Genomic DNA, 70,378 nt, shown 5'->3' with positions numbered 1-70,378 from the left:
AGCCAGCACTTGTGCCGATGCCTTAAGCCTTAGCCAGCACTTGTGCCGATGCCTTAAGCCTTAGCCAGCACTTGTGCCCATGCCTTAAGCCTTAGCCAGCACTTGTGCCCATGCCTTAAGCCTTAGCCAGCACTTGTGCCCATGCCTTAAGCCTTAGCCAGCACTTGTGCCCATGCCTTAAGCCTTAGCCAGCACTTGTGCCCATGCCTTAAGCCTTAGCCAGCACTTGTGCCCATGCCTTAAGCCTTAGCCAGCACTTGTGCCCATGCCTTAAGCCTTAGCCAGCACTTGTGCCCATGCCTTAAGCCTTAGCCAGCACTTGTGCCCATGCCGTAAGCCTTATCCAGCACTTGTGCCGTTGCCTTAAGCCTAGCCAGCACTCGTGCCCACGCCTTAAGCCTTAGCCAGCAGTTGTGCCCACGCCTTAAGCCTTAGCCAGCACTTGTGCCCACGCCTTAAGCCTTAGCCAGCACTTGTGCCCACGCCGTAAGCCTTAGCCAGCACTTGTGCCGTTGCCTTAAGCCTAGCCAGCACTCGTGCCCACGCCTTAAGCCTTAGCCAGCAGTTGTGCCCACGCCTTAAGCCTTAGCCAGCACTTGTGCCCACGCCTCAAGTCTAGCCGGCACTTGTGCCCACGCCTCAAGCCTAGCCGGCACTTGTGCCCATGCTTTAAGCCTAGCCAGCACTCGTGCCGTTGCCTTAAGCCTAGCCAGCACTCGTGCCCACGCCTTAAGCCTTAGCCAGCACTTGTGCCCACGCCTTAAGCCTTAGCCAGCACTTGTGCCCACGCCTTAAGCCTTAGCCAGCACTTGTGCCCACGCCTTAAGCCTTAGCCAGCACTTGTGCCCATGCCTTAAGCCTTAGCCAGCACTTGTGCCCATGCCTTCAGCCTTAGCCAGCCCTTGTGCCCATGCCTTAAGCCTTAGCCAGCCCTTGTGCCCATGCCTTAAGCCTTAGCCAGCACTTGTGCCCATGCCTTAAGCCTGAGCCAGCACTTGTGCCCATGCCTTAAGCCTTAGCCAGCCCTTGTGCCCATGCTTTAAGCTTTAGCCAGCCCTTGTGCCCATGCCTTAAGCCTTAGCCAGCACTTGTGCCCATGCCTTAAGCCTTAGCCAGCACTTGTGCCCACGCCTTAAGCCTTAGCCAGCACTTGTGCCCACGCCTTAAGTCTTAGCCAGCACTTGTGCCCACGCCTTAAGCCTTAGCCAGCACTTGTGCCCACGCCTTAAGCCTTAGCCAGCACTTGTGCCCACGCCTTAAGCCTTAGCCAGCACTTGTGCCCACGCCTTAAGCCTTAGCCAGCACTTGTGCCCACGCCTTAAGCCTTAGCCAGCACTTGTGCCCACGCCTTATGCCTAGCCAGCACTTGTGCCCACGCCTTAAGCCTTAGCCAGCACTTGTGCCCACGCCTTAAGCCTTAGCCAGCACTTGTGCCCACGCCTTAAGCCTTAGCCAGCACTTGTGCCCACGCCTTAAGCCTTAGCCAGCACTTGTGCCCACGCCTTAAGCCTTAGCCAGCACTTGTGCCCACGCCTTAAGCCTTAGCCAGCACTTGTGCCAATGCTTTAAGCCTAGCCAGCACTTGTGCCCATGCCTTATGCCTAGCCAGCACTCGTGCCCATGCCTTAAGCCTTAGCCAGCACGCCTTAGCCAGCACTTGTGCCCACGCCTTAAGCCTTAGCCAGCACTTGTGCCCACGCCTTAAGCCTTAGCCAGCACTTGTGCCCACGCCTTAAGCCTTAGCCAGCACTTGTGCCCACCTCTTAAGCCTTAGCCAGCACTTGTGCCCATGCCTTAAGCCTAGCCAGCACTTCTGCCCATGCCTTAAGCCTAGCCAGCACTTGTGCCCATGCCTTAAGCCTAGCCAGCACTCGTGCCCATGCCTTAAGCCTAGCCAGTAGTGTTGAGCGATACCTTCCGATATCGGAAAGTATCGGTATCGGTTTGGATCGGCCGATATTCAAAAAATATCGGATATCGCCGATACCGATACCCGATCCCAATGCAAGTCAATGGGACCAAAATATCGGAATTAAAATAAACCCTTTCTTTCCTTGTAGGTTCATTCTACCTGAAGGAAAACAACTAAGAATAATGTAGGATGTATGGGGGAGGTGGCGGAGACATTAAAGGCAATGAGGATTAGTCCAATCAAATAGAATAGCATGTTTTGTTTTTTTTTTTAAAGAAGTTCGGATTGAAAAAGATATTGAGTATGTAAATTTTTTTTATTTTGTCAGATATTGATGTTTCACTATTCCACGCCCTTCCCCTTCTTTTTTTTCTTTTTTTTTTTTTTCTTTTCCCACACTTTCATCTTCATCATCATCAGCATCCTTGACATCAACTTCTTCACCTTATTCATCTTCTTCTTCATCTTCTACCTATTTTTTTTTTTATTACATTCTTCATATTCATTTTCTTCAACTATTATTATTCTTCCTATTCTACATATTCTTTTTATTCCACTGTTATTATTCTTCCTATTCTACTTCTTCATCATATTCTCATTTGTGACAGGCATTCCCGTAGTTGTTATCTATAAAAGTTGGAAGATTACACCTTCCGTTCTGCCAGTCACAAAAGTTACATTTGTCCGCGTTCAGTTTGGCCTGCAGCATCAGGCTTTATCCAGGGGCACCACGAGGAGGAACGGACTCACCCCCATACACTGCTTAGTCTTCTTCTGCATATAATTTAGATAATATCTTTTGCTCTGATATTAAGTCTTATGCTTAATGTTCTTCTGCTCTTTGTTCTGCAGCCTCTTGTTCTTCTGCTTCTCGGTCTTCCATGTTGTCGTCTCCAGGGTCTTCGTCTCCAGTGTCGTCATCTCCGCCGTCGTCGTCTCAGCCGTCGTCGTCTCCGCCGTCGTCGTCGTCGTCGTCATCGGGGTGGTCTTCCGGGTCGTCGTCATCGGGGTGGTCTTCCGGGTTGTCGACGTTAGGGTCTTCAACTTGGAAATGTAGCAGAAGGTACAAGAAGGCTGAGAAAATGCCAAGAACCAGCTGATGGAACTGGAACTCGGATGGCTACCCGAAGGTTCAAGAGCCTATGGAACTACCGAGGACCAGCTGACGTTACTGGAACCCGGTTACTAAGCAGGAGGTACCCGTGCTAAAAAGCACTACCAAGGACCGCCTGACGTTGGCGGAACTCGGATACCCAGAAGGAGGCACCTAAGCCAAAGGCTCTGCCCGGAACCAGATGACGTTACTGGAACCAGGATGGGGAGCAGAAGGTACAAGAGCAAAAGACACTGCCGAGAACCAGCTGACGGTACTGGAACCCGGATGGGTAGCCGAATGTCCAAGAGCCAATGGAACTACCAAGGACCAGCTGACGTTACTGGAACCCGGTTACTAAGCAGGAGGTACCCGTGCCTGAAAGCACTACCAAGGACCACCTGACATTGGTGGAACTTGGATACCCAGAAGGAGGCACCTAAGCCAAAGGCTCTGCCCGGAACCAGCTGACGGTACTGGAACCAGGATGGGGAGCAGAAGGTACAAGAGCAAAAGACACTGCCGAGAACCAGCTGACGGTGCTGGAACCAGGTGGTGGACCCCAAGGCCCACAGGAGAGGAGAGAACAGCTAGGCCGCGAGGCAGCCGCAGTTACCGAACCCCAACAGTCCTACAGGGGGAGCTGGGCCTACTGGCACTACAGAACCAGCCTTGACTACCAGTTCACGCAGCCCACATAGGAAGCTCCTAAACTGGAGGCACCTTGGAGTTGGCTAACTCGACCGCCCCACGACGGGGCAAGCATAGGCGTCTCAGTGAAGTTGACACAACCCGGAAACAGCTGACGGTGCTGAAACCAGGCTTGGCACGAGGGAGTACCTGTGACAAGAACACTGCCGAGAACCAGCTGGCGGTGCTGGAACCCGGATGCGTTGCCCCAGTGTGCAAGAGCCAATGGCACGACCGAGGACCAGCTGACGGTGCTGGAACGCGGTTACTAAGCTGTAGGTGCCCGCGCTTAAAAGCACTACCAAGGACCGCCTGGCGTTGGCGGAACTCGGATACCCAGGAGGAGGCACCTTAGCCAAAGGCTCGGCCCGGAACCAGCTGACGGTGCTGGAACCAGGTGGTGGACCCCAAGGCCCACAGGAGAGGAGAGAACAGCTAGGCCGCGAGGCAGCCGCAGTTACCGAACCCCAACAGTCCTACAGGGGGAGCTGGGCCTACTGGCACTACAGAACCAGCCTTGACTACCAGTTCACGCAGCCCACATAGGAAGCTCCTAAACTGGAGGCACCCTGGAGTTGGCTAACTCGACCGCCCCACGACGGGGCAAGCATAGGCGTCTCAGTGAAGTTGACACAACCCGGAAACAGCTGACGGTGCTGAAACCAGGCTTGGCACGAGGGAGTACCTGTGACAAGAACACTGCCGAGAACCAGCTGGCGGTGCTGGAACCCGGATGCGTTGCCCCAGTGTGCAAGAGCCAATGGCACGACCGAGGACCAGCTGACGGTGCTGGAACCCGGTTACTAAGCTGTAGGTGCCCGCGCTTAAAAGCACTACCAAGGACCGCCTGGCGTTGGCGGAACTCGGATACCCAGGAGGAGGCACCTTAGCCAAAGGCTCGGCCCGGAACCAGCTGACGGTGCTGGAACCAGGTGGTGGACCCCAAGGCCCACAGGAGAGGAGAGAACAGCTAGGCCGCGAGGCAGCCGCTGTTACCGAACCCCAACAGTCCTACAGGGGGAGCTGGGCCTACTGGCACTACAGAACCAGCCTTGACTACCAGTTCACAAAGCCCACATAGGAAGCTCCTAAACTGGAGGCACCCTGGAGTTGGCTAACTCGACCGCCCCACGACGGGGCAAGCATAGGCGTCTCAGTGAAGTTGACACAACCCGGAAACAGCTGACGGTGCTGAAACCAGGCTTGGCACGAGGGAGTACCTGTGACAAGAACACTGCCGAGAACCAGCTGGCGGTGCTGGAACCCGGATGCGTTGCCCCAGTGTGCAAGAGCCAATGGCACGACCGAGGACCAGCTGACGGTGCTGGAACCCGGTTACTAAGCTGTAGGTGCCCGCGCTTAAAAGCACTACCAAGGACCGCCTGGCGTTGGCGGAACTCGGATACCCAGGAGGAGGCACCTAAGCCAAAGGCTCGGCCCGGAACCAGCTGACGGTGCTGGAACCAGGTGGTGGACCCCAAGGCCCACAGGAGAGGAGAGAACAGCTAGGCCGCGAGGCAGCCGCAGTTACCGAACCCCAACAGTCCTACAGGGGGAGCTGGGCCTACTGGCACTACAGAACCAGCCTTGACTACCAGTTCACGCAGCCCACATAGGAAGCTCCTAAACTGGAGGCACCCTGGAGTTGGCTAACTCGACCGCCCCACGACGGGGCAAGCATAGGCGTCTCAGTGAAGTTGACACAACCCGGAAACAGCTGACGGTGCTGAAACCAGGCTTGGCACGAGGGAGTACCTGTGACAAGAACACTGCCGAGAACCAGCTGGCGGTGCTGGAACCCGGATGCGTTGCCCCAGTGTGCAAGAGCCAATGGCACGACCGAGGACCAGCTGACGGTGCTGGAACCCGGTTACTAAGCTGTAGGTGCCCGCGCTTAAAAGCACTACCAAGGACCGCCTGGCGTTGGCGGAACTCGGATACCCAGGAGGAGGCACCTAAGCCAAAGGCTCGGCCCGGAACCAGCTGACGGTGCTGGAACCAGGTGGTGGACCCCAAGGCCCACAGGAGAGGAGAGAACAGCTAGGCCGCGAGGCAGCCGCAGTTACCGAACCCCAACAGTCCTACAGGGGGAGCTGGGCCTACTGGCACTACAGAACCAGCCTTGACTACCAGTTCACGCAGCCCACATAGGAAGCTCCTAAACTGGAGGCACCCTGGAGTTGGCTAACTCGACCGCCCCACGACGGGGCAAGCATAGGCGTCTCAGTGAAGTTGACACAACCCGGAAACAGCTGACGGTGCTGAAACCAGGCTTGGCACGAGGGAGTACCTGTGACAAGAACACTGCCGAGAACCAGCTGGCGGTGCTGGAACCCGGATGCGTTGCCCCAGTGTGCAAGAGCCAATGGCACGACCGAGGACCAGCTGACGGTGCTGGAACCCGGTTACTAAGCTGTAGGTGCCCGCGCTTAAAAGCACTACCAAGGACCGCCTGGCGTTGGCGGAACTCGGATACCCAGGAGGAGGCACCTTAGCCAAAGGCTCGGCCCGGAACCAGCTGACGGTGCTGGAACCAGGTGGTGGACCCCAAGGCCCACAGGAGAGGAGAGAACAGCTAGGCCGCGAGGCAGCCGCAGTTACCGAACCCCAACAGTCCTACAGGGGGAGCTGGGCCTACTGGCACTACAGAACCAGCCTTGACTACCAGTTCACGCAGCCCACATAGGAAGCTCCTAAACTGGAGGCACCCTGGAGTTGGCTAACTCGACCGCCCCACGACGGGGCAAGCATAGGCGTCTCAGTGAAGTTGACACAACCCGGAAACAGCTGACGGTGCTGAAACCAGGCTTGGCACGAGGGAGTACCTGTGACAAGAACACTGCCGAGAACCAGCTGGCGGTGCTGGAACCCGGATGCGTTGCCCCAGTGTGCAAGAGCCAATGGCACGACCGAGGACCAGCTGACGGTGCTGGAACCCGGTTACTAAGCTGTAGGTGCCCGCGCTTAAAAGCACTACCAAGGACCGCCTGGCGTTGGCGGAACTCGGATACCCAGGAGGAGGCACCTAAGCCAAAGGCTCGGCCCGGAACCAGCTGACGGTGCTGGAACCAGGTGGTGGACCCCAAGGCCCACAGGAGAGGAGAGAACAGCTAGGCCGCGAGGCAGCCGCAGTTACCGAACCCCAACAGTCCTACAGGGGGAGCTGGGCCTACTGGCACTACAGAACCAGCCTTGACTACCAGTTCACGCAGCCCACATAGGAAGCTCCTAAACTGGAGGCACCCTGGAGTTGGCTAACTCGACCGCCCCACGACGGGGCAAGCATAGGCGTCTCAGTGAAGTTGACACAACCCGGAAACAGCTGACGGTGCTGAAACCAGGCTTGGCACGAGGGAGTACCTGTGACAAGAACACTGCCGAGAACCAGCTGGCGGTGCTGGAACCCGGATGCGTTGCCCCAGTGTGCAAGAGCCAATGGCACGACCGAGGACCAGCTGACGGTGCTGGAACCCGGTTACTAAGCTGTAGGTGCCCGCGCTTAAAAGCACTACCAAGGACCGCCTGGCGTTGGCGGAACTCGGATACCCAGGAGGAGGCACCTTAGCCAAAGGCTCGGCCCGGAACCAGCTGACGGTGCTGGAACCAGGTGGTGGACCCCAAGGCCCACAGGAGAGGAGAGAACAGCTAGGCCGCGAGGCAGCCGCAGTTACCGAACCCCAACAGTCCTACAGGGGGAGCTGGGCCTACTGGCACTACAGAACCAGCCTTGACTACCAGTTCACGCAGCCCACATAGGAAGCTCCTAAACTGGAGGCACCCTGGAGTTGGCTAACTCGACCGCCCCACGACGGGGCAAGCATAGGCGTCTCAGTGAAGTTGACACAACCCGGAAACAGCTGACGGTGCTGAAACCAGGCTTGGCACGAGGGAGTACCTGTGACAAGAACACTGCCGAGAACCAGCTGGCGGTGCTGGAACCCGGATGCGTTGCCTTGCCTATTAAAGATTGTCTTCCTAGAGCCCCAACTAGCGGTGTTGGAGCAAAGGGTAAGCAGGGGGAGATGAGTGTAGGCCGAAGCCTGCACTGGAGGCAGCTTTGTGTCTGCGTTGCGTTTGCAGGACACTTTGCCGGCTACACACTGGGGGAACAGCTGGCGTTGCTGAACCCCACTAACACAATGGCGTGTGTTTTTATCTGTGCAGCTAGCACTTGCGGGCAAAAACTTGCGATGTTAGAGCCCGTGTTGAAGCAGGAGGAGGAGGAGAGGAGCAGAGTGTAGGCCGAAGCCTAGTTGAACCAATTTCAAAGGAAACCTTTAACCCCCCCCTCAGGTGTTACAAAGTACAAGAGACACACCTTGTGCAGTATTAATGCTGCACAAGTGAAAGGTTGCTCTATTAATTTGTCTACTTGCACACGCTGAATGAAAGACATACACAATTTACCCCATTCTACAGTCAAACTGTAGTGGATGCGTGACTTGGTTTTTTGATGAGACGCAGCACAGGTGTCCAAAATAACGCCTTGGTGCTTGGCGCAGCTTCCTGAGCGTTGTTATTTGCTGTACAGGAGTCTGCGCTCTTGTGTTATCCCTTGGCAATGCCCTGTTAGCGCTGCCCATCTTATGACCTCATTTCATGTTGGCCGGTGCGGTTAACGATGGCCATAAATCCCAGACCCACAGTGTCTTTTCATAAAGCCACACTGCGGTGCTGGGATTCGTGGCCTTGAGCAGTAAATATTTTGGCCGCTCACACACGTCCTTACACCTGCTTCAGACTGGGCGGCCTCTGCTGATCCCTTCTCGCATGCCGCGGCCATGAGGCTGCACAGTCTGAAGAAGGCGGAAGGAGATGAGTTAAGACAGGCGAAGATATGCACTGCTCGTGCCCATCAATCACACCCTCGCAGTCAAAATAATTAAGACAACGAGGAGCATTTTATTCAGGCAGGGCGGACGAACAGGCGCAAGTAGCCAACCAATGATGTCAGAAGACGGGAAGCGCTACCAAGGGGGGTGCTGCGTATCATTAGAAAGGAAAGTCACACCTCAGGGACAGTGGAATGGTCTCAAAGAGACACATTTTGTACGTGTTGAGTTCCACGTGGGCAAGGAGAAAACGTCAGCCACCTTGTACAAATGCAGCAGTACTGCTGTACAAGGTGGCTGTTATACATAGAAACACCTGGGGGTGGTGGCCAGGCTCCCTTCAATTTCAGTTCATGTTCCTGCGTGGCGTTTGCAGGTCACGTTGCAAGCTGCACAGCAGGGGAACAGCTGGCGGTGCTGAACCCCACTAACACATTGGCTGGTGTTTTTCTCTGTGCAGCTAGCATGTCCGGGCAGAAACTGGCATTGTTTGAGCCCAGGGTCAGCAGGAGGAGGAGAGGAGCAAAGTGTAGGCCGAAGCCTGCACTGGTGGCAGCTTTTGTTCTGTTGTGCCAGCGTGGCTTGTGCTGGACACGTTGCCGACTACACAGCAGGGGAACAGCTGGCGGTGCTGAACCCCACTAACACATTGGCTGGTGTTTTTCTCTGTGCAGCTAGCATTTCCGGGCAAAAAATAGCGGTGTTTGAGCCCAGGGTCAGCAGGAGGAGTAGAGGAGCAGAGTGTAGGCCGAAGCCTAGTTGAACCAATTTCAAAGGTTACCTTTAACCCCCCCCCTCAGGTGTTGCAAGGTACAAGAGCCACACCTTGAACAGCATTAATGATGCACAAGTCAAAGGTTGCTCTATTTAATTTTGCTCCTTGCACACGCTGAATTAAACACGTACACTATTTAGCCCATTATACTGTCAAACAGTTGTGGAGGCGTGACTTGTCTTTTTAACGAGACGCAGCACAGGTGTCAAAATTTGCACCTAGGTACTGGGCGCAGATTCCTGAGCGTTGTTATTTGCTGTACAGGAGTCTGCGCTCTTGTGTTATCCCTTGGCAATACCCTGTTAGTGCAGGCCGTCTCATGACCTCATTTCATGTTGGCCGGTGCGGTTAACGATGGCCATAAATCCCAGACCCACAGTGGCTTTTCCTAAAGTCACACTGCGGTGCTGGGATTCGTGGCCTTGTGCAGTAAATATGTTCGCCGCTCACACATGTCCTTACACCTGCTTCAGACTGGGCGGCCTCAGCTGATCCCTTATCGCATGCCGCGGCTATGAGGCCGCACAGTCAGAAGAAGGTGGAAGGAGGGGAGTGAAAACAGGGGAACATATGCACTGCTCGTGCCCATCAATCACACCCTCGCAGTCAAAATATATGAGACAACGGGGGGCGTTGTGTCGGGCAGGGGGGACGCACAGGCACAGCCAGCCAACCAATGATGTCAAAAGACGGGCAGCGCTAACAAGGGTGGTGCTGCGTGTCATTACAAAGGAAAGTCACACCTCAGGGACATTGTAATGGTCTGTAATGAGACACATTTTGTACGTGTTGAGTTCCACGTGGGCAAGGAGAAAAAGTCAGCCACCTTGTACAAATGCAGCAGTACTGCTGTACAAGGTGGCTGATATACATAGAAACACCTGTGGGTGGGGGGCAGGCTCCCTTCAATTTCAGTTCATGTGCCTGCGTGGCGTTTGCAGGTCACGTTGCAAGCTACACAGCAGGGGAACAGCTGGCGTTGCTGAACCCCACTGACACATTGACTGGTGTTTTTCTCTGTGCAGATTGCATGTCCGGGCAAAAACTAGCGGTGTTAGAGCCCAGGGTCAGCAGGAGGAGGAGGAGAGGAGCAAAGTGTAGGCCGAAGCCTGCACTGGTGGCAGCTTTTGGTCGGTTGTGCCAGCGTGGCTTGTGCTGGACACGATGCCGGCTACACAGCGGGGGAACAGCTGGCGGTGCTGAACCCCACTAACACATTGGCTGGTGTTTTTCTCTGTGCAGCTAGCATGTCCGGGCAGAAACTGGCGTTGTTTGAGCCCAGGGTCAGCAGGAGGAGGAGAGGAGCAAAGTGTAGGCCGAAGCCTGCACTGGTGGCAGCTTTTGTTCTGTTGTGCCAGCGTGGCTTGTGCTGGACACGTTGCCGACTACACAGCAGGGGAACAGCTGGCGGTGCTGAACCCCACTAACACATTGGCTGGTGTTTTTCTCTGTGCAGCTAGCATTTCCGGGCAAAAAATAGCGGTGTTTGAGCCCAGGGTCAGCAGGAGGAGTAGAGGAGCAGAGTGTAGGCCGAAGCCTAGTTGAACCAATTTCAAAGGTTACCTTTAACCCCCCCCTCAGGTGTTGCAAGGTACAAGAGCCACACCTTGAACAGCATTAATGATGCACAAGTCAAAGGTTGCTCTATTTAATTTTGCTCCTTGCACACGCTGAATTAAACACGTACACTATTTAGCCCATTATACTGTCAAACAGTTGTGGAGGCGTGACTTGTCTTTTTAACGAGACGCAGCACAGGTGTCAAAATTTGCACCTAGGTACTGGGCGCAGATTCCTGAGCGTTGTTATTTGCTGTACAGGAGTCTGCGCTATTGTGATCCCTTGGCCATGCGCTGTGAGCGCTTCCTGTCTTCTGACCTCATTTCATGTCGGCCGTTGCGGTTAGCGATGGACATGAATCCCAGACCCACAGTGTGTTTTTAAAAAATCACACTGCGGTGCTGGGATTTGTGCCCTGGTGCACTAAATATGTTTGCCGCTCACACATGTCCTTACACCTGCTTCAGACTGGGCGGCCTCATCTGATCCCTTATCGCCTGCCGCGGTTATGAGGACACCCAGTCTGAAGAAGGCGGAAGGAGATGAGTGAACACAGGCAAACATATGCACTGCACATGCCCATCAATCACACCCTCGCTGTCCAAAAAAATAAGACACCGAGGGCCGTTGTTTCGAGCAGGGGAGATGCACAGGCGCAGCCAGCTAACCAATGATGTCAAAAGACGGGCAGCGCTAACAAGGGTGGTGCTGCGTGTCATTACAAAGGAAAGTCACACCTCAGGGACATTGTAATGGTCTCTAATGAGACACATTTTGTACGTGTTGAGTTCCACGTGGGCAAGGAGAAAAAGTCAGCCACCTCGTACAAATGCAGCAGTACTGCTGTACAAGGTGGCTGATATACATAGAAACACCTGTGGGTGGGGGGCAGGCTCCCTTCAATTTCAGTTCATGTGCCTGCGTGGCGTTTGCAGGTCACGTTGCAAGCTACACAGCAGGGGAACAGCTGGCGTTGCTGAACCCCACTGACACATTGACTGGTGTTTTTCTCTGTGCAGATTGCATGTCCGGGCAAAAACTAGCGGTGTTAGAGCCCAGGGTCAGCAGGAGGAGGAGGAGAGGAGCAAAGTGTAGGCCGAAGCCTGCACTGGTGGCAGCTTTTGGTCGGTTGTGCCAGCGTGGCTTGTGCTGGACACGATGCCGGCTACACAGCGGGGGAACAGCAGGCGGTGCTGAACCCCACTAACACATTGGCTGGTGTTTTTCTCTGTGCAGCTAGCATGTCCGGGCAGAAACTGGCGTTGTTTGAGCCCAGGGTCAGCAGGAGGAGGAGAGGAGCAAAGTGTAGGCCGAAGCCTGCACTGGTGGCAGCTTTTGTTCTGTTGTGCCAGCGTGGCTTGTGCTGGACACGTTGCCGACTACACAGCAGGGGAACAGCTGGCGGTGCTGAACCCCACTAACACATTGGCTGGTGTTTTTCTCTGTGCAGCTAGCATTTCCGGGCAAAAACTAGCGGTGTTTGAGCCCAGGGTCAGCAGGAGGAGTAGAGGAGCAGAGTGTAGGCCGAAGCCTAGTTGAACCAATTTCAAAGGTTACCTTTAACCCCCCCCTCAGGTGTTGCAAGGTACAAGAGCCACACCTTGTGCAGCATTAATGCTGCACAAGTAAAAGGTTGCTCTATTTGTTTTGCTCCTTGCACACGCTGACTAAAACACGTACACTATTTAGCCCATTATACTGTCAAACAGTTGTGGAGGCGTGACTTGTCTTTTTAACGAGACGCAGCACAGGTGTCAAAATTTGCACCTAGGTACTGGGCGCAGATTCCTGAGCGTTGTTATTTGCTGTACAGGAGTCTGCGCTATTGTGATCCCTTGGCCATGCGCTGTGAGCGCTTCCTGTCTTCTGACCTCATTTCATGTCGGCCGTTGCGGTTAGCGATGGACATGAATCCCAGACCCACAGTGTGTTTTCAAAAAATCACACTGCGTGGCTGGGATTCGTGGCCTTGTGCAGTAAATAGGTTTGCCGCTTACACATGTCCTTACACCTGCTCCAGACTGGGCGGCCTCAGCTGATCCCTTATCGCCTACCACGGCCAGGAGGCCGCACAGTCTGAAGAAGGCGGAAGGAGATGAGTTAAGACAGGCGAACATATGCACTGCTCGTGCCCATAAACCACACCCTCGCTGACAAAATAAATATGACAACGAGGGGCGTTGTTTCTAGCAGGGCGGATGCACAGGCGCAGCCAGCTAACCATGATGACAAAAGACGGGAAACGCTACCAAGGGGGGTGCTGCGTATCATTACAAAGGAAAGTCACACCTCAGGGACAGTGGAATGGTCTCAATGAGACACATTTTGTACGTGTTGAGTTCCACGTGGGCAAGGAGAAAAAGTCAGCCACCTTGTACAAATGCAGCAGTACTGCTGTACTAGGTGGCTGTTATACATAGAAACACCTGGGGGGGTGGGGCCAGGTTCCCTTTTAATTTCAGTTCCTGTGCCTGCATGGTGTTTGCAGGTCACGTTGCCGGCTACACAGCAGGGGAACAGCTGGCGTTGCTGAACCCCACTAACACATTGGCTGGTGTTTTTCTCTGTGCAGCTAGCACTTCCGGGCAAAAACTAGCGGTGTTTGAGCCCAGGGTCAGCAGGAGGAGGAGAGGAGCAGAGTGTAGGCCGAAGCCTGCACTGGTGGCAGCTTTTGTTCTGTTGTGCCAGCGTGGCTTGTGCTGGACACGTTGCCGACTACACAGCAGGGGAACAGCTGGCGGTGCTGAACCCCACTGACACATCACCTAGTGTTTTTTTCTGTGTAGACAACACTTCCAGGTGGCAACTGACAGTGTTGAAACCCAGGGAATCAAAGAGGAGCAGAGTGTAGGCCGAAGCCTGCAGTGGAGCAAGTTGAAAGGGAACCTTTAACCCCCCCCCCCAGGCATTTGTTGCTGAAAGAGCCATCTTGTACAGCAGTAATACTGCACATGGAAAATGGTGGCTCCGAAAATTATGCTCCTTGCAAACGCTGAAGTACACACTCATATAATGTGTCCCCTCACACCGTCAAACCATCCCGGAAGTGGGACTTTCCTTTGTAATGTGACACAGCACAGCCGTCATTCCAACCCCCTTGGTGCCGGGCACCACCTCCTCAACGTTGTTTGGTTCTGTCACGGAGCCCGCACTGTAATGTTATCCCTTGGCCATGCACAGTTAGCGGTGCCCGTCTTCTGACATCATGTAGGTGTCAGGCTGGCAGTGCCTGTGCGTCCAAGCTGCCCGAGATCCAACCTTGCAGTGTCATCTAATGTAGTCCCACTGCGGGCCAGGGATCCATGGGCATGCGCAGTGCATATCATCGCCTCTCACTCACCTCCTTCCTGCTTCTTCAGACTGTGCGGCGTCACGGCCGTGGCATGCTATTAGGGATCAGCTGACGCCGCCTAGTCTGAAGAAGCGTGAAGAAGGGGAGTGAGAGGCTAGTATATGCACTGCGCATGGCCATGGATACCAGGCCCACTGTGGGATCACATTAGACGACACTGCGAGGTGTGATTTCGGGCAGCGTGGACGCACAGGCGCAGCCAGGACGACAACAAATGATGTCAGAGGACGGGCAGCGCAAACTGTGCATGGCCAAGGGATAACATAACAGCGCAGGGTCCATGACGGAATCAAACAACGCTAAGGAGGCAGCGCACGGTGCCAAGGGGGTAGCAATGACGGCTGTGCTGCGTCACATTACAAAGGAAAGTCCCACCTCCGGGACGGTTGGACGGTGTGAGGGGACACATTACATGAGTGTGTAGTTCAGCGTTTGCAAGGAGCATAATTTCAAGAGCGACCTTTCCCTTGTGCAGTATTAGTGCTGCACATGGTGGCTCTTTCAGTAACAAACGCCTAGGGGGGGGGGGGACAGGTCCCCTTACATTTTAGTTGTGCCAGCGTGGCGGTCGCATGACACGTTGCCGGATACACAGCTGGGGATCAGCTGACGTTACTGAACCCCAATAACAGAGGAGCGACTGTTGACTGTGCACACAGCACTTCCAGGCACCAACTGGCGGTGTTAGAGCCCAGGGACAGCAGGAGGAGCAGATTGGAGGTATTGCCGCACACACAGCTGGGGATCAGCTGACGTTACTGAACCCCAATAACAGAGGAGCGACTGTTGACTGTGCACACAGCACTTCCAGGCACCAACTGGCGGTGTTAGAGCCCAGGGACAGCAGGAGGAGCAGATTGGAGGTATTGCCGCACACACAGCTGGGGATCAGCTGACGTTACTGAACCCCAATAACAGAGGAGCGACTGTTGACTGTGCACACAGCACTTCCAGGCACCAACTGGCGGTGTTAGAGCCCAGGGACAGCAGGAGGAGCAGAGGAACAGAGTGTAGGCCGAAGCCTGATTGGAGCAAGTTGAAAGGAAACCTTTAACCCCCCCCCCCCAAGACGTTTGTAGCTGAAAGAGCCATGTTGTGCAGCACTAAGGATGCAAAAGGAAAAGGTTGCTCTTTTAATTATGCTCCTTGCAAACACCGAAGTAAACACTAAAAATGTGTCCCTTTATACCGTTAAACCGTTCCGGAGGTGCGAATTTCCTTCGTAATGGGACACAGCACAGCTGTCATTCCTATCCCCTTGATGCCGTGCGCTGCCTCCTCAGCGTTGTTTTAAGCTGCCACGGAGCCTGCGCTGTTCTGTTAGCCCTTGGCCATGCCCAATTAGCGCTGCCTGTCTTCTGACATAATTTGGTGTCAGGCTGTCAGTGCCTGTGCGTCCACGCTGCTCCAGATCCCACCTCGCAGTGTCATCTAACGTAATCCCACTGCGGGCCTTGGAACCATGGGCATGCACAGTGCATAACCTCGACTCTCACTCCCCTCCTTCCCTCTTCTTCAGACTGTGCGGTGTCACGGCCGTGGCATGCTAGGGATCAGCTGACGGCGCACAGTCTAAAGAAGGCGGAGGGAAATGAGCGAGAGCCCGAGGGGAAGATATGCACTGCGCATGCCCATGGATCCCAGGCCCGCAGTGTGACTCAATCAGAAGACACTGCGAGGCGGGATCTCGGGCACCGCGGCCGCACAGGCGCAGCCAGCCTGACACCAAATTATGTCAGAAGACAGGCAGCGCAAATAGGGCATGCCCAAGGGATAACAGAACAGCGCAGGCTCCGTGACAGCTTAAAACAACGCTGAGGAGGCAGCGCATGGCACCAAGGGGGTAGGAATGACGGCTGTGCTGCGTCACATTACGAAGGAAAGTCCCAGCTCCGGGACGGTATAACGGTATCAGTGAACACATTTTATAAGTGTTAAGTTCTGCGTGTGCAAAGAGCTAAAAAAAAAGAGCTACCTTTTCCTTGTGCAGCATTACTGCTGCACAAGATGGCTCTTTCAGTAACAAACGACGGGGGGGGGGGGGGACAGGTTCCCTTACATTTAGGTTGTTGTGCCAGCGTGGCGGTCGCAGGACACATTGCCGGCTACACAGCTGGGGATCAGCTGACGTTACTGAAACCCAATAACACTGGGTCGTATGTTTTTACTGTGCAGCCTGCACTTCTGAGCCGCAACTGGCGGTGTTGGAGCCCAGGAATAGCAGTTCAGGTGGTAGAAAGATGAACACAGCAGGAGACCTGGATGACACCCAATTACTTAATCAGGCAGAGGAGTGGCAAATTCCTGCGAGATCCAGGCCTGGTTCATTTTCAGGAAAGTAAGCCGGTCAACGTTATCGGAGGATAGTCGCATGCGACGGTCTGTTAGTACACCACCTGCGGCACTAAAGACACGTTCCGATAAGACACTAGCCGCAGGGCAAGCCAGCACCTCCAATGCATACTGGCTTAGCTCTGGCCATGTATCCAGCTTAGAGACCCAAAACTTGAACGGGGAAGAGCCGTCTGGGAGTACAGTAAGAGGGCAAGCCATGTAGTCTGTCACCATCTGACGGAACCGTTGCCTCCTGCTGACTGGAGCCGCCGGTGATGGTGTAGACATTTGGGGCGGGCACACAAAAGTGTGCCAGAGTTGTGCCATACTGGGCTTGCCTTGGGCAGAGGCACTGCTTCTGCTCCCTCTTTGGGCAGAGCCTCCCCCACTGCCTCGACGCACTGAGCTGCTTTGTAAAGCACTAGCAGCACTCCTCTCAGTTGGACAGGAGAAGATGATGGAATTCACCAGTGTGTCGTGGTACTCCCGCAATTTACGCTCCCGGGTCAACGCAGGGATGAGGTTTTGGACGTTGTCCCGGTAGCGAGGATCGAGGAGGGTGAACACCCAATAATCAGGCATGTTGAGAATGTGGTCGATGCGGCGGTCGTTTCTCAGGCACTGCAGCATGAAATCCACCATGTGCTGCAGAGTGCCAACCGGCCCAGAAACGCTGTCCCCTGCTTGAGACATGATCTCTGCCCGCTCGTCATCACCCCACCCTCGCTGTACACACTGACCACTGGACAATTGTGTCGCTCCCTCCTCTGGACGGAGCTCTTCCTCCTCCATTGACTCCTCCTCATCCTCCTCACAAATTGGCCCCTGCGTACCCCTTTGTGAGGAACCACGTGGCGCTGACTCTCCAGAAGCTGATGGAAAAGGTGACTCCTCATCCTCCACCTCTTCCACCACATCATCCCTTAACCCTTGCAAAGTTTGCTGAAGCAGGCAGATAAGGGGGACAGTCATGCTGACTAGTGCATCATCTGCACTTGCCATCCGCGTGGAATAATCAAAAGGACGCAAAACCTGGCAGACGTCCTTCATAGTGGCCCACTCTGTGGTTGTGAAGTCTGATCGGCGCTGACTGCGACTTCTTTGCGCCTGATGCAGCTGGTACTCCATAACTGCTTGCTGCTGCTCACACAACCGCTCCAACATATGTAACGTGGAATTCCACCGGGTAGGTAGGTCACATATGATGCGGTGTTCCGGAAGGCGGAATCGGCGCTGCAGAGCAGCAATGCGGGATCTGGCCAAGCTGGAACGCCGCAAGTGAGCACACTCTAGGCGGACCTTGTGCAGCAGGGCATCAAGATCCGGATAGTCCCTCAGAAAACTCTGCACAACCAAATTGAGCACATGTGCCAGACATGGGATGTGAGTGAGGTTGCCAAGGGCCAAAGCTGCCACCAGATTTCGGCCATTGTCACACACTACCATGCCTGGCTGGAGATTCGCTGGCAGTAACCACACATCGCTCTCCTGCTTTATGGCATTCCAGAGCTCCTGCGCTGTGTGGCTTCGATGCCCCAATGAAACTAGTTTCAAGACGGCCTGCTGACGTTTGGCCACGGCTGTGCTCATGTCGGTCATAGGTAAACGTTCACGGGTCCATGTGGGGGTGGACTGTGACGGATCCTGCAGAGAGGAATCAGAGGAACTGGTGTAAGAGGAGGAGTCGATGCGTACAGACTGGATTCCTGCAATCCTTGGAGTGGGCAGGACACGTCCTGCGCCACTCGCACGATCTGTACCTGGCTCAACAACATTAACCCAATGGGCAGTGAGGGAAACATATCGCCCCTGTCCATGCTGACTGGTCCACGCATCGGTGGTGAGGTGGACCTTGCTACTGACGGCGTTCAGTAGCGCATGTTTTATGTTTGCCTCAACATGCCTGTGCAGGGCAGGGACAGCCTGCCTGCTGAAGTAAAAGCGGCTGGGCACCTTGTACTGTGGGACTGCCAATGCCATCAAGTCACGGAAGCTGTCAGTCTCCACCAGCCTGAACGAGAGCATTTCCAGGGACAACAGTTTGGCAATGCCTGCATTCAGAGCCTGTGCTCGGGGGTGGTTGGCCGAGAATGCCCGCCTTTTCTCCCATGCCTGTACTACCGATGGCTGTAGAGTAGACTGGGAGTGTGAGGATGACTGGGAAGGTGGTGCTGTGGGTGGAATTACACAAGGTCTCTGGGAGGAAGCCAAACCAGCTGTGCGTGAGCTGGAGGAAGAGGCAACACGAGCTGAAGAGGTGGTAGCTGCCGCTGTTGGTTGGCCTACATCTTCAGTGTGTTTCTGTAACTCCACCGCGTGCCTGGTCCGCACATGTTTCCACATATTTGTGGTATTGAGGTTGCTGACATTTTTCCCTCTTTTTACTTTATGATGACACAGCTTGCATTTGACAAAACAAATGTCATCTGCAACTGTGTCAAAAAAGGACCAGGCACTGCAAGTCTTGGGAGCGCCCTTTTTGGCTTTGGAAAGAGACAGGCTCCTAACGGGTGCCAAAGTGGAGGCTACAGGCTCCGCAGTCTTCCCCCTCCCTCTCCCTCTTTGGCCCGTAAGAGGAAGCTCTTCCTCTGAGCTGCTCCCACCACCTTCCTGTTCCTCACGCCACGATGGGTCAAGGACCTCATCATCTCCACTACCCTCTGCCACCAACTGCTCCTCCTGGGTAGTCTCAGCAGCACAGTACGCACGAGAAAGCGGCACCTGAGTTTCATCATCAGATGCGTACTGCGCTGTGGTCACCGGAGGCACTGGCCCACCTGCCTCTTCAGAGTCAGAGAGAAAAAGGTGTTGGGCATCACTGCACACTGCCTCTTCTTCCATTTCTCCAATGCTGCTTGGCTGGCCCCCTGTTTCCAAGCCAAGAGATTCAGAGAACAGAAGTAGAGACGGCTCCTGTCCTGGGCTCTCTGACTGCCTGGCCAATTTGGCAGGTGGTGAAGAGACAGATGGCTGCTCTCCAGTGCTCTGTGCCTGAGAGGATGTGGCACTAACTGAAGTCGATGCCGAGGCGTTAGCTGCCATCCACCCGACAACGGCTTCAATTTGGTCTTCACGCAGCAGCGGTGCACGGCGCTCTCCGACAAAGCTGCGCATGAAGGACTGTTCCCTGCTGAAACTGAGTGACGACGAGTCACCGGCGCCCGCAGCAGGCACAGAATCACCACGTCCTCTCCCTGCTCCTCTCCCTGCTCCGCGCCCACGCCCACGTGCCTTACTCCCTGCCCTCTTCATCTTGGTTGACAGATAAAGATAAGCAGAAAAGTACTAAGGCCTTAGTGTGCTTATTCCTGTAATGCTCCTCCTAACAGGTGTAAGAAACACTAATGTTGTAAATTGTGGACTAAACTTTATTATTTTTCAAATGTGGCCTACACAAGTGTAAGTTGTGTTTGGTGAACTTAACCTTTTTTTTGGTGCAGATCGGGCTACAGAGCTAGTTTAAATCACACGGAGACCGTGCAGACAGCCGTAAACGGCGCTGCAAGGCCAAGAAACCCTCCTCTAGGTTATCCTATATAGTGTTTTTCCACTATTTAGCTGGATACAAGTGGAAAGACACTAATAGGAATTTTTTTTTTCAAATTTTAAACTGGCTGCACTATTTGAAAAAAAGGAAATTGTTTTTCAAGGTATGAGGCAGTAACGCACCCTGAGCTGAATCCAACCGGCTATGGCTGCACACAGACTACAGGGCGAGCTGCGCTCACACAGAGACCGTGCAGACAGCCGTAAACGGCGCTGCAAGGCCCCCAAAAAAACCTCTAGGTTATCCTATGTAGTGTTTTTCCACAATTGAGCTGGAGACTGGTGGAAAGACACTAATAGGAATTTTTTTTTTTTTTCAAATTTTAAACAGGCTGCACTATTTGAAAAAAAGGAAAATTTTTCTCAAGGTATGAGCCAGTAACGAACCCTGAGCTGAATCCAACCGGCTATGGCTGCACACAGACTACAGGGCGAGCTGGGCTCACACGGAGACCGTGCAGACAGCCGTAAACGGCGCTGCAAGGCCAAAAAACCCTCCTCTAGGTTATCCTATATAGTGTTTTTCCACTATTTAGCTGGATACGAGTGGAAAGACACTAATAGGAATTTTTTTTTTCAAATTTTAAACAGGCTGCACTATTTGAAAAAAAGGAAAATTTTTCTCAAGGTATGAGCCAGTAACGAACCCTGAGCTGAATCCAACCGGCTATGGCTGCACGCAGACTACAGGGCGAGCTGGGCTCACACGGAGACCGTGCAGACAGCCGTAAACGGCGCTGCAAGGCCCAAAAACCCCCCTCTAGGTTATCCTATGTAGTGTTTTTCCACAATAGAGCTGGAGACTGGTGGAAAAACACTAATAGGAAATTTGAGAAAAAATGTGCAGCAGGCTGCACTAAGAGCAAAAAAGAACAACTGTGTGAGGCAGTGTGAACCCCCCCTGAGCTGAATACAACCGGGTATATGGCTGCACACAGACTACAGAGTGAGCTGCACACACACACACACACACAGAGACCTTGCAGAACGCTGTTAAAACAGCGCTGCAAGGCAAGAGCAAGGTGAACAGTGAAGAACACACAGCGTTTTGCTAAATTAGCCTTTGGAAAGGAAAATAAAGCAATTAGCTAGCTCGACTGGCCCTCAGTTAGAACACAGCGTCCTGTCCCTAACTGAAATCACAGCAGAGTGAGCGCAAAATGGCGGCAGCGCTTTTTTATAGTGCAGAGTGACATCATTTCAGCAGCCAATCCCAGCCTTGCCAGTACTTACATGCCCACCATGCTAAACAGGATGTGCCCACACTTTCATTCATTCCTCATTGGCTGCTGCGTTCAATTTGAATTCTGGGAACTTCCGATTCCGGTATCCGATACGCGGGAAGTATCGGAATTCAGTATCGGAATTCCGATACCGCAAATATCGGCCGATACCCGATACTTGCGGTATCGGAATGCTCAACACTACTAGCCAGCACTCATGCCCATGCCTTATGCCTAGCCAGCACTCGTGCCCATGCCTTAAGCCTAGCCAGCACTCGTGCCCATGCCTTATGCCTAGCCAGCACTCGTGCCCATGCCTTATGCCTAGCCAGCACTTGTGCCCATGCCTTATGCCTAGCCAGCACTCGTGCCCATGCCTTAAGCCTTAGCCAGCACGCCTTAGCCAGCACTTGTGCCCACGCCTTAAGCCTTAGCCAGCACTTGTGCCCACGCCTTAAGCCTTAGCCAGCACTTGTGCCCACGCCTTAAGCCTTAGCCAACACTTGTACCCACGCCTTAAGCCTTAGCCAGCACTTGTGCCCACGTCTTAAGCCTTAGCCAGCACTTGTGCCCATGCCTTAAGCCTAGCCAGCACTTGTGCCCATGCCTTAAGCCTAGCCAGCACTTGTGCCCATGCCTTAAGCCTAGCCAGCACTTGTGCCCATGCCTTAAGCCTTAGCCAGCACTTGTGCCCAGGCCTTAAGCCTTAGCCAGCACTTGTGCCCACGCCTTAAGCCTTAGCCAGCACTTGTGCCCACGCCTTAAGCCTTAGCCAGCACTTGTGCCCACGCCTTAAGCCTTAGCCAGCACTTGTGCCCACGCCTTAAGCCTTAGCCAGCACTTGTGCCCACGCCTTAAGCCTTAGCCAGCACTTGTGCCCACGCCTTAAGCCTTAGCCAGCACTTGTGCCCTCGCCTTAAGCCTTAGCCAGCACTTGTGCCCACGCCGTAAGCCTTAGCCAGCACTTGTGCCCACGTCGTAAGCCTTAGCCAGCACTTGTGCCCACGCCGTAAGCCTTAGCCAGCACTTGTGCCCACGCCTTAAGCCTTAGCCAGCACTTGTGCCCACGCCGTAAGCCTTAGCCAGCACTTGTGCCCACGCCTTAAGCCTTAGCCAGCACTTGTGCCCACGCCTTAAGCCTTAGCCAGCACTTGTGCCCACGCCTTAAGCCTTAGCCAGCACTTGTGCCCATGCCTTAAGCCTTAGCCAGCATTTTTGCCCATGCCTTAAGCCTTAGCCAGCACTTGTGCCCATGCCTTAAGCCTTAGCCAGCACTTGTGCCCACGCCTTAAGCCTAGCCAGCACTCGTGCCGTTGCCTTAAGCCTTAGCCAGCACTCGTGCCCACGCCGTAAGCCTTAGCCAGCACTTGTGCCCACGCCGTAAGCCTTAGCCAGCACTTGTGCCCACGCCTTAAGCCTAGCCAGCACTCGTGCCGTTGCCTTAAGCCTTAGCCAGCACTCGTGCCCACGCCGTAAGCCTTAGCCAGCACTTGTGCCCACGCCGTAAGCCTTAGCCAGCACTTGTGCCGTTGCCTTATGCCTAGCCAGCACTTGTGCCCATGCCTTATGCCTAGCCAGCACTTGTGCCCATGCCTAGCCAGCACTTGTGCCCACGCCTTAAGCCTTAGCCAGCACCTGTGCCCACGCCTTAAGTTTTAGCCAGCACTTGTGCCCACGCCTTAAGCCTTAGCCAGCACTTGTGCCCACGCCTTAAGCCTTAGCCAGCACTTGTGCCCATGCCTTATGTCTAGCCAGCACTTGTGCCCATGCCTAGCCAGCACTTGTGCCCATGCCTTATGCCTAGCCGGCACTTGTGCCCATGCCTTAAGCCTAGCCAGCACTCGTGCCGTTGCCTTAAGCCTAGCCAGCACTCGTGCCCATGCCTTAAGCCTTAGCCAGCAGTTGTGCCCACGCCTTAAGCCTTAGCCAGCACTTGTGCCCACGCCTTAAGCCTTAGCCAGCACTTGTGCCCACGCCTTAAGCCTTAGCCAGCACTTGTGCCCACGCCTTAAGCCTTAGCCAGCACTTGTGCCCACGCCTTAAGCCTTAGCCAGCACTTGTGCCTATGCCTTAAGCCTTAGCCAGCACTTGTGCCCATGCCTTAAGCCTTAGCCAGCACTTGTGCCCATGCCTTAAGCCTTAGCCAGCACTTGTGCCCATGCCTTAAGCCTTAGCCAGCACTTGTGCCCATGCCTTAAGCCTTAGCCAGCACTTGTGCCCATGCCTTAAGCCTTAGCCAGCACTTGTGCCCATGCCTTAAGCCTTAGCCAGCACTTGTGCCCATGCCTTTAGCCTTAGCCAGCACTTGTCCCAATGCCTTAAGCCTTAGCCAGCACTTGTCCCAATGCCTTAAGCCTTAGCCAGCACTTGTGCCCATGCCTTAAGCCTTAGCCAGCACTTGTGCCCATGCCTTAAGCCTTAGCCAGCACTTGTGCCCATGCCTTTAGCCTTAGCCAGCACTTGTCCCAATGCCTTAAGCCTTAGCCAGCACTTGTGCCCATGCCTTAAGCCTTAGCCAGCAATTGTGCCCATGCCTTAAGCCTTAGCCAGCTCTTGTGCCCATGCCTTAAGCCTTAGCCAGCACTTGTGCCCATGCCTTAAGCCTTAGCCAGCACTTGTGGCCCATGCCTTATGCCTAGCCAGCACTTGTGCCCATGCCTTAAGCCTTAGCCAGCACTTGTGCCCATGCCTTAAGCCTAGCCAGCACTTGTGCCCATGCCTTAAGCCTTAGCCAGCACTTGTGCCCATGCCTTAAGCCTTAGCCAGCACTTGTGCCCATGCCTTAAGCCTTAGCCAGCACTTGTGCCCATGCCTTAAGCCTTAGCCAGCACTTGTGCCCATGCCTTAAGCCTTAGCCAGCACTTGTGCCCATGCCTTAAGCCTAGCCAGCACTTGTGCCCATGCCTTAAGCCTTAGCCAGCACTTGTGCCCATGCCTTATGCCTAGCCAGCACTTGTGCCCATGCCTTAAGCCTAGCCAGCACTTGTGCCCATGCCTTAAGCCTTAGCCAGCACTTGTGCCCATGCCTTAAGCCTTAGCCAGCACTTGTGCCCATGCCTTTAGCCTTAGCCAGCACTTGTCCCAATGCCTTAAGCCTTAGCCAGCACTTGTCCCAATGCCTTAAGCCTTAGCCAGCACTTGTGCCCATGCCTTAAGCCTTAGCCAGCACTTGTGCCCATGCCTTAAGCCTTAGCCAGCACTTGTGCCCATGCCTTTAGCCTTAGCCAGCACTTGTCCCAATGCCTTAAGCCTTAGCCAGCACTTGTGCCCATGCCTTAAGCCTTAGCCAGCAATTGTGCCCATGCCTTAAGCCTTAGCCAGCTCTTGTGCCCATGCCTTAAGCCTTAGCCAGCACTTGTGCCCATGCCTTAAGCCTTAGCCAGCACTTGTGGCCCATGCCTTATGCCTAGCCAGCACTTGTGCCCATGCCTTAAGCCTTAGCCAGCACTTGTGCCCATGCCTTAAGCCTAGCCAGCACTTGTGCCCATGCCTTAAGCCTTAGCCAGCACTTGTGCCCATGCCTTAAGCCTTAGCCAGCACTTGTGCCCATGCCTTAAGCCTTAGCCAGCACTTGTGCCCATGCCTTAAGCCTTAGCCAGCACTTGTGCCCATGCCTTAAGCCTTAGCCAGCACTTGTGCCCATGCCTTAAGCCTAGCCAGCACTTGTGCCCATGCCTTAAGCCTTAGCCAGCACTTGTGCCCATGCCTTATGCCTAGCCAGCACTTGTGCCCATGCCTTAAGCCTAGCCAGCACTTGTGCCCATGCCTTAAGCCTAGCCAGCACTTGTGCCCATGCCTTAAGCCTAACCAGCACTTGTGCCCATGCCTTAAGCCTAGCCAGCACTTGTGCCCATGCCTTAAGCCTAGCCAGCACTTGTGCCCATGCCTTAAGCCTTAGCCAGCACTTGTGCCCATGCCTTAAGCCTTAGCCAGCACTTCTGCCCATGCCTTAAGCCTTAGCCAGCACTTGTGCCCATGCCTTAAGCCTTAGCCAGCACTTGTGCCCATGCCTTAAGCCTTAGCCAGCACTTGTGCCCATGCCTTAAGCTTTAGCCAGCACTTGTGCCGATGCCTTATGCCTAGCCAGCACTTGTGCCCATGCCTTAAGCTTTAGCCAGCACTTGTGCCCATGCCTTATGCCTAGCCAGCACTTGTGCCCATGCCTTAAGCTTTAGCCAGCACTTCTGCCCATGCCTTATGCCTTAGCCAGCACTTGTGCCCATGCCTTAAGCCTTAGCCAGCACTTGTGCCCACGCCTTAAGCCTTAGCCAGCACTTGTGCCCACGCCTTAAGCCTTAGCCAGCACTTGTGCCCACGCCTTAAGCCTTAGCCAGCACTTGTGCCCACGCCTTAAGCCTTAGCCAGCACTTGTGCCCATGCCTTAAGCCTTAGCCAGCACTTGTACCCATGCCTTATGCCTAGCCAGCACTTGTGCCCATGCCTTATGCCTAGCCATCACTCGTGCCGTTGCCTTAAGCCTTAGCCATCACTCGTGCCCACGCCTTAAGCCTTAGCCTGCACTCGTGCCCACGCCTTAAGCCTTAGCCAGCACTTGTACCCACGCCTTATGCCTAGCCAGCACTTGTGCCCATGCCTTATGCCTAGCCATCACTCGTGCCGTTGCCTTAAGCCTTAGCCATCACTCGTGCCCACGCCTTAAGCCTTAGCCTGCACTCGTGCCCACGCCTTAAGCCTTAGCCAGCACTTGTGCCGATGCCTTAAGCCTTAGCCAGCACTTGTGCCGATGCCTTAAGCCTTAGCCAGCACTTGTGCCGATGCCTTAAGCCTTAGCCAGCACTTGTGCCCATGCCTTAAGCCTTAGCCAGCACTTGTGCCCATGCCTTAAGCCTTAGCCAGCACTTGTGCCCATGCCTTAAGCCTTAGCCAGCACTTGTGCCCATGCCTTAAGCCTTAGCCAGCACTTGTGCCCATGCCTTAAGCCTTAGCCAGCACTTGTGCCCATGCCTTAAGCCTTAGCCAGCACTTGTGCCCATGCCTTAAGCCTTAGCCAGCACTTGTGCCCATGCCTTAAGCCTTAGCCAGCACTTGTGCCCATGCCTTAAGCCTTAGCCAGCACTTGTGCCCATGCCTTAAGCCTTAGCCAGCACTTGTGCCCATGCCTTAAGCCTTAGCCAGCACTTTTGAGCCCCTTGCATGTTTGTTTTTCTGTCTTTAGTTACATTTACATGATGGTTATGCACACAGGGCAGGCTTTACGCTCTTCGCTCTTGTCCCGTCTGAATGCGCATGCACGACTGTAATTGGGGAAGAAGGCATTACCCATTTACGGAGGACAGACAAGAAGTGCCTGGTCGCTTGGAGCATGGGGTTATGGAGAGGCTCCGCCCTGTACAACAAAGGATCTAGTCCTAAATGTCCAAGTACAGAGTAGAGGGGTGGAAGCTAGCTCTTCACCCCTATGGGTGCCTAACCCTTTATGCAAAGAGTGCAAAGAGTTAGCCGTATGCCTTAAGCATAGCCAGCACTTGTGCCCACGCCTTAAGCCTTAGCCAGCACTTGTGCCCACGCCGTAAGCCTTATCCAGCACTTGTGCCGTTGCCTTAAGCCTAGCCAGCACTCGTGCCCACGCCTTAAGCCTTAGCCAGCAGTTGTGCCCACGCCTTAAGCCTTAGCCAGCACTTGTGCCCACGCCTTAAGCCTTAGCCAGCACTTGTGCCCACGCCTTAAGCCTTAGCCAGCACTTGTGCTCACGCCGTAAGCCTTAGCCAGCACTTGTGCCCACGCCGTAAGCCTTAGCCAGCACTTGTGCCGTTGCCTTAAGCCTAGCCAGCACTCGTGCCCACGCCTTAAGCCTTAGCCAGCAGTTGTGCCCACGCCTTAAGCCTTAGCCAGCACTTGTGCCCACGCCTCAAGTCTAGCCGGCACTTGTGCCCACGCCTCAAGCCTAGCCGGCACTTGTGCCCATGCTTTAAGCCTAGCCAGCACTCGTGCCGTTGCCTTAAGCCTAGCCAGCACTCGTGCCCACGCCTTAAGCCTTAGCCAGCACTTGTGCCCACGCCTTAAGCCTTAGCCAGCACTTGTGCCCACGCCTTAAGCCTTAGCCAGCACTTGTGCCCACGCCTTAAGCCTTAGCCAGCACTTGTGCCCATGCCTTAAGCCTTAGCCAGCACTTGTGCCCATGCCTTCAGCCTTAGCCAGCCCTTGTGCCCATGCCTTAAGCCTTAGCCAGCCCTTGTGCCCATGCCTTAAGCCTTAGCCAGCACTTGTGCCCATGCCTTAAGCCTGAGCCAGCACTTGTGCCCATGCCTTAAGCCTTAGCCAGCCCTTGTGCCCATGCTTTAAGCTTTAGCCAGCCCTTGTGCCCATGCCTTAAGCCTTAGCCAGCACTTGTGCCCATGCCTTAAGCCTTAGCCAGCACTTGTGCCCACGCCTTAAGCCTTAGCCAGCACTTGTGCCCACGCCTTAAGTCTTAGCCAGCACTTGTGCCCACGCCTTAAGCCTTAGCCAGCACTTGTGCCCACGCCTTAAGCCTTAGCCAGCACTTGTGCCCATGCCTTAAGCCTTAGCCAGCACTTGTGCCCACGCCTTAAGCCTTAGCCAGCACTTGTGCCCACGCCTTAAGCCTTCCCAGCACTTGTGCCCACGCCTTATGCCTAGCCAGCACTTGTGCCCACGCCTTAAGCCTTAGCCAGCACTTGTGCCCACGCCTTAAGCCTTAGCCAGCACTTGTGCCCACGCCTTAAGCCTTAGCCAGCACTTGTGCCCACGCCTTAAGCCTTAGCCAGCACTTGTGCCCACGCCTTAAGCCTTAGCCAGCACTTGTGCCCACGCCTTAAGCCTTAGCCAGCACTTGTGCCAATGCTTTAAGCCTAGCCAGCACTTGTGCCCATGCCTTATGCCTAGCCAGCACTCGTGCCCATGCCTTAAGCCTTAGCCAGCACGCCTTAGCCAGCACTTGTGCCCACGCCTTAAGCCTTAGCCAGCACTTGTGCCCACGCCTTAAGCCTTAGCCAGCACTTGTGCCCACGCCTTAAGCCTTAGCCAGCACTTGTGCCCACCTCTTAAGCCTTAGCCAGCACTTGTGCCCATGCCTTAAGCCTAGCCAGCACTTCTGCCCATGCCTTAAGCCTAGCCAGCACTTGTGCCCATGCCTTAAGCCTAGCCAGCACTCGTGCCCATGCCTTAAGCCTAGCCAGCACTCATGCCCATGCCTTATGCCTAGCCAGCACTCGTGCCCATGCCTTAAGCCTAGCCAGCACTCGTGCCCATGCCTTATGCCTAGCCAGCACTCGTGCCCATGCCTTATGCCTAGCCAGCACTTGTGCCCATGCCTTATGCCTAGCCAGCACTCGTGCCCATGCCTTAAGCCTTAGCCAGCACGCCTTAGCCAGCACTTGTGCCCACGCCTTAAGCCTTAGCCAGCACTTGTGCCCACGCCTTAAGCCTTAGCCAGCACTTGTGCCCACGCCTTAAGCCTTAGCCAACACTTGTACCCACGCCTTAAGCCTTAGCCAGCACTTGTGCCCACGTCTTAAGCCTTAGCCAGCACTTGTGCCCATGCCTTAAGCCTTAGCCAGCACTTGTGCCCATGCCTTAAGCCTTAGCCAGCACTTGTGCCCATGCCTTAAGCCTTAGCCAGCACTTGTGCCCATGCCTTAAGCCTTAGCCAGCACTTGTGCCCATGCCTTAAGCCTTAGCCAGCACTTGTGCCCATGCCTTAAGCCTTAGCCAGCACTTGTGCCCATGCCTTAAGCCTTAGCCAGCACTTGTGCCCACGCCTTAAGCCTAGCCAGCACTCGTGCCGTTGCCTTAAGCCTTAGCCAGCACTCGTGCCCACGCCGTAAGCCTTAGCCAGCACTTGTGCCCACGCCGTAAGCCTTAGCCAGCACTTGTGCCCACGCCTTAAGCCTAGCCAGCACTCGTGCCGTTGCCTTAAGCCTTAGCCAGCACTCGTGCCCACGCCGTAAGCCTTAGCCAGCACTTGTGCCCACGCCGTAAGCCTTAGCCAGCACTTGTGCCGTTGCCTTATGCCTAGCCAGCACTTGTGCCCATGCCTTATGCCTAGCCAGCACTTGTGCCCATGCCTAGCCAGCACTTGTGCCCACGCCTTAAGCCTTAGCCAGCACCTGTGCCCACGCCTTAAGTTTTAGCCAGCACTTGTGCCCACGCCTTAAGCCTTAGCCAGCACTTGTGCCCACGCCTTAAGCCTTAGCCAGCACTTGTGCCCATGCCTTATGTCTAGCCAGCACTTGTGCCCATGCCTAGCCAGCACTTGTGCCCATGCCTTATGCCTAGCCGGCACTTGTGCCCATGCCTTAAGCCTAGCCAGCACTCGTGCCGTTGCCTTAAGCCTAGCCAGCACTCGTGCCCATGCCTTAAGCCTTAGCCAGCAGTTGTGCCCACGCCTTAAGCCTTAGCCAGCACTTGTGCCCACGCCTTAAGCCTTAGCCAGCACTTGTGCCCACGCCTTAAGCCTTAGCTAGCACTTGTGCCCACGCCTTAAGCCTTAGCCAGCACTTGTGCCCACGCCGTAAGCCTTAGCCAGCACTTGTGCCCACACCATAAGCCTTAGCCAGCACTTGTGCCCACGCCTTATGCCTAGCCAGCACTTGTGCCCATGCCTTATGCCTAGCCAGCACTTGTGCCCATGCCTAGCTAGCACTTGTACCCATGCCTTATGCCTAGCCGGCAATCGTGCCCATGTCTTAAGCTTAGCCGGCACTTGTGCCCACGCCTTAACCCTTAGCCAGCACTTGTGCCCATGCCTTAAGCCTTAGCCAGCACTTGTGCCCACGCCTTAAGCCTTAGCCAGCACTTGTGCCCACGCCTTAAGCCTTAGCCAGCACTTGTGCCCACGCCTTAAGCCTTAGCCAGCACTTGTGCCCACGCCTTAAGCCTTAGCCAGCACTTGTTCCCACGCCGTAAGCCTTAGCCAGCACTTGTGCCGTTGCCTTAAGCCTAGCCAGCACTCGTGCCCACGCCTTAAGCCTTAGCCAGCAGTTGTGCCCACGCCTTAAGCCTTAGCCAGCACTTGTGCCCACGCCTTAAGCCTTAGCCAGCACTTGTGCCCATGCCTTTACCCTTAGCCAGCACTTGTGCCCATGCCTTAAGCCTTAGCCAGCACTTGTGCCCATGCCTTAAGCCTTAGCCAGCACTTGTGCCCATGCCTTATGCCTAGCCAGCACTTGTGCCCATGTCTTAAGCCTAGCCAGCACTCGTGCCCATGCCTTAAGCCTAGCCAGCACTTGTGCCATTGCCTTAAGCCTAGCCAGCACCCGTGCCCATGCCTTAAGCCTAGCCAGCACTCTTGCCCACGCCTTAAGCCTTAGCCAGCACTTGTGCCCATGCCTTAAGCCTTAGCCAGCACTCGTGCCCACGCCTTAAGCCTTAGCCAGCACTTGTGCCCACGCCTTAAGCCTTAGCCAGCACTTGTGCCCACGCCTTAAGCCTAACCAGCACTTGTGCCCACGCCTTAAGCCTTAGCCAGCACTTGTGCCCACGCCTTAAGCCTTAGCCAGCACTTGTGCCCACGCCTTAAGCCTTAGCCAGCACTTGTGCCCACGCCTTAAGCCTTAGCCAGCACTTGTGCCCACGCCTTAAGCCTTAGCCAGCACTTGTGCCCACGCCTTAAGCCTTAGCCAGCACTTGTGCCCACGCCTTAAGCCTTAGCCAGCACTTGTGCCCACGCCTTAAGCCTTAGCCAGCACTTGTGCCCACGCCTTAAGCCTTAGCCAGCACTTGTGCCCACGCCTTAAGCCTTAGCCAGCACTTGTGCCCACGCTTTAAGCCTTAGCCAGCACTTTTGAGCCCCTTGCATGTTTGTTTTTCTGTCTTTAGTTACATTTACATGATGGTTATGCACACAGGGCAGGCTTTACGCTCTTCGCTCTTGTCCCGTCTGAATGCGCATGCACGACTGTAATTGGGGAAGAAGGCATTACCCATTTACGGAGGACAGACAAGAAGTGCCTGGTCGCTTGGAGCATGGGGTTATGGAGAGGCTCCGCCCTGTACAACAAAGGATCTAGTCCTAAATGTCCGAGTACAGAGTAGAGGGGTGAAAGCTAGCTCTTCACCCCTATGGGTGCCTAACCCTTTATGCAAAGAGTGCAAAGAGTAATCCGTATGCCTTAAGCATAGCCAGCACTTGTGCCCATGCCTTAAGCCTAGCCAGCACTTGTGCCCATGCCTTTAGTCTTAGCCAGCACTTGTGCCCATGCCTTAAGCCTTAGCCAGCACTTGTGCCCATGCCTTAAGCCTTAGCCAGCACTTGTGCCCATGCCGTAAGCCTTAGCCAGCACTTGTGCCCATGCCTTAAGCCTTAGCCAGCACTTGTGCCCATGCCTTAAGCCTTAGCCAGCACTTGTGCCCATGCCTTAAGCCTTAGCCAGCACTTGTGCCCATGCCTTAAGCCTTAGCCAGCACTTGTGCCCATGCCTTAAGCCTTAGCCAGCACTTGTGCCCATGCCTTAGCCAGCACTTGTGCCCATGCCTTATGCCTAGCCAGCACTTGTGCCCATGCTTTATGCCTAGCCAGCACTTGTGCCCATGCCTTATGCCTAGCCAGCACTTGTGCCCATGCCTTAAGCCTTAGCCAGCACTTGTGCCCATGCCTTAAGCCTTAGCCAGCACTTGTGGCCCATGCCTTATGCCTAGCCATCACTTGTGCCCATGCTTTATGCCTAGCCAGCACTTGTGCCCATGCCTTATGGCTAGCCAGTACTTGTGCCCATGCCTTAAGCCTTAGCCAGCACTTGTGCCCATGCCTTAAGCCTTAGCCAGCACTTGTGCCCATGCCTTAAGCCTAGCCAGCACTTGTGCCCATGCTTTATGCCTAGCCAGCACTTGTGCCCATGCCTTATGCCTTAGCCAGCACTTGTGCCCATGCCTTAAGCCTTAGCCAGCACTTGTGCCCATGCCTTAAGCCTTAGCCAGCACTTGTGCCCATGCCTTAAGCCTTAGCCAGCACTTGTGCCCATGCCTTATGCCTTAGCCAGCTCTTGTGCCCATGCCTTAAGCCTTAGCCAGCACTTGTGCCCATGCCTTAAGCCTTAGCCAGCACTTGTGCCCACGCCGTAAGCCTTAGCCAGCACTTGTGCCGTTGCCTTATGCCTAGCCAGCACTTGTGCCCATGCCTTATGCCTAGCCAGCACTTGTGCCCATGCCTAGCCAGCACTTGTGCCCACGCCTTAAGCCTTAGCCAGCACCTGTGCCCACGCCTTAAGTTTTAGCCAGCACTTGTGCCCACGCCTTAAGCCTTAGCCAGCACTTGTGCCCACGCCTTAAGCCTTAGCCAGCACTTGTGCCCATGCCTTATGTCTAGCCAGCACTTGTGCCCATGCCTAGCCAGCACTTGTGCCCATGCCTTATGCCTAGCCGGCACTTGTGCCCATGCCTTAAGCCTAGCCAGCACTCGTGCCGTTGCCTTAAGCCTAGCCAGCACTCGTGCCCATGCCTTAAGCCTTAGCCAGCAGTTGTGCCCACGCCTTAAGCCTTAGCCAGCACTTGTGCCCACGCCTTAAGCCTTAGCCAGCACTTGTGCCCACGCCTTAAGCCTTAGCTAGCACTTGTGCCCACGCCTTAAGCCTTAGCCAGCACTTGTGCCCACGCCGTAAGCCTTAGCCAGCACTTGTGCCCACACCATAAGCCTTAGCCAGCACTTGTGCCCACGCCTTATGCCTAGCCAGCACTTGTGCCCATGCCTTATGCCTAGCCAGCACTTGTGCCCATGCCTAGCTAGCACTTGTACCCATGCCTTATGCCTAGCCGGCAATCGTGCCCATGTCTTAAGCTTAGCCGGCACTTGTGCCCACGCCTTAACCCTTAGCCAGCACTTGTGCCCATGCCTTAAGCCTTAGCCAGCACTTGTGCCCACGCCTTAAGCCTTAGCCAGCACTTGTGCCCACGCCTTAAGCCTTAGCCAGCACTTGTGCCCACGCCTTAAGCCTTAGCCAGCACTTGTGCCCACGCCTTAAGCCTTAGCCAGCACTTGTTCCCACGCCGTAAGCCTTAGCCAGCACTTGTGCCGTTGCCTTAAGCCTAGCCAGCACTCGTGCCCACGCCTTAAGCCTTAGCCAGCAGTTGTGCCCACGCCTTAAGCCTTAGCCAGCACTTGTGCCCACGCCTTAAGCCTTAGCCAGCACTTGTGCCCATGCCTTTACCCTTAGCCAGCACTTGTGCCCATGCCTTAAGCCTTAGCCAGCACTTGTGCCCATGCCTTAAGCCTTAGCCAGCACTTGTGCCCATGCCTTATGCCTAGCCAGCACTTGTGCCCATGTCTTAAGCCTAGCCAGCACTCGTGCCCATGCCTTAAGCCTAGCCAGCACTTGTGCCATTGCCTTAAGCCTAGCCAGCACCCGTGCCCATGCCTTAAGCCTAGCCAGCACTCTTGCCCACGCCTTAAGCCTTAGCCAGCACTTGTGCCCATGCCTTAAGCCTTAGCCAGCACTCGTGCCCACGCCTTAAGCCTTAGCCAGCACTTGTGCCCACGCCTTAAGCCTTAGCCAGCACTTGTGCCCACGCCTTAAGCCTAACCAGCACTTGTGCCCACGCCTTAAGCCTTAGCCAGCACTTGTGCCCACGCCTTAAGCCTTAGCCAGCACTTGTGCCCACGCCTTAAGCCTTAGCCAGCACTTGTGCCCACGCCTTAAGCCTTAGCCAGCACTTGTGCCCACGCCTTAAGCCTTAGCCAGCACTTGTGCCCACGCCTTAAGCCTTAGCCAGCACTTGTGCCCACGCCTTAAGCCTTAGCCAGCACTTGTGCCCACGCCTTAAGCCTTAGCCAGCACTTGTGCCCACGCCTTAAGCCTTAGCCAGCACTTGTGCCCACGCCTTAAGCCTTAGCCAGCACTTGTGCCCACGCTTTAAGCCTTAGCCAGCACTTTTGAGCCCCTTGCATGTTTGTTTTTCTGTCTTTAGTTACATTTACATGATGGTTATGCACACAGGGCAGGCTTTACGCTCTTCGCTCTTGTCCCGTCTGAATGCGCATGCACGACTGTAATTGGGGAAGAAGGCATTACCCATTTACGGAGGACAGACAAGAAGTGCCTGGTCGCTTGGAGCATGGGGTTATGGAGAGGCTCCGCCCTGTACAACAAAGGATCTAGTCCTAAATGTCCGAGTACAGAGTAGAGGGGTGAAAGCTAGCTCTTCACCCCTATGGGTGCCTAACCCTTTATGCAAAGAGTGCAAAGAGTAATCCGTATGCCTTAAGCATAGCCAGCACTTGTGCCCATGCCTTAAGCCTAGCCAGCACTTGTGCCCATGCCTTTAGTCTTAGCCAGCACTTGTGCCCATGCCTTAAGCCTTAGCCAGCACTTGTGCCCATGCCTTAAGCCTTAGCCAGCACTTGTGCCCATGCCGTAAGCCTTAGCCAGCACTTGTGCCCATGCCTTAAGCCTTAGCCAGCACTTGTGCCCATGCCTTAAGCCTTAGCCAGCACTTGTGCCCATGCCTTAAGCCTTAGCCAGCACTTGTGCCCATGCCTTAAGCCTTAGCCAGCACTTGTGCCCATGCCTTAAGCCTTAGCCAGCACTTGTGCCCATGCCTTAGCCAGCACTTGTGCCCATGCCTTATGCCTAGCCAGCACTTGTGCCCATGCTTTATGCCTAGCCAGCACTTGTGCCCATGCCTTATGCCTAGCCAGCACTTGTGCCCATGCCTTAAGCCTTAGCCAGCACTTGTGCCCATGCCTTAAGCCTTAGCCAGCACTTGTGGCCCATGCCTTATGCCTAGCCATCACTTGTGCCCATGCTTTATGCCTAGCCAGCACTTGTGCCCATGCCTTATGGCTAGCCAGTACTTGTGCCCATGCCTTAAGCCTTAGCCAGCACTTGTGCCCATGCCTTAAGCCTTAGCCAGCACTTGTGCCCATGCCTTAAGCCTAGCCAGCACTTGTGCCCATGCTTTATGCCTAGCCAGCACTTGTGCCCATGCCTTATGCCTTAGCCAGCACTTGTGCCCATGCCTTAAGCCTTAGCCAGCACTTGTGCCCATGCCTTAAGCCTTAGCCAGCACTTGTGCCCATGCCTTAAGCCTTAGCCAGCACTTGTGCCCATGCCTTATGCCTTAGCCAGCTCTTGTGCCCATGCCTTAAGCCTTAGCCAGCACTTGTGCCCATGCCTTAAGCCTTAGCCAGCACTTGTGCCCATGCCTTATGCCTAGCCAGCACTTGTGCCCATGCTTTATGCCTAGCCAGCATTTGTGCCCATGCCTTATGCCTAGCCAGCACTTGTGCCCATGCCTTAAGCCTTAGCCAGCACTTGTGCCCATGCCTTAAGCCTTAGCCAGCACTTGTGGCCCATACCTTATGCCTAGCCAGCACTTGCGCCCATGCCTTATGCCTAGCCATTACTTGTGCCCATGCCTTAAGCCTTAGCCAGCACTTGTGCCCATGCCTTAAGCCTTAGCCAGCACTTGTGGCCCATGCCTTATGCCTAGCCAGCACTTGTGCCCATGCTTTATGCCTAGCCAGCACTTGTGCCCATGCCTTATGCCTTAGCCAGCACTTGTGCCCATGCCTTAAGCCTTAGCCAGCACTTGTGGCCCATGCCTTAGCCAGCACTTGTGCCCATGCTTTATGCCTAGCCAGCACTTGTGCCCATGCCTTATGCCAAGCCAGCACTTGTGCCCATGCCTTAAGCCTTAGCCAGCACTTGTGCCCATGCCTTAAGCCTAGCCAGCACTTTTGCCCATGCCTTAAGCTTTAGCCATCACTTGTGCCCATGCCTTAAGCCTTAGCCAGCACTTGTGCCCATGCCTTAAGCCTTAGCCAGCACTTGTGCCCATGCCTTAAGCCTTAGCCAGCACTTGTGCCCATGCCTTAAGCCATAGCCAGCACTTGTGCCCATGCCTTAAGCCTTAGCCAGCATTTTTGCCCATGCCTTAAGCCTTAGCCAGCACTCGTGCCCACGCCTTAAGCCTTAGCCAGCACTTGTGCCCACGCCTTAAGCCTTAGCCAGCACTTGTGCCCACGCCGTAAGCCTTAGCCAGCACTTGTGCCCACGCCGTAAGCCTTAGCCAGCACTTGTGCCCACGCCGTAAGCCTTAGCCAGCACTTGTGCCGACGCCGTAAGCCTTAGCCAGCACTTGTGCCGACGCCGTAAGCCTTAGCCAGCACTTCTGCCCACGCCTTAAGCCTTAGCCAGCACTTGTGCCCACGCCGTAAGCCTTAGCCAGCACTTGTGCCCACGCCGTAAGCCTTAGCCAGCACTTGTGCCCACGCCGTAAGCCTTAGCCAGCACTTGTGCCCACGCCTTAAGCCTTAGCCAGCTCTTGTGCCCACGCCTTAAGCCTTAGCCAGCACTTGTGCCCACGCCTTATGCCTAGCCAGCGCTTGTGCCCATGCCTTATGCCTAGCCAGCGCTTGTGCCCATGCCTTATGCCTAGCCAGCACTTGTGCCCATGCCTAGCCAGCACTTGTGCCCATGCCTTAAGCCTAGCCAGCACTCGTGCCGTTGCCTTAAGCCTAGCCAGCACTCGTGCCCACGCCTTAAGCCTTAGCCAGCTCTTGTGCCCATGCCTTATGACTAGCCAGCACTTGTGCCCATGCCTTATGCCTAGCCAGCAGTTGTGCCCATGCCTTATGCCTAGCCGGCACTCGTGCCCACGTCTTAAGCTTAGCCGGCACTTGTGCCCACGCCTTAAGCCTTAGCCAGCACTTGTGCCCACGCCTTAAGCCTTAACCAGCACTTGTGCCCACGCCTTAAGCCTTAGCCAGCACTTGTGCCCATGCCTTATGCCTAGCCAGCACTTGTGCCCATGCCTTATGCCTAGCCAGCACTTGTGCCCATACCTAGCCAGCACTTTTGCCCATGCCTTATGCCTAGCCATCACTCGTGCCGTTGCCTTAAGCCTTAGCCATCACTCGTGCCCACGCCTTAAGCCTTAGCCAGCACTCGTGCCCACGCCTTAAACCTTAGCCAGCACTTGTGCCCACGCCTTAAGCCTTAGCCAGCACTTGTGCCCACGCCGTAAGTCTTAGCCAGCACTTGTGCCCACGCCTTAGCCAGCACTTGTGCCCACGCCTTAGCCAGCACTTGTGCCCACACCTTAAGCCTTAGCCAGCACTTGTGCCCACGCCTTAAGCCTTAGCCAGCACTTGTGCCCACGCCTTAAGCCTTAGCCAGCACTTGTGCCCACGCCTTAAGCCTTAGCCAGCACTTGTGCCCACGCCTTAAGCCTTAGCCAGCACTTGTGCCCACGCCTTAAGCCTTAGCCAGCACTTGTGCCCACGCCTTAAGCCTTAGCCAGCACTTGTGCCCACGCCTTAAGCCTTAGCCAGCACTTGTGCCCACGCCTTAAGCCTTAGCCAGCACTTGTGCCCACGCCTTAAGCCTTAGCCAGCACTTGTGCCGATGCCTTAAGCCTTAGCCAGCACTTGTGCCCATGCCTTAAGCCTTAGCCAGCACTTGTGCCCATGCCTTAAGCCTTAGCCAGCACTTGTGCCCATGCCTTAAGCCTTAGCCAGCACTTTTGAGCCCCTTGCATGTGTGTTTTTCTGTCTTTAGTTACATTTACATGATGGTTATGCACACAGGGCAGGCTTTACGCTCTTCGCTCTTGTCCCGTCTGAATGCGCATGCACGACTGTAATTGGGGAAGAAGGCATTACCCATTTACGGAGGACAGACAAGAAGTGCCTGGTCGCTTGGAGCATGGGGTTATGGAGAGGCTCCGCCCTGTACAACAAAGGATCTAGTCCTAAATGTCCAAGTACAGAGTAGAGGGGTGAAAGCTAGCTCTTCACCCCTATGGGTGCCTAACCCTTTATGCAAAGAGTGCAAAGAGTTAGCCGTATGCCTTAAGCATAGCCAGCACTTGTGCCCATGCCTTAAGCCTAGCCAGCACTTGTGCCCATGCCTTTACCCTTAGCCAGCACTTGTGCCCATGCCTTAAGCCTTAGCCAGCACTTGTGCCCATGCCTTAAGCCTTAGCCAGCACTTGTGCCCATGCCTTAAGCCTTAGCCAGCACTTGTGCCCATGCCTTAAGCCTTAGCCAGCACTTGTGCCCATGCCTTAAGCCTTAGCCAGCACTTGTGCCCATGCCTTAAGCCTAGCCAGCACTTGTGCCCATGCCTTAAGCCTAGCCAGCACTTGTGCCCATGCCTTAAGCCTAGCCAGCACTTGTGCCCATGCCTTAAGCCTAGCCAGCACTTGTGCCCATGCCTTAAGCCTTAGCCAGCACTTGTGCCCATGCCTTAAGCCTTAGCCAGCACTTGTGCCCATGCCTTAAGCCTTAGCCAGCACTTGTGCCCATGCCTTAAGCCTTAGCCAGCACTTGTGCCCATGCCTTAAGCCTTAGCCAGCACTTGTGCCCATGCCTTAAGCCTTAGCCAGCACTTGTGCCCATGCCTTAAGCCTTAGCCAGCACTTGTGCCCATGCCTTAAGCCTTAGCCAGCACTTGTGCCCATGCCTTAAGCCTTAGCCAGCACTTGTGCCGATGCCTTAAGCCTTAGCCAGCACTTGTGCCCATGCCTTAAGCCTTAGCCAGCACTTGTGCCCATGCCTTAAGCCTTAGCCAGCACTTGTGCCATTGCCTTAAGCCTTAGCCAGCACTTGTGCCCATGCCTTAAGCCTTAGCCAGCACTTGTGCCCATGCCTTAAGCCTTAACCAGCACTTGTGCCCATGCCTTAAGCCTTAGCCAGCACTTGTGCCCATGCCTTAAGCCTTAGCCAGCACTTGTGCCCAAGCCTTAAGCCTTAGGCAGCACTTGTGCCCATGCCTTAAGCCTTAGCCAGCACTTGTGCCCATGCCTTAAGCCTTAGCCAGCACTTGTGCCCATGCCTTAAGCCTTAGCCAGCACTTGTGCCCATGCCTTAAGCCTTAGCCAGCACTTGTGCCCATGCCTTAAGCCTTAGCCAGCACTTGTGCCCATGCCTTAAGCCTTAGCCAGCACTTGTGCCCATGCCTAAAGCCTTAGCCAGCACTTGTGCCCATGCCTTATGCCTAGCCAGCACTTGTGCCCATGCATTATGCCTAGCCAGCACTTGTGCCCATGCCTTATGCCTAGTCAGCACTTGTGCCCATGCCTAGCCAGCACTTGTGCCCATGCCTAGCCAGCACTTGTGCCCATGCCTTATGCCTAGCCAGCACTTGTGCCCATGACTTATGCCTAGCCAGCACTTGTGCCCATGCCTTATGCCTAGCCAGCACTTGTGCCCATGCCTAGCCAGCACTTGTGCCCATGCCTAGCCAGCACTTGTGCCCATGCCTAGCCAGCACTTGTGCCCATGCCTTAAGCCTAGCCAGCACTCGTGCCGTTGCCTTAAGCCTAGCCAGCACTCGTGCCCACGCCTTAAGCCTTAGCCAGCACTCGTGCCCACGCCTTAAGCCTTAGCCAGCACTCGTGCCCACGCCTTAAGCCTTAGCCAGCACTTGTGCCCACGCCTTAAGCCTTAGCCAGCACTTGTGCCCACGCCGTAAGCCTTAGCCAGCACTTGTGCCCACGCCGTAAGCCTTAGCCAGCACTTGTGCCCACGCCGTAAGCCTTAGCCAGCACTTGTGCCGACGCCGTAAGCCTTAGCCAGCACTTGTGCCGACGCCGTAAGCCTTAGCCAGCACTTCTGCCCACGCCTTAAGCCTTAGCCAGCACTTGTGCCCACGCCGTAAGCCTTAGCCAGCACTTGTGCCCACGCCTTAAGCCTTAGCCAGCTCTTGTGCCCACGCCTTAAGCCTTAGCCAGCACTTGTGCCCACGCCTTATGCCTAGCCAGCGCTTGTGCCCATGCCTTATGCCTAGCCAGCGCTTGTGCCCATGCCTTATGCCTAGCCAGCACTTGTGCCCATGCCTAGCCAGCACTTGTGCCCATGCCTTAAGCCTAGCCAGCACTCGTGCCGTTGCCTTAAGCCTAGCCAGCACTAGTGCCGTTGCCTTAAGCCTAGCCAGCACTCGTGCCCACGCCTTAAGCCTTAGCCAGCTCTTGTGCCCATGCCTTATGACTAGCCAGCACTTGTGCCCATGCCTTATGCCTAGCCAGCAGTTGTGCCCATGCCTTATGCCTAGCCGGCACTCGTGCCCACGTCTTAAGCTTAGCCGGCACTTGTGCCCACGCCTTAAGCCTTAGCCAGCACTTGTGCCCACGCCTTAAGCCTTAACCAGCACTTGTGCCCACGCCTTAAGCCTTAGCCAGCACTTGTGCCCATGCCTTATGCCTAGCCAGCACTTGTGCCCATGCCTTATGCCTAGCCAGCACTTGTGCCCATACCTAGCCAGCACTTGTGCCCATGCCTTATGCCTAGCCATCACTCGTGCCGTTGCCTTAAGCCTTAGCCATCACTCGTGCCCACGCCTTAAGCCTTAGCCAGCACTTGTGCCCACGCCTTAAACCTTAGCCAGCACTTGTGCCCACGCCTTAAGCCTTAGCCAGCACTTGTGCCCACGCCGTAAGTCTTAGCCAGCACTTGTGCCCACGCCTTAGCCAGCACTTGTGCCCACGCCTTAGCCAGCACTTGTGCCCACACCTTAAGCCTTAGCCAGCACTTGTGCCCACGCCTTAAGCCTTAGCCAGCACTTGTGCCCACGCCTTAAGCCTTAGCCAGCACTTGTGCCCACGCCTTAAGCCTTAGCCAGCACTTGTGCCCACGCCTTAAGCCTTAGCCAGCACTTGTGCCCACGCCTTAAGCCTTAGCCAGCACTTGTGCCGATGCCTTAAGCCTTAGCCAGCACTTGTGCCCATGCCTTAAGCCTTAGCCAGCACTTGTGCCCATGCCTTAAGCCTTAGCCAGCACTTGTGCCCATGCCTTAAGCCTTAGCCAGCACTTTTGAGCCCCTTGCATGTGTGTTTTTCTGTCTTTAGTTACATTTACATGATGGTTATGCACACAGGGCAGGCTTTACGCTCTTCGCTCTTGTCCCGTCTGAATGCGCATGCACGACTGTAATTGGGGAAGAAGGCATTACCCATTTACGGAGGACAGACAAGAAGTGCCTGGTCGCTTGGAGCATGGGGTTATGGAGAGGCTCCGCCCTGTACAACAAAGGATCTAGTCCTAAATGTCCAAGTACAGAGTAGAGGGGTGAAAGCTAGCTCTTCACCCCTATGGGTGCCTAACCCTTTATGCAAAGAGTGCAAAGAGTTAGCCGTATGCCTTAAGCATAGCCAGCACTTGTGCCCATGCCTTAAGCCTAGCCAGCACTTGTGCCCATGCCTTTACCCTTAGCCAGCACTTGTGCCCATGCCTTAAGCCTTAGCCAGCACTTGTGCCCATGCCTTAAGCCTTAGCCAGCACTTGTGCCCATGCCTTAAGCCTTAGCCAGCACTTGTGCCCATGCCTTAAGCCTTAGCCAGCACTTGTGCCCATGCCTTAAGCCTTAGCCAGCACTTGTGCCCATGCCTTAAGCCTAGCCAGCACTTGTGCCCATGCCTTAAGCCTAGCCAGCACTTGTGCCCATGCCTTAAGCCTAGCCAGCACTTGTGCCCATGCCTTATGCCTAGCCAGCACTTGTGCCCATGCCTTAAGCCTTAGCCAGCACTTGTGCCCATGCCTTAAGCCTTAGCCAGCACTTGTGCCCATGCCTTAAGCCTTAGCCAGCACTTGTGCCCATGCCTTAAGCCTTAGCCAGCACTTGTGCCCATGCCTTAAGCCTTAGCCAGCACTTGTGCCCATGCCTTAAGCCTTAGCCAGCACTTGTGCCCATGCCTTAAGCCTTAGCCAGCACTTGTGCCCATGCCTTAAGCCTTAGCCAGCACTTGTGCCCATGCCTTAAGCCTTAGCCAGCACTTGTGCCCATGCCTTAAGCCTTAGCCAGCACTTGTGCCCATGCCTTAAGCCTTAGCCAGCACTTGTGCCCATGCCTTAAGCCTTAGCCAGCACTTGTGCCATTGCCTTAAGCCTTAGCCAGCACTTGTGCCCATGCCTTAAGCCTTAGCCAGCACTTGTGCCCATGCCTTAAGCCTTAGCCAGCACTTGTGCCCATGCCTTAAGCCTTAGCCAACACTTGTGCCCAAGCCTTAAGCCTTAGGCAGCACTTGTGCCCATGCCTTAAGCCTTAGCCAGCACTTGTCCCCATGCCTTAAGCCTTAGCCAGCACTTGTGCCCATGCCTTAAGCCTTAGCCAGCACTTGTGCCCATGCCTTAAGCCTTAGCCAGCACTTGTGCCCATGCCTTAAGCCTTAGCCAGCACTTGTGCCCATGCCTTAAGCCTTAGCCAGCACTTGTGCCCATGCCTAAAGCCTTAGCCAGCACTTGTGCCCATGCCTTATGCCTAGCCAGCACTTGTGCCCATGCATTATGCCTAGCCAGCACTTGTGCCCATGCCTTATGCCTAGTCAGCACTTGTGCCCATGCCTAGCCAGCACTTGTGCCCATGCCTAGCCAGCACTTGTGCCCATGCCTTATGCCTAGCCAGCACTTGTGCCCATGACTTATGCCTAGCCAGCACTTGTGCCCATGCCTTATGCCTAGCCAGCACTTGTGCCCATGCCTAGCCAGCACTTGTGCCCATGCCTAGCCAGCACTTGTGCCCATGCCTAGCCAGCACTTGTGCCCATGCCTTAAGCCTAGCCAGCACTCGTGCCGTTGCCTTAAGCCTAGCCAGCACTCGTGCCCACGCCTTAAGCCTTAGCCAGCACTCGTGCCCACGCCTTAAGCCTTAGCCAGCACTCGTGCCCACGCCTTAAGCCTTAGCCAGCACTTGTGCCCACGCCTTAAGCCTTAGCCAGCACTTGTGCCCACGCCGTAAGCCTTAGCCAGCACTTGTGCCCACGCCGTAAGCCTTAGCCAGCACTTGTGCCCACGCCGTAAGCCTTAGCCAGCACTTGTGCCGACGCCGTAAGCCTTAGCCAGCACTTGTGCCGACGCCGTAAGCCTTAGCCAGCACTTCTGCCCACGCCTTAAGCCTTAGCCAGCACTTGTGCCCATGCCTTATGACTAGCCAGCACTTGTGCCCATGCCTTATGCCTAGCCAGCACTTGTGCCCATGCCTAGCCAGCAGTTGTGCCCATGCCTTATGCCTAGCCGGCACTCGTGCCCACGTCTTAAGCTTAGCCGGCACTTGAGCCCACGCCTTAAGCCTTAGCCAGCACTTGTGCCCACGCCTTAAGCCTTAGCCAGCACTTGTGCCCACGCCTTAAGCCTTAGCCAGCACTTGTGCCCATGCCTTATGCCTAGCCAGCACTTGTGCCCATGCCTTATGCCTAGCCAGCACTTGTGCCCATACCTAGCCAGCACTTGTGCCCATGCCTTATGCCTAGCCGGCACTTGTGCCCATGCCTTCAGCCTAGCCAGCACTTGTGCCCATGCCTTAAGCCTTAGCCAGCACTTGTGCCCAAGCCTTAAGCCTTAGGCAGCACTTGTGCCCATGCCTTAAGCCTTAGCCAGCACTTGTCCCCATGCCTTAAGCCTTAGCCAGCACTTGTGCCCATGCCTTAAGCCTTAGCCAGCACTTGTGCCCATGCCTTAAGCCTTAGCCAGCACTTGTGCCCATGCCTTAAGCCTTAGCCAGCACTTGTGCCCATGCCTTAAGCCTTAGCCAGCACTTGTGCCCATGCCTAAAGCCTTAGCCAGCACTTGTGCCCATGCCTTATGCCTAGCCAGCACTTGTGCCCATGCATTATGCCTAGCCAGCACTTGTGCCCATGCCTTATGACTAGCCAGCACTTGTGCCCATGCCTTATGCCTAGCCAGCACTTGTGCCCATGCCTAGCCAGCAGTTGTGCCCATGCCTTATGCCTAGCCATCACTCGTGCCGTTGCCTTAAGCCTTAGCCATCACTCGTGCCCACGCCTTAAGCCTTAGCCAGCACTTGTGCCCACGCCTTAAACCTTAGCCAGCACTTGTGCCCACGCCTTAAGCCTTAGCCAGCACTTGTGCCCACGCCGTAAGTCTTAGCCAGCACTTGTGCCCACGCCTTAGCCAGCACTTGTGCCCACGCCTTAGCCAGCACTTGTGCCCACGCCTTAAGCCTTAGCCAGCACTTGTGCCCACGCCTTAAGCCTTAGCCAGCACTTGTGCCCACGCTTTAAGCCTTAGCCAGCACTTGTGCCCACGCCTTAAGCCTTAGCCAGCACTTGTGCCCACGCCTTAAGCCTTAGCCAGCACTTGTGCCCACGCCTTAAGCCTTAGCCAGCACTTGTGCCCACGCCTTAAGCCTTAGCCAGCACTTGTGCCCACGCCTTAAGCCTTAGCCAGCACTTGTGCCCACGCCTTAAGCCTTAGCCAGCACTTGTGCCCATGCCTTAAGCCTTAGCCAGCACTTGTGCCCACGCCGTAAGTCTTAGCCAGCACTTGTGCCCACGCCTTAGCCAGCACTTGTGCCCACGCCTTAGCCAGCACTTGTGCCCACGCCTTAAGCCTTAGCCAGCACTTGTGCCCACGCCTTAAGCCTTAGCCAGCACTTGTGCCCATGCCTTAAGCCTTAGCCAGCACTTGTGCCCATGCCTTAAGCCTTAGCCAGCACTTGTGGCCCATGCCTTAGCCAGCACTTGTGCCCATGCTTTATGCCTAGCCAGCACTTGTGCCCATGCCTTATGCCTTAGCCAGCACTTGTGCCCATGCCTTAAGCCTTAGCCAGCACTTGTGGCCCATGCCTTAGCCAGCACTTGTGCCCATGCTTTATGCCTAGCCAGCATTGTGCCCATGCCTTATGCCAAGCCAGCACTTGTGCCCATGCCTTAAGCCTTAGCCAGCACTTGTGCCCATGCCTTAAGCCTAGCCAGCACTTTTGCCCATGCCTTAAGCTTTAGCCATCACTTGTGCCCATGCCTTAAGCCTTAGCCAGCACTTGTGCCCATGCCTTAAGCCTTAGCCAGCACTTGTGCCCATGCCTTAAGCCTTAGCCAGCACTTGTGCCCATGCCTTAAGCCATAGCCAGCACTTGTGCCCATGCCTTAAGCCTTAGCCAGCATTTTTGCCCATGCCTTAAGCCTTAGCCAGCACTCGTGCCCACGCCTTAAGCCTTAGCCAGCACTTGTGCCCACGCCTTAAGCCTTAGCCAGCACTTGTGCCCACGCCGTAAGCCTTAGCCAGCACTTGTGCCCACGCCGTAAGCCTTAGCCAGCACTTGTGCCCACGCCGTAAGCCTTAGCCAGCACTTGTGCCGACGCCGTAAGCCTTAGCCAGCACTTGTGCCGACGCCGTAAGCCTTAGCCAGCACTTGTGCCCACGCCTTAAGCCTTAGCCAGCTCTTGTGCCCACGCCTTAAGCCTTAGCCAGCACTTGTGCCCACGCCTTATGCCTAGCCAGCGCTTGTGCCCATGCCTTATGCCTAGCCAGCGCTTGTGCCCATGCCTTATGCCTAGCCAGCACTTGTGCCCATGCCTAGCCAGCACTTGTGCCCATGCCTTAAGCCTAGCCAGCACTCGTGCCGTTGCCTTAAGCCTAGCCAGCACTCGTGCCGTTGCCTTGAGCCTAGCCAGCACTCGTGCCCACGCCTTAAGCCTTAGCCAGCTCTTGTGCCCATGCCTTATGACTAGCCAGCACTTGTGCCCATGCCTTATGCCTAGCCAGCAGTTGTGCCCATGCCTTATGCCTAGCCGGCACTCGTGCCCACGTCTTAAGCTTAGCCGGCACTTGTGCCCACGCCTTAAGCCTTAGCCAGCACTTGTGCCCACGACTTAAGCCTTAGCCAGCACTTGTGCCCACGCCTTAAGCCTTAGCCAGCACTTGTGCCCATGCCTTATGCCTAGCCAGCACTTGTGCCCATGCCTTATGCCTAGCCAGCACTTGTGCCCATACCTAGCCAGCACTTGTGCCCATGCCTTATGCCTAGCCATCACTCGTGCCGTTGCCTTAAGCCTTAGCCAGCACTTGTGCCCATGCTTTATGCCTAGCCAGCACTTGTGCCCATGCCTTATGCCTTAGCCAGCACTTGTGCCCATGCCTTAAGCCTTAGCCAGCACTTGTGGCCCATGCCTTAGCCAGCACTTGTGCCCATGCTTTATGCCTAGCCAGCATTGTGCCCATGCCTTATGCCAAGCCAGCACTTGTGCCCATGCCTTAAGCCTTAGCCAGCACTTGTGCCCATGCCTTAAGCCTAGCCAGCACTTTTGCCCATGCCTTAAGCTTTAGCCATCACTTGTGCCCATGCCTTAAGCCTTAGCCAGCACTTGTGCCCATGCCTTAAGCCTTAGCCAGCACTTGTGCCCATGCCTTAAGCCTTAGCCAGCACTTGTGCCCATGCCTTAAGCCATAGCCAGCACTTGTGCCCATGCCTTAAGCCTTAGCCAGCATTTTTGCCCATGCCTTAAGCCTTAGCCAGCACTCGTGCCCACGCCTTAAGCCTTAGCCAGCACTTGTGCCCACGCCTTAAGCCTTAGCCAGCACTTGTGCCCACGCCGTAAGCCTTAGCCAGCACTTGTGCCCACGCCGTAAGCCTTAGCCAGCACTTGTGCCCACGCCGTAAGCCTTAGCCAGCACTTGTGCCGACGCCGTAAGCCTTAGCCAGCACTTGTGCCGACGCCGTAAGCCTTAGCCAGCACTTGTGCCCACGCCTTAAGCCTTAGCCAGCTCTTGTGCCCACGCCTTAAGCCTTAGCCAGCACTTGTGCCCACGCCTTATGCCTAGCCAGCGCTTGTGCCCATGCCTTATGCCTAGCCAGCGCTTGTGCCCATGCCTTATGCCTAGCCAGCACTTGTGCCCATGCCTAGCCAGCACTTGTGCCCATGCCTTAAGCCTAGCCAGCACTCGTGCCGTTGCCTTAAGCCTAGCCAGCACTCGTGCCGTTGCCTTGAGCCTAGCCAGCACTCGTGCCCACGCCTTAAGCCTTAGCCAGCTCTTGTGCCCATGCCTTATGACTAGCCAGCACTTGTGCCCATGCCTTATGCCTAGCCAGCAGTTGTGCCCATGCCTTATGCCTAGCCGGCACTCGTGCCCACGTCTTAAGCTTAGCCGGCACTTGTGCCCACGCCTTAAGCCTTAGCCAGCACTTGTGCCCACGACTTAAGCCTTAGCCAGCACTTGTGCCCATGCCTTATGCCTAGCCAGCACTTGTGCCCATGCCTTATGCCTAGCCAGCACTTGTGCCCATACCTAGCCAGCACTTGTGCCCATGCCTTATGCCTAGCCATCACTCGTGCCGTTGCCTTAAGCCTTAGCCATCACTCGTGCCCACGCCTTAAGCCTTAGCCAGCACTTGTGCCCACGCCTTAAACCTTAGCCAGCACTTGTGCCCACGCCTTAAGCCTTAGCCAGCACTTGTGCCCACGCCGTAAGTCTTAGCCAGCACTTGTGCCCACGCCTTAGCCAGCACTTGTGCCCACGCCTTAGCCAGCACTTGTGCCCACACCTTAAGCCTTAGCCAGCACTTGTGCCCACGCCTTAAGCCTTAGCCAGCACTTGTGCCCACGCCTTAAGCCTTAGCCAGCACTTGTGCCCACGCCTTAAGCCTTAGCCAGCACTTGTGCCCACGCCTTAAGCCTTAGCCAGCACTTGTGCCCACGCCTTAAGCCTTAGCCAGCACTTGTGCCCACGCCTTAAGCCTTAGCCAGCACTTGTGCCCACGCCTTAAGCCTTAGCCAGCACTTGTGCCCACGCCTTAAGCCTTAGCCAGCACTTGTGCCCACGCCTTAAGCCTTAGCCAGCACTTGTGCCCACGCCTTAAGCCTTAGCCAGCACTTGTGCCGATGCCTTAAGCCTTAGCCAGCACTTGTGCCCATGTCTTAAGCCTTAGCCAGCACTTGTGCCCATGCCTTAAGCCTTAGCCAGCACTTGTGCCCATGCCTTAAGCCTTAGCCAGCACTTTTGAGCCCCTTGCATGTGTGTTTTTCTGTCTTTAGTTACATTTACATGATGGTTATGCACACAGGGCAGGCTTTACGCTCTTCGCTCTTGTCCCGTCTGAATGCGCATGCACGACTGTAATTGGGGAAGAAGGCATTACCCATTTACGGAGGACAGACAAGAAGTGCCTGGTCGCTTGGAGCATGGGGTTATGGAGAGGCTCCGCCCTGTACAACAAAGGATCTAGTCCTAAATGTCCAAGTACAGAGTAGAGGGGTGAAAGCTAGCTCTTCACCCCTATGGGTGCCTAACCCTTTATGCAAAGAGTGCAAAGAGTTAGCCGTATGCCTTAAGCATAGCCAGCACTTGTGCCCATGCCTTAAGCCTAGCCAGCACTTGTGCCCATGCCTTTACCCTTAGCCAGCACTTGTGCCCATGCCTTAAGCCTTAGCCAGCACTTGTGCCCATGCCTTAAGCCTTAGCCAGCACTTGTGCCAATGCCTTAAGCCTTAGCCAGCACTTGTGCCCATGCCTTAAGCCTTAGCCAGCACTTGTGCCCATGCCTTAAGCCTTAGCCAGCACTTGTGCCCATGCCTTAAGCCTAGCCAGCACTTGTGCCCATGCCTTAAGCCTAGCCAGCACTTGTGCCCATGCCTTAAGCCTTAGCCAGCACTTGTGCCCACGCCTTAAGCCTTAGCCAGCACTTGTGCCCACGCCTTAAGCCTTAGCCAGCACTTGTGCCCACGCCTTAAGCCTTAGCCAGCACTTGTGCCCACGCCTTAAGCCTTAGCCAGCACTTGTGCCCACGCTTTAAGCCTTAGCCAGCACTTGTGCCCACGCCTTAAGCCTTAGCCAGCACTTGTGCCCACGCATTAAGCCTTAGCCAGCACTTGTGCCCACGCCTTAAGCCTTAGCCAGCACTTGTGCCCATGCCTTAAGCCTTAGCCAGCACTTGTGCCCATGCCTTAAGCCTTAGCCAGCACTTGTGCCCATGCCTTAGCCAGCACTTGTGCCCATGCCTTATGCCTAGCCAGCACTTGTGCCCATGCTTTATGCCTAGCCAGCACTTGTGCCCATGCCTTATGCCTAGCCAGCACTTGTGCCCATGCCTTAAGCCTTAGCCAGCACTTGTGCCCATGCCTTAAGCCTTAGCCAGCACTTGTGGCCCATGCCTTATGCCTAGCCAGCACTTGTGCCCATGCTTTATGCCTAGCCAGCACTTGTGCCCATGCCTTATGCCTAGCCAGTACTTGTGCCCATGCCTTAAGCCTTAGCCAGCACTTGTGCCCATGCCTTAAGCCTTAGCCAGCACTTGTGGCCCATGCCTTATGCCTAGCCAGCACTTGTGCCCATGCTTTATGCCTAGCCAGCACTTGTGCCCATGCCTTATGCCTTAGCCAGCACTTGTGCCCATGCCTTAAGCCTTAGCCAGCACTTGTGCCCATGCCTTAAGCCTTAGCCAGCACTTGTGCCCATGCCTTAAGCCTTAGCCAGCTCTTGTGCCCATGCCATAAGCCTTAGCCAGCTCTTGTGCCCATGCCTTATGCCTAGCCAGCACTTGTGCCCATGCTTTATACCTAGCCAGCACTTGTGCCCATGCCTTATGCCTAGTCAGCACTTGTGCCCATGCCTTATGCCTAGCCAGCACTTGTGCCCATGCCTTAAGCCTTAGCCAGCACTTGTGCCCATGCCTTAAGCCTTAGCCAGCACTTGTGGCCCATGCCTTATGCCTAGCCAGCACTTGTGCCCATGCCTTATGCTTAGCCAGTACTTGTGCCCATGCCTTAAGCCTTAGCCAGCACTTGTGCCCATGCCTTAAGCCTTAGCCAGCACTTGTGGCCCATGCCTTATGCCTAGCCAGCACTTGTGCCCATGCTTTATGCCTAGCCAGCACTTGTGCCCATGCCTTATGCCTTAGCCAGCACTTGTGCCCATGCCTTAAGCCTTAGCCAGCACTTGTGGCCCATGCCTTAGCCAGCACTTGTGCCCATGCTTTATGCCTAGCCAGCACTTGTGCCCATGCCTTATGCCAAGCCAGCACTTGTGCCCATGCCTTAAACCTTAGCCAGCACTTGTGCCCATGCCTTAAGCCTAGCCAGCACTTTTGCCCATGCCTTAAGCTTTAGCCATCACTTGTGCCCATGCCTTAAGCCTTAGCCAGCACTTGTGCCCATGCCTTAAGCCTTAGCCAGCACTTGTGCCCATGCCTTAAGCCTTAGCCAGCACTTGTGCCCATGCCTTAAGCCTTAGCCAGCACTTGTGCCCATGCCTTAAGCCATAGCCAGCACTTGTGCCCATGCCTTAAGCCTTAGCCAGCATTTTTGCCCATGCCTTAAGCCTTAGCCAGCACTTGTGCCCATGCCTTAAGCCTTAGCCAGCACTTGTGCCCATGCCTTAAGCCGTAGCCAGCACTTGTGCCCATGCCTTAAGCCTTAGCCAGCACTTGTGCCCATGCCTTATGCCTAGCCAGCACTTGTGCCCATGCCTAGCCAGCACTTGTGCCCATGCCTTATGCCTAGCCGGCACTCGTGCCCATGCCTTAAGCCTAGCCGGCACTCGTGCCGTTGCCTTAAGCCTAGCCAGCACTCATGCCCATGCCTTAAGCCTAGCCAGCAACTCGTGCCCACGCCTTAAGCCTTAGCCAGCACTTGTGCCTACGCCGTAAGCCTTAGCCAGCACTTGTGCCCACGCCGTAAGCCTTAGCCAGCACTTGTGCCCACGCCTTAACCCTTAGCCAGCACTTGTGTCCACGCCTTAAGCCTTAGCCAGCACTTGTGCCCACGCCTTAAGCCTTAGCCAGCACTTGTGCCCACGCCTTAAGCCTTAGCCAGCACTTGTGCCCACGCCTTATGCCTAGCCAGCACTTGTGCCCATGCCTTATGCCTAGCCAGCACTTGTGCCCATGCCTTATGCCTAGCCAGCACTTGTGCCCATGCCTAGCCAGCACTTGTGCCCATGCCTTAAGCCTAGCCAGCACTCGTGCCGTTGCCTTAAGCCTAGCCAGCCCTCGTGCCCACGCCTTAAGCCTTAGCCAGCACTCGTGCCCACAAACTTAAGCCTTAGCCAGCACTCGTGCCCACGCCTTAAGCCTTAGCCAGCACTTGTGCCCACGCCTTAAGCCTTAGCCAGCACTTGTGCCCACGCTTTAAGCCTTAGCCAGCACTTGTGCCCACGCTTTAAGCCTTAGCCAGCACTTGTGCCCACGCCTTAAGCCTTAGCCAGCACTTGTGCCCACGCCTTAAGCCTAACCAGCACTTGTGCCCACGCCTTAAGCCTTAGCCAGCACTTGTGCCCACGCCTTAAGCCTTAGCCAGCACTTGTGCCCACGCCTTAAGCCTTAGCCAGCACTTGTGCCCACGCCTTAAGCCTTAGCCAGCACTTGTGCCCACGCCTTAAGCCTTAGCCAGCACTTGTGCCCACGCCTTAAGCCTTAGCCAGCACTTGTGCCCACGCCTTAAGCCTTAGCCAGCACTTGTGCCCACGCCTTAAGCCTTAGCCAGCACTTGTGCCCACGCCTTAAGCCTTAGCCAGCACTTTTGAGCCCCTTGCATGTTTGTTTTTCTGTCTTTAGTTACATTTACATGATGGTTATGCACACAGGGCAGGCTTTACGCTCTTCGCTCTTGTCCCGTCTGAATGCGCATGCACGACTGTAATTGGGGAAGAAGGCATTACCCATTTACGGAGGACAGACAAGAAGTGCCTGGTCGCTTGGAGCATGGGGTTATGGAGAGGCTCCGCCCTGTACAACAAAGGATCTAGTCCTAAATGTCCGAGTACAGAGTAGAGGGATGAAAGCTAGCTCTTCACCCCTATGGGTGCCTAACCCTTTATGCAAAGAGTGCAAAGAGTAAGCCGTATGCCTTAAGCATAGCCAGCACTTGTGCCCATGCCTTAAGCCTAGCCAGCACTTGTGCCCATGCCTTTAGCCTTAGCCAGCACTTGTGCCCATGCCTTAAGCCTTAGCCAGCACTTGTGCCCATGCCTTAAGCCTTAGCCAGCACTTGTGCCCATGCCTTAAGCCTTAGCCAGCACTTGTGCCCATGCCTTAAGCCTTAGCCAGCACTTGTGCCCATGCCTTAAGCCTTAGCCAGCACTTGTGCCCATGCCTTAAGCCTTAGCCAGCACTTGTGCCCATGCCTTTAGCCTTAGCCAGCACTTGTCCCAATGCCTTAAGCCTTAGCCAGCACTTGTGCCCATGCCTTAAGCCTTAGCCAGCACTTGTGCCCATGCCTTAAGCCTTAGCCAACTCTTGTGCCCATGCCTTAAGCCTTAGCCAGCACTTGTGCCCATGCCTTAAGCCTTAGCCAGCACTTGTGCCCATGCCTTAAGCCTTAGCCAGCACTTGTGCCCATGCCTTAAGCCTTAGCCAGCACTTGTGCCCATGCCTTAGCCAGCACTTGTGCCCATGCCTTATGCCTAGCCAGCACTTGTGCCCATGCTTTATGCCTAGCCAGCACTTGTGCCCATGCCTTATGCCTAGCCAGCACTTGTGCCCATGCCTTAAGCCTTAGCCAGCACTTGTGCCCATGCCTTAAGCCTTAGCCAGCACTTGTGGCCCATGCCTTATGCCTAGCCAGCACTTGTGCCCATGCTTTATGCCTAGCCAGCACTTGTGCCCATGCCTTAAGCCTTAGCCAGCACTTGTGCCCATGCCTTAAGCCTTAGCCAGCACTTGTGGCCCATGCCTTATGCCTAGCCAGCACTTGTGCCCATGCTTTATGCCTAGCCAGCACTTGTGCCCATGCCTTATGCCTTAGCCAGCACTTGTGCCCATGCCTTAAGCCTTAGCCAGCACTTGTGGCCCATGCCTTAGCCAGCACTTGTGCCCATGCTTTATGCCTAGCCAGCACTTGTGCCCATGCCTTATGCCAAGCCAGCACTTGTGCCCATGTCTTAAGCCTTAGCCAGCACTTGTGCCCATGCCTTAAGCCTAGCCAGCACTTTTGCCCATGCCTTAAGCTTTAGCCATCACTTGTGCCCATGCCTTAAGCCTTAGCCAGCACTTGTGCCCATGCCTTAAGCCTTAGCCAGCACTTGTGCCCATGCCTTAAGCCTTAGCCAGCACTTGTGCCCATGCCTTAAGCCTTAGCCAGCACTTGTGCCCATGCCTTAAGCCATAGCCAGCACTTGTGCCCATGCCTTAAGCCTTAGCCAGCACTTGTGCCCACGCCTTAAGCCTTAGCCAGCACTTGTGCCCACGCCTTAAGCCTTAGCCAGCACTTGTGCCCACGCCTTAAGCCTTAGCCAGCACTTGTGCCGATGCCTTAAGCCTTAGCCAGCACTTGTGCCCATGCCTTAAGCCTTAGCCAGCACTTGTGCCCATGCCTTAAGCCTTAGCCAGCACTTGTGCCCATGCCTTAAGCCTTAGCCAGCACTTTTGAGCCCCTTGCATGTTTGTTTTTCTGTCTTTAGTTACATTTACATGATGGTTATGCACACAGGGCAGGCTTTACGCTCTTCGCTCTTGTCCCGTCTGAATGCGCATGCACGACTGTAATTGGGGAAGAAGGCATTACCCATTTACGGAGGACAGACAAGAAGTGCCTGGTCGCTTGGAGCATGGGGTTATGGAGAGGCTCCGCCCTGTACAACAAAGGATCTAGTCCTAAATGTCCAAGTACAGAGTAGAGGGGTGAAAGCTAGCTCTTCACCCCTATGGGTGCCTAACCCTTTATGCAAAGAGTGCAAAGAGTTAGCCGTATGCCTTAAGCATAGCCAGCACTTGTGCCCATGCCTTAAGCCTAGCCAGCACTTGTGCCCATGCCTTAAGCCTAGCCAGCACTTGTGCCCATGCCTTTACCCTTAGCCAGCACTTGTGCCCATGCCTTAAGCCTTAGCCAGCACTTGTGCCCATGCCTTAAGCCTTAGCCAGCACTTGTGCCCATGCCTTAAGCCTTAGCCAGCACTTGTGCCCATGCCTTAAGCCTAGCCAGCACTTGTGCCCATGCCTTAAGCCTAGCCAGCACTTGTGCCCATGCCTTAAGCCTAGCCAGCACTTGTGCCCATGCCTTAAGCCTAGCCAGCACTTGTGCCCATGCCTTTAGCCTTAGCCAGCACTTGTGCCCATGCCTTAAGCCTTAGCCAGCACTTGTGCCCATGCCTTAAGCCTTAGCCAGCACTTGTGCCCATGCCGTAAGCCTTAGCCAGCACTTGTGCCCATGCCTTAAGCCTTAGCCAGCACTTGTGCCCATGCCTTAAGCCTTAGCCAGCACTTGTGCCCATGCCTTAAGCCTTAGCCAGCACTTGTACCCATGCCTTATGCCTAGCCAGCACTTGTGCCCATGCCTTATGCGTAGCCATCACTCGTGCCCACGCCTTAAGCCTTAGCCTGCACTCGTGCCCACACCTTAAGCCTTAGCCAGCACTTGTGCCCACGCCTTAAGCCTTAGCCAGCACTTGTGCCCATGCCTTAAGCCTTAGCCAGCACTTGTGCCCATGCCTTAAGCCTTAGCCAGCACTTGTGGCCCATGCCTTATGCCTAGCCAGCACTTGTGCCCATGCTTTATGCCTAGCCAGCACTTGTGCCCATGCCTTATGCCTAGCCAGCACTTGTGCCCATGCCTTAAGCCTTAGCCAGCACTTGTGCCCATGCCTTAAGCCTTAGCCAGCACTTGTGGCCCATGCCTTATGCCTAGCCAGCACTTGTGCCCATGCTTTATGCCTAGCCAGCACTTGTGCCCATGCCTTATGCCTAGCCAGTACTTGTGCCCATGCCTTAAGCCTTAGCCAGCACTTGTGCCCATGCCTTAAGCCTTAGCCAGCACTTGTGGCCCATGCCTTATGCCTAGCCAGCACTTGTGCCCATGCTTTATGCCTAGCCAGCACTTGTGCCCATGCCTTATGCCTTAGCCAGCACTTGTGCCCATGCCTTAAGCCTTAGCCAGCACTTGTGCCCATGCCTTAAGCCTTAGCCAGCACTTGTGCCCATGCCTTAAGCCTTAGCCAGCTCTTGTGCCCATGCCATAAGCCTTAGCCAGCTCTTGTGCCCATGCCTTAAGCCTTAGCCAGCACTTGTGCCCATGCCTTATGCCTAGCCAGCACTTGTGCCCATGCTTTATACCTAGCCAGCACTTGTGCCCATGCCTTATGCCTAGTCAGCACTTGTGCCCATGCCTTATGCCTAGCCAGCACTTGTGCCCATGCCTTAAGCCTTAGCCAGCACTTGTGCCCATGCCTTAAGCCTTAGCCAGCACTTGTGGCCCATGCCTTATGCCTAGCCAGCACTTGTGCCCATGCCTTATGCTTAGCCAGTACTTGTGCCCATGCCTTAAGCCTTAGCCAGCACTTGTGCCCATGCCTTAAGCCTTAGCCAGCACTTGTGGCCCATGCCTTATGCCTAGCCAGCACTTGTGCCCATGCTTTATGCCTAGCCAGCACTTGTGCCCATGCCTTATGCCTTAGCCAGCACTTGTGCCCATGCCTTAAGCCTTAGCCAGCACTTGTGCCCATGCTTTATGCCTAGCCAGCACTTGTGCCCATGCCTTATGCCAAGCCAGCACTTGTGCCCATGCCTTAAACCTTAGCCAGCACTTGTGCCCATGCCTTAAGCCTAGCCAGCACTTTTGCCCATGCCTTAAGCTTTAGCCATCACTTGTGCCCATGCCTTAAGCCTTAGCCAGCACTTGTGCCCATGCCTTAAGCCTTAGCCAGCACTTGTGCCCATGCCTTAAGCCTTAGCCAGCACTTGTGCCCATGCCTTAAGCCTTAGCCAGCACTTGTGCCCATGCCTTAAGCCATAGCCAGCACTTGTGCCCATGCCTTAAGCCTTAGCCAGCATTTTTGCCCATGCCTTAAGCCTTAGCCAGCACTTGTGCCCATGCCTTAAGCCTTAGCCAGCACTTGTGCCCATGCCTTAAGCCGTAGCCAGCACTTGTGCCCATGCCTTAAGCCTTAGCCAGCACTTGTGCCCATGCCTTATGCCTAGCCAGCACTTGTGCCCATGCCTAGCCAGCACTTGTGCCCATGCCTTATGCCTAGCCGGCACTCGTGCCCATGCCTTAAGCCTAGCCGGCACTCGTGCCGTTGCCTTAAGCCTAGCCAGCACTCATGCCCATGCCTTAAGCCTAGCCAGCAACTCGTGCCCACGCCTTAAGCCTTAGCCAGCACTTGTGCCTACGCCGTAAGCCTTAGCCAGCACTTGTGCCCACGCCGTAAGCCTTAGCCAGCACTTGTGCCCACGCCTTAACCCTTAGCCAGCACTTGTGTCCACGCCTTAAGCCTTAGCCAGCACTTGTGCCCATGCCTTAAGCCTTAGCCAGCACTTGTGCCCACGCCTTAAGCCTTAGCCAGCACTTGTGCCCATGCCTTATGCCTAGCCAGCACTTGTGCCCATGCCTTATGCCTAGCCAGCACTTGTGCCCATGCCTTATGCCTAGCCAGCACTTGTGCCCATGCCTAGCCAGCACTTGTGCCCATGCCTTAAGCCTAGCCAGCACTCGTGCCGTTGCCTTAAGCCTAGCCAGCCCTCGTGCCCACGCCTTAAGCCTTAGCCAGCACTCGTGCCCACAAACTTAAGCCTTAGCCAGCACTCGTGCCCACGCCTTAAGCCTTAGCCAGCACTTGTGCCCACGCCTTAAGCCTTAGCCAGCACTTGTGCCCACGCTTTAAGCCTTAGCCAGCACTTGTGCCCACGCTTTAAGCCTTAGCCAGCACTTGTGCCCACGCCTTAAGCCTTAGCCAGCACTTGTGCCCACGCCTTAAGCCTAACCAGCACTTGTGCCCACGCCTTAAGCCTTAGCCAGCACTTGTGCCCACGCCTTAAGCCTTAGCCAGCACTTGTGCCCACGCCTTAAGCCTTAGCCAGCACTTGTGCCCACGCCTTAAGCCTTAGCCAGCACTTGTGCCCACGCCTTAAGCCTTAGCCAGCACTTGTGCCCACGCCTTAAGCCTTAGCCAGCTCTTGTGCCCACGCCTTAAGCCTTAGCCAGCACTTGTGCCCACGCCTTAAGCCTTAGCCAGCACTTTTGAGCCCCTTGCATGTTTGTTTTTCTGTCTTTAGTTACATTTACATGATGGTTATGCACACAGGGCAGGCTTTACGCTCTTCGCTCTTGTCCCGTCTGAATGCGCATGCACGACTGTAATTGGGGAAGAAGGCATTACCCATTTACGGAGGACAGACAAGAAGTGCCTGGTCGCTTGGAGCATGGGGTTATGGAGAGGCTCCGCCCTGTACAACAAAGGATCTAGTCCTAAATGTCCGAGTACAGAGTAGAGGGATGAAAGCTAGCTCTTCACCCCTATGGGTGCCTAACCCTTTATGCAAAGAGTGCAAAGAGTAAGCCGTATGCCTTAAGCATAGCCAGCACTTGTGCCCATGCCTTAAGCCTAGCCAGCACTTGTGCCCATGCCTTTAGCCTTAGCCAGCACTTGTGCCCATGCCTTAAGCCTTAGCCAGCACTTGTGCCCATGCCTTAAGCCTTAGCCAGCACTTGTGCCCATGCCTTAAGCCTTAGCCAGCACTTGTGCCCATGCCTTAAGCCTTAGCCAGCACTTGTGCCCATGCCTTAAGCCTTAGCCAGCACTTGTGCCCATGCCTTAAGCCTTAGCCAGCACTTGTGCCCATGCCTTTAGCCTTAGCCAGCACTTGTCCCAATGCCTTAAGCCTTAGCCAGCACTTGTGCCCATGCCTTAAGCCTTAGCCAGCACTTGTGCCCATGCCTTAAGCCTTAGCCAGCTCTTGTGCCCATGCCTTAAGCCTTAGCCAGCACTTGTGCCCATGCCTTAAGCCTTAGCCAGCACTTGTGCCCATGCCTTAAGCCTTAGCCAGCACTTGTGCCCATGCCTTAAGCCTTAGCCAGCACTTGTGCCCATGCCTTAGCCAGCACTTGTGCCCATGCCTTATGCCTAGCCAGCACTTGTGCCCATGCTTTATGCCTAGCCAGCACTTGTGCCCATGCCTTATGCCTAGCCAGCACTTGTGCCCATGCCTTATGCCTAGCCAGCACTTGTGCCCATGCCTTAAGCCTTAGCCAGCACTTGTGCCCATGCCTTAAGCCTTAGCCAGCACTTGTGGCCCATGCCTTATGCCTAGCCAGCACTTGTGCCCATGCCTTATGCTTAGCCAGTACTTGTGCCCATGCCTTAAGCCTTAGCCAGCACTTGTGCCCATGCCTTAAGCCTTAGCCAGCACTTGTGGCCCATGCCTTATGCCTAGCCAGCACTTGTGCCCATGCTTTATGCCTAGCCAGCACTTGTGCCCATGCCTTATGCCTTAGCCAGCACTTGTGCCCATGCCTTAAGCCTTAGCCAGCACTTGTGGCCCATGCCTTAGCCAGCACTTGTGCCCATGCTTTATGCCTAGCCAGCACTTGTGCCCATGCCTTATGCCAAGCCAGCACTTGTGCCCATGCCTTAAACCTTAGCCAGCACTTGTGCCCATGCCTTAAGCCTAGCCAGCACTTTTGCCCATGCCTTAAGCTTTAGCCATCACTTGTGCCCATGCCTTAAGCCTTAGCCAGCACTTGTGCCCATGCCTTAAGCCTTAGCCAGCACTTGTGCCCATGCCTTAAGCCTTAGCCAGCACTTGTGCCCATGCCTTAAGCCTTAGCCAGCACTTGTGCCCATGCCTTAAGCCATAGCCAGCACTTGTGCCCATGCCTTAAGCCTTAGCCAGCATTTTTGCCCATGCCTTAAGCCTTAGCCAGCACTTGTGCCCATGCCTTAAGCCTTAGCCAGCACTTGTGCCCATGCCTTAAGCCGTAGCCAGCACTTGTGCCCATGCCTTAAGCCTTAGCCAGCACTTGTGCCCATGCCTTATGCCTAGCCAGCACTTGTGCCCATGCCTAGCCAGCACTTGTGCCCATGCCTTATGCCTAGCCGGCACTCGTGCCCATGCCTTAAGCCTAGCCGGCACTCGTGCCGTTGCCTTAAGCCTAGCCAGCACTCATGCCCATGCCTTAAGCCTAGCCAGCAACTCGTGCCCACGCCTTAAGCCTTAGCCAGCACTTGTGCCTACGCCGTAAGCCTTAGCCAGCACTTGTGCCCACGCCGTAAGCCTTAGCCAGCACTTGTGCCCACGCCTTAACCCTTAGCCAGCACTTGTGTCCACGCCTTAAGCCTTAGCCAGCACTTGTGCCCACGCCTTAAGCCTTAGCCAGCACTTGTGCCCACGCCTTAAGCCTTAGCCAGCACTTGTGCCCACGCCTTATGCCTAGCCAGCACTTGTGCCCATGCCTTATGCCTAGCCAGCACTTGTGCCCATGCCTTATGCCTAGCCAGCACTTGTGCCCATGCCTAGCCAGCACTTGTGCCCATGCCTTAAGCCTAGCCAGCACTCGTGCCGTTGCCTTAAGCCTAGCCAGCCCTCGTGCCCACGCCTTAAGCCTTAGCCAGCACTCGTGCCCACAAACTTAAGCCTTAGCCAGCACTCGTGCCCACGCCTTAAGCCTTAGCCAGCACTTGTGCCCACGCCTTAAGCCTTAGCCAGCACTTGTGCCCACGCTTTAAGCCTTAGCCAGCACTTGTGCCCACGCTTTAAGCCTTAGCCAGCACTTGTGCCCACGCCTTAAGCCTTAGCCAGCACTTGTGCCCACGCCTTAAGCCTAACCAGCACTTGTGCCCACGCCTTAAGCCTTAGCCAGCACTTGTGCCCACGCCTTAAGCCTTAGCCAGCACTTGTGCCCACACCTTAAGCCTTAGCCAGCACTTGTGCCCACGCCTTAAGCCTTAGCCAGCACTTGTGCCCACGCCTTAAGCCTTAGCCAGCACTTGTGCCCACGCCTTAAGCCTTAGCCAGCACTTGTGCCCACGCCTTAAGCCTTAGCCAGCACTTGTGCCCACGCCTTAAGCCTTAGCCAGCACTTGTGCCCACGCCTTAAGCCTTAGCCAGCACTTTTGAGCCCCTTGCATGTTTGTTTTTCTGTCTTTAGTTACATTTACATGATGGTTATGCACACAGGGCAGGCTTTACGCTCTTCGCTCTTGTCCCGTCTGAATGCGCATGCACGACTGTAATTGGGGAAGAAGGCATTACCCATTTACGGAGGACAGACAAGAAGTGCCTGGTCGCTTGGAGCATGGGGTTATGGAGAGGCTCCGCCCTGTACAACAAAGGATCTAGTCCTAAATGTCCGAGTACAGAGTAGAGGGATGAAAGCTAGCTCTTCACCCCTATGGGTGCCTAACCCTTTATGCAAAGAGTGCAAAGAGTAAGCCGTATGCCTTAAGCATAGCCAGCACTTGTGCCCATGCCTTAAGCCTAGCCAGCACTTGTGCCCATGCCTTTAGCCTTAGCCAGCACTTGTGCCCATGCCTTAAGCCTTAGCCAGCACTTGTGCCCATGCCTTAAGCCTTAGCCAGCACTTGTGCCCATGCCTTAAGCCTTAGCCAGCACTTGTGCCCATGCCTTAAGCCTTAGCCAGCACTTGTGCCCATGCCTTAAGCCTTAGCCAGCACTTGTGCCCATGCCTTAAGCCTTAGCCAGCACTTGTGCCCATGCCTTAAGCCTTAGCCAGCACTTGTGCCCATGCCTTTAGCCTTAGCCAGCACTTGTCCCAATGCCTTAAGCCTTAGCCAGCACTTGTGCCCATGCCTTAAGCCTTAGCCAGCACTTGTGCCCATGCCTTAAGCCTTAGCCAACTCTTGTGCCCATGCCTTAAGCCTTAGCCAGCACTTGTGCCCATGCCTTAAGCCTTAGCCAGCACTTGTGCCCATGCCTTAAGCCTTAGCCAGCACTTGTGCCCATGCCTTAAGCCTTAGCCAGCACTTGTGCCCATGCCTTAGCCAGCACTTGTGCCCATGCCTTATGCCTAGCCAGCACTTGTGCCCATGCTTTATGCCTAGCCAGCACTTGTGCCCATGCCTTATGCCTAGCCAGCACTTGTGCCCATGCCTTAAGCCTTAGCCAGCACTTGTGCCCATGCCTTAAGCCTTAGCCAGCACTTGTGGCCCATGCCTTATGCCTAGCCAGCACTTGTGCCCATGCTTTATGCCTAGCCAGCACTTGTGCCCATGCCTTAAGCCTTAGCCAGCACTTGTGCCCATGCCTTAAGCCTTAGCCAGCACTTGTGGCCCATGCCTTATGCCTAGCCAGCACTTGTGCCCATGCTTTATGCCTAGCCAGCACTTGTGCCCATGCCTTATGCCTTAGCCAGCACTTGTGCCCATGCCTTAAGCCTTAGCCAGCACTTGTGGCCCATGCCTTAGCCAGCACTTGTGCCCATGCTTTATGCCTAGCCAGCACTTGTGCCCATGCCTTATGCCAAGCCAGCACTTGTGCCCATGTCTTAAGCCTTAGCCAGCACTTGTGCCCATGCCTTAAGCCTAGCCAGCACTTTTGCCCATGCCTTAAGCTTTAGCCATCACTTGTGCCCATGCCTTAAGCCTTAGCCAGCACTTGTGCCCATGCCTTAAGCCTTAGCCAGCACTTGTGCCCATGCCTTAAGCCTTAGCCAGCACTTGTGCCCATGCCTTAAGCCTTAGCCAGCACTTGTGCCCATGCCTTAAGCCATAGCCAGCACTTGTGCCCATGCCTTAAGCCTTAGCCAGCACTTGTGCCCACGCCTTAAGCCTTAGCCAGCACTTGTGCCCACGCCTTAAGCCTTAGCCAGCACTTGTGCCCACGCCTTAAGCCTTAGCCAGCACTTGTGCCGATGCCTTAAGCCTTAGCCAGCACTTGTGCCCATGCCTTAAGCCTTAGCCAGCACTTGTGCCCATGCCTTAAGCCTTAGCCAGCACTTGTGCCCATGCCTTAAGCCTTAGCCAGCACTTTTGAGCCCCTTGCATGTTTGTTTTTCTGTCTTTAGTTACATTTACATGATGGTTATGCACACAGGGCAGGCTTTACGCTCTTCGCTCTTGTCCCGTCTGAATGCGCATGCACGACTGTAATTGGGGAAGAAGGCATTACCCATTTACGGAGGACAGACAAGAAGTGCCTGGTCGCTTGGAGCATGGGGTTATGGAGAGGCTCCGCCCTGTACAACAAAGGATCTAGTCCTAAATGTCCAAGTACAGAGTAGAGGGGTGAAAGCTAGCTCTTCACCCCTATGGGTGCCTAACCCTTTATGCAAAGAGTGCAAAGAGTTAGCCGTATGCCTTAAGCATAGCCAGCACTTGTGCCCATGCCTTAAGCCTAGCCAGCACTTGTGCCCATGCCTTAAGCCTAGCCAGCACTTGTGCCCATGCCTTTACCCTTAGCCAGCACTTGTGCCCATGCCTTAAGCCTTAGCCAGCACTTGTGCCCATGCCTTAAGCCTTAGCCAGCACTTGTGCCCATGCCTTAAGCCTTAGCCAGCACTTGTGCCCATGCCTTAAGCCTAGCCAGCACTTGTGCCCATGCCTTAAGCCTAGCCAGCACTTGTGCCCATGCCTTAAGCCTAGCCAGCACTTGTGCCCATGCCTTAAGCCTAGCCAGCACTTGTGCCCATGCCTTTAGCCTTAGCCAGCACTTGTGCCCATGCCTTAAGCCTTAGCCAGCACTTGTGCCCATGCCTTAAGCCTTAGCCAGCACTTGTGCCCATGCCGTAAGCCTTAGCCAGCACTTGTGCCCATGCCTTAAGCCTTAGCCAGCACTTGTGCCCATGCCTTAAGCCTTAGCCAGCACTTGTGCCCATGCCTTAAGCCTTAGCCAGCACTTGTACCCATGCCTTATGCCTAGCCAGCACTTGTGCCCATGCCTTATGCGTAGCCATCACTCGTGCCCACGCCTTAAGCCTTAGCCTGCACTCGTGCCCACACCTTAAGCCTTAGCCAGCACTTGTGCCCACGCCTTAAGCCTTAGCCAGCACTTGTGCCCATGCCTTAAGCCTTAGCCAGCACTTGTGCCCATGCCTTAAGCCTTAGCCAGCACTTGTGGCCCATGCCTTATGCCTAGCCAGCACTTGTGCCCATGCTTTATGCCTAGCCAGCACTTGTGCCCATGCCTTATGCCTAGCCAGCACTTGTGCCCATGCCTTAAGCCTTAGCCAGCACTTGTGCCCATGCCTTAAGCCTTAGCCAGCACTTGTGGCCCATGCCTTATGCCTAGCCAGCACTTGTGCCCATGCTTTATGCCTAGCCAGCACTTGTGCCCATGCCTTATGCCTAGCCAGTACTTGTGCCCATGCCTTAAGCCTTAGCCAGCACTTGTGCCCATGCCTTAAGCCTTAGCCAGCACTTGTGGCCCATGCCTTATGCCTAGCCAGCACTTGTGCCCATGCTTTATGCCTAGCCAGCACTTGTGCCCATGCCTTATGCCTTAGCCAGCACTTGTGCCCATGCCTTAAGCCTTAGCCAGCACTTGTGCCCATGCCTTAAGCCTTAGCCAGCACTTGTGCCCATGCCTTAAGCCTTAGCCAGCTCTTGTGCCCATGCCATAAGCCTTAGCCAGCTCTTGTGCCCATGCCTTAAGCCTTAGCCAGCACTTGTGCCCATGCCTTATGCCTAGCCAGCACTTGTGCCCATGCTTTATACCTAGCCAGCACTTGTGCCCATGCCTTATGCCTAGTCAGCACTTGTGCCCATGCCTTATGCCTAGCCAGCACTTGTGCCCATGCCTTAAGCCTTAGCCAGCACTTGTGCCCATGCCTTAAGCCTTAGCCAGCACTTGTGGCCCATGCCTTATGCCTAGCCAGCACTTGTGCCCATGCCTTATGCTTAGCCAGTACTTGTGCCCATGCCTTAAGCCTTAGCCAGCACTTGTGCCCATGCCTTAAGCCTTAGCCAGCACTTGTGGCCCATGCCTTATGCCTAGCCAGCACTTGTGCCCATGCTTTATGCCTAGCCAGCACTTGTGCCCATGCCTTATGCCTTAGCCAGCACTTGTGCCCATGCCTTAAGCCTTAGCCAGCACTTGTGGCCCATGCCTTAGCCAGCACTTGTGCCCATGCTTTATGCCTAGCCAGCACTTGTGCCCATGCCTTATGCCAAGCCAGCACTTGTGCCCATGCCTTAAACCTTAGCCAGCACTTGTGCCCATGCCTTAAGCCTAGCCAGCACTTTTGCCCATGCCTTAAGCTTTAGCCATCACTTGTGCCCATGCCTTAAGCCTTAGCCAGCACTTGTGCCCATGCCTTAAGCCTTAGCCAGCACTTGTGCCCATGCCTTAAGCCTTAGCCAGCACTTGTGCCCATGCCTTAAGCCTTAGCCAGCACTTGTGCCCATGCCTTAAGCCATAGCCAGCACTTGTGCCCATGCCTTAAGCCTTAGCCAGCATTTTTGCCCATGCCTTAAGCCTTAGCCAGCACTTGTGCCCATGCCTTAAGCCTTAGCCAGCACTTGTGCCCATGCCTTAAGCCGTAGCCAGCACTTGTGCCCATGCCTTAAGCCTTAGCCAGCACTTGTGCCCATGCCTTATGCCTAGCCAGCACTTGTGCCCATGCCTAGCCAGCACTTGTGCCCATGCCTTATGCCTAGCCGGCACTCGTGCCCATGCCTTAAGCCTAGCCGGCACTCGTGCCGTTGCCTTAAGCCTAGCCAGCACTCATGCCCATGCCTTAAGCCTAGCCAGCAACTCGTGCCCACGCCTTAAGCCTTAGCCAGCACTTGTGCCTACGCCGTAAGCCTTAGCCAGCACTTGTGCCCACGCCGTAAGCCTTAGCCAGCACTTGTGCCCACGCCTTAACCCTTAGCCAGCACTTGTGTCCACGCCTTAAGCCTTAGCCAGCACTTGTGCCCATGCCTTAAGCCTTAGCCAGCACTTGTGCCCACGCCTTAAGCCTTAGCCAGCACTTGTGCCCATGCCTTATGCCTAGCCAGCACTTGTGCCCATGCCTTATGCCTAGCCAGCACTTGTGCCCATGCCTTATGCCTAGCCAGCACTTGTGCCCATGCCTAGCCAGCACTTGTGCCCATGCCTTAAGCCTAGCCAGCACTCGTGCCGTTGCCTTAAGCCTAGCCAGCCCTCGTGCCCACGCCTTAAGCCTTAGCCAGCACTCGTGCCCACGCCTTAAGCCTTAGCCAGCACTTGTGCCCACGCCTTAAGCCTTAGCCAGCACTTGTGCCCACGCTTTAAGCCTTAGCCAGCACTTGTGCCCACGCTTTAAGCCTTAGCCAGCACTTGTGCCCACGCCTTAAGCCTTAGCCAGCACTTGTGCCCACGCCTTAAGCCTAACCAGCACTTGTGCCCACGCCTTAAGCCTTAGCCAGCACTTGTGCCCACGCCTTAAGCCTTAGCCAGCACTTGTGCCCACGCCTTAAGCCTTAGCCAGCACTTGTGCCCACGCCTTAAGCCTTAGCCAGCACTTGTGCCCACGCCTTAAGCCTTAGCCAGCACTTGTGCCCACGCCTTAAGCCTTAGCCAGCACTTGTGCCCACGCCTTAAGCCTTAGCCAGCTCTTGTGCCCACGCCTTAAGCCTTAGCCAGCACTTGTGCCCACGCCTTAAGCCTTAGCCAGCACTTTTGAGCCCCTTGCATGTTTGTTTTTCTGTCTTTAGTTACATTTACATGATGGTTATGCACACAGGGCAGGCTTTACGCTCTTCGCTCTTGTCCCGTCTGAATGCGCATGCACGACTGTAATTGGGGAAGAAGGCATTACCCATTTACGGAGGACAGACAAGAAGTGCCTGGTCGCTTGGAGCATGGGGTTATGGAGAGGCTCCGCCCTGTACAACAAAGGATCTAGTCCTAAATGTCCGAGTACAGAGTAGAGGGATGAAAGCTAGCTCTTCACCCCTATGGGTGCCTAACCCTTTATGCAAAGAGTGCAAAGAGTAAGCCGTATGCCTTAAGCATAGCCAGCACTTGTGCCCATGCCTTAAGCCTAGCCAGCACTTGTGCCCATGCCTTTAGCCTTAGCCAGCACTTGTGCCCATGCCTTAAGCCTTAGCCAGCACTTGTGCCCATGCCTTAAGCCTTAGCCAGCACTTGTGCCCATGCCTTAAGCCTTAGCCAGCACTTGTGCCCATGCCTTAAGCCTTAGCCAGCACTTGTGCCCATGCCTTAAGCCTTAGCCAGCACTTGTGCCCATGCCTTAAGCCTTAGCCAGCACTTGTGCCCATGCCTTTAGCCTTAGCCAGCACTTGTCCCAATGCCTTAAGCCTTAGCCAGCACTTGTGCCCATGCCTTAAGCCTTAGCCAGCACTTGTGCCCATGCCTTAAGCCTTAGCCAGCTCTTGTGCCCATGCCTTAAGCCTTAGCCAGCACTTGTGCCCATGCCTTAAGCCTTAGCCAGCACTTGTGCCCATGCCTTAAGCCTTAGCCAGCACTTGTGCCCATGCCTTAAGCCTTAGCCAGCACTTGTGCCCATGCCTTAGCCAGCACTTGTGCCCATGCCTTATGCCTAGCCAGCACTTGTGCCCATGCTTTATGCCTAGCCAGCACTTGTGCCCATGCCTTATGCCTAGCCAGCACTTGTGCCCATGCCTTAAGCCTTAGCCAGCACTTGTGCCCATGCCTTAAGCCTTAGCCAGCACTTGTGGCCCATGCCTTATGCCTAGCCAGCACTTGTGCCCATGCTTTATGCCTAGCCAGCACTTGTGCCCATGCCTTAAGCCTTAGCCAGCACTTGTGCCCATGCCTTAAGCCTTAGCCAGCACTTGTGGCCCATGCCTTATGCCTAGCCAGCACTTGTGCCCATGCTTTATGCCTAGCCAGCACTTGTGCCCATGCCTTATGCCTTAGCCAGCACTTGTGCCCATGCCTTAAGCCTTAGCCAGCACTTGTGGCCCATGCCTTAGCCAGCACTTGTGCCCATGCTTTATGCCTAGCCAGCACTTGTGCCCATGCCTTATGCCAAGCCAGCACTTGTGCCCATGTCTTAAGCCTTAGCCAGCACTTGTGCCCATGCCTTAAGCCTAGCCAGCACTTTTGCCCATGCCTTAAGCTTTAGCCATCACTTGTGCCCATGCCTTAAGCCTTAGCCAGCACTTGTGCCCATGCCTTAAGCCTTAGCCAGCACTTGTGCCCATGCCTTAAGCCTTAGCCAGCACTTGTGCCCATGCCTTAAGCCTTAGCCAGCACTTGTGCCCATGCCTTAAGCCATAGCCAGCACTTGTGCCCATGCCTTAAGCCTTAGCCAGCACTTGTGCCCACGCCTTAAGCCTTAGCCAGCACTTGTGCCCACGCCTTAAGCCTTAGCCAGCACTTGTGCCCACGCCTTAAGCCTTAGCCAGCACTTGTGCCGATGCCTTAAGCCTTAGCCAGCACTTGTGCCCATGCCTTAAGCCTTAGCCAGCACTTGTGCCCATGCCTTAAGCCTTAGCCAGCACTTGTGCCCATGCCTTAAGCCTTAGCCAGCACTTTTGAGCCCCTTGCATGTTTGTTTTTCTGTCTTTAGTTACATTTACATGATGGTTATGCACACAGGGCAGGCTTTACGCTCTTCGCTCTTGTCCCGTCTGAATGCGCATGCACGACTGTAATTGGGGAAGAAGGCATTACCCATTTACGGAGGACAGACAAGAAGTGCCTGGTCGCTTGGAGCATGGGGTTATGGAGAGGCTCCGCCCTGTACAACAAAGGATCTAGTCCTAAATGTCCAAGTACAGAGTAGAGGGGTGAAAGCTAGCTCTTCACCCCTATGGGTGCCTAACCCTTTATGCAAAGAGTGCAAAGAGTTAGCCGTATGCCTTAAGCATAGCCAGCACTTGTGCCCATGCCTTAAGCCTAGCCAGCACTTGTGCCCATGCCTTTACCCTTAGCCAGCACTTGTGCCCATGCCTTAAGCCTTAGCCAGCACTTGTGCCCATGCCTTAAGCCTTAGCCAGCACTTGTGCCCATGCCTTAAACCTTAGCCAGCACTTGTGCCCATGCCTTAAGCCTAGCCAGCACTTGTGCCCATGCCTTAAGCCTAGCCAGCACTTGTGCCCATGCCTTAAGCCTAGCCAGCACTTGTGCCCATGCCTTAAGCCTAGCCAGCACTTGTGCCCATGCCTTTAGCCTTAGCCAGCACTTGTGCCCATGCCTTAAGCCTTAGCCAGCACTTGTGCCCATGCCTTAAGCCTTAGCCAGCACTTGTGCCCATGCTGTAAGCCTTAGCCAGCACTTGTGCCCATGCCTTAAGCCTTAGCCAGCACTTGTGCCCATGCCTTAAGCCTTAGCCAGCACTTGTGCCCATGCCTTAAGCCTTAGCCAGCACTTGTACCCATGCCTTATGCCTAGCCAGCACTTGTGCCCATGCCTTATGCGTAGCCATCACTCGTGCCCACGCCTTAAGCCTTAGCCTGCACTCGTGCCCACGCCTTAAGCCTTAGCCAGCACTTGTGCCCACGCCTTAAGCCTTAGCCAGCACTTGTGCCCATGCCTTAAGCCTTAGCCAGCACTTGTGCCCATGCCTTAAGCCTTAGCCAGCACTTGTGCCCACGCCTTAAGCCTTAGCCAGCACTTGTGCCCACGCCTTAAGCCTTAGCCAGCACTTGTGCCCACGCCTTAAGCCTTAGCCAGCACTTGTGCCCACGCCTTAAGCCTTAGCCAGCACTTGTGCCCACGCTTTAAGCCTTAGCCAGCACTTGTGCCCACGCTTTAAGCCTTAGCCAGCACTTGTGCCCACGCCTTAAGCCTTAGCCAGCACTTGTGCCCACGCCTTAAGCCTAACCAGCACTTGTGCCCACGCCTTAAGCCTTAGCCAGCACTTGTGCCCACGCCTTAAGCCTTAGCCAGCACTTGTGCCCACGCCTTAAGCCTTAGCCAGCACTTGTGCCCACGCCTTAAGCCTTAGCCAGCACTTGTGCCCACGCCTTAAGCCTTAGCCAGCACTTGTGCCCACGCCTTAAGCCTTAGCCAGCACTTGTGCCCACGCCTTAAGCCTTAGCCAGCACTTGTGCCCACGCCTTAAGCCTTAGCCAGCACTTGTGCCCACGCCTTAAGCCTTAGCCAGCACTTGTGCCCACGCCTTAAGCCTTAGCCAGCACTTGTGCCCACGCCTTAAGCCTTAGCCAGCACTTGTGCCCACGCCTTAAGCCTTAGCCAGCACTTGTGCCCACGCCTTAAGCCTTAGCCAGCACTTGTGCCCACGCCTTAAGCCTTAGCCAGCACTTTTGAGCCCCTTGCATGTTTGTTTTTCTGTCTTTAGTTACATTTACATGATGGTTATGCACACAGGGCAGGCTTTACGCTCTTCGCTCTTGTCCCGTCTGAATGCGCATGCACGACTGTAATTGGGGAAGAAGGCATTACCCATTTACGGAGGACAGACAAGAAGTGCCTGGTCGCTTGGAGCATGGGGTTATGGAGAGGCTCCGCCCTGTACAACAAAGGATCTAGTCCTAAATGTCCGAGTACAGAGTAGAGGGGTGAAAGCTAGCTCTTCACCCCTATGGGTGCCTAACCCTTTATGCAAAGAGTGCAAAGAGTAAGCCGTATGCCTTAAGCATAGCCAGCACTTGTGCCCATGCCTTAAGCCTAGCCAGCACTTGTGCCCATGCCTTTAGCCTTAGCCAGCACTTGTGCCCATGCCTTAAGCCTTAGCCAGCACTTGTGCCCACGCCTTAAGCCTTAGCCAGCACTTGTGCCCACGCCTTAAGCCTTAGCCAGCACTTGTGCCCACGCTTTAAGCCTTAGCCAGCACTTGTGCCCACGCTTTAAGCCTTAGCCAGCACTTGTGCCCACGCCTTAAGCCTTAGCCAGCACTTGTGCCCACGCCTTAAGCCTAACCAGCACTTGTGCCCACGCCTTAAGCCTTAGCCAGCACTTGTGGCCACGCCTTAAGCCTTAGCCAGCACTTGTGCCCACGCCTTAAGCCTTAGCCAGCACTTGTGCCCACGCCTTAAGCCTTAGCCAGCACTTGTGCCCACGCCTTAAGCCTTAGCCAGCACTTGTGCCCACGCCTTAAGCCTTAGCCAGCACTTGTGCCCACGCCTTAAGCCTTAGCCAGCACTTGTGCCCACGCCTTAAGCCTTAGCCAGCACTTGTGCCCACGCCTTAAGCCTTAGCCAGCACTTGTGCCCACGCCTTAAGCCTTAGCCAGCACTTGTGCCCACGCCTTAAGCCTTAGCCAGCACTTTTGAGCCCCTTGCATGTTTGTTTTTCTGTCTTTAGTTACATTTACATGATGGTTATGCACACAGGGCAGGCTTTACGCTCTTCGCTCTTGTCCCGTCTGAATGCGCATGCACGACTGTAATTGGGGAAGAAGGCATTACCCATTTACGGAGGACAGACAAGAAGTGCCTGGTCGCTTGGAGCATGGGGTTATGGAGAGGCTCCGCCCTGTACAACAAAGGATCTAGTCCTAAATGTCCGAGTACAGAGTAGAGGGGTGAAAGCTAGCTCTTCACCCCTATGGGTGCCTAACCCTTTATGCAAAGAGTGCAAAGAGTAAGCCGTATGCCTTAAGCATAGCCAGCACTTGTGCCCATGCCTTAAGCCTAGCCAGCACTTGTGCCCATGCCTTTAGCCTTAGCCAGCACTTGTGCCCATGCCTTAAGCCTTAGCCAGCACTTGTGCCCATGCCTTAAGCCTTAGCCAGCACTTGTGCCCATGCCTTAAGCCTTAGCCAGCACTTGTGCCCATGCCTTAAGCCTTAGCCAGCACTTGTGCCCATGCCTTAAGCCTTAGCCAGCACTTGTGCCCATG

Source organism: Ranitomeya imitator, chromosome 6, assembly GCF_032444005.1.
Source record: "Ranitomeya imitator isolate aRanImi1 chromosome 6, aRanImi1.pri, whole genome shotgun sequence".
NCBI classification, from domain to species: Eukaryota; Metazoa; Chordata; class Amphibia; order Anura; family Dendrobatidae; genus Ranitomeya; species Ranitomeya imitator.
The sequence above is the reverse complement of the archived record's forward strand: the minus strand, read 5'-3'. Positions refer to the sequence as shown.